We start from the raw sequence: 69,072 nt of genomic DNA, 5'->3' as shown, positions 1-69,072 counted from the left end.
GGCTGCCTTGTAGGCAAACAAAGCTTGACTTTATTGCCTTTAAAGTGCAACCAGCACAAACAGTGGCAAAAGTGCAAACACTGATAATGCTCAGAACATTCTGAGCTGTGCAAACAAGCTGCAAGTGGAGGAGTGTGTTGAAATGAAGGGGTGAGGAGGCCGGGAGGAGGAGAGGACCCTGCCCCTGCAGCCCCCCAGGCCCCTCATTCCCTTTCCCGAGGTGCCCCAGGCAGTGATGCTGACTCTGGCTCGGGGTGGGAGAGGCCGAATGGGAGCCTCCCAGAGCACAAACGCCCACCGAGATGGGATGCAAATGTTGGTACAGCATTTTTAGCCCCGGCCCCAGGCTGTGCCCTGGCCTGGCAGAAGGAAGAGCTCCAGAGCTGCTCCCTAGAGCTGCTGGGACAAAGCAGAGCCACGCGTCCCTTGCCTGGTGGCTGCCCACACGAAGCATTCCACCCTGTTTCAGATGCCTTGTGGTGGTCAGAATGCTGCCCCTGCCTTGCTTTATTCCCTTTGTCCCCTTATCTCACCTCCTGCATTACACACACCTGGACCCTCTTGAGCCTTGCTCAGCATTTTCTGTCCTATCCAGCTCTCCAGTGATGAGCCAGAGGTGGCTGCTGTATATCCCAGCTTGCCTGGTGGCACAAATCTCCGTTTCCCACCACTCCAGCACCCTCAGGGCACATTTTGCCCTGGCTAGAGGAGGATGATGCCCAGAAGGCTCAGTCCTGGCAGAGGTGAGATGATGTACAGGGAGCCAGAGCAGCAGTGCCATAGGGAAGAACTAAAATCCAGCACCTCAGGAGACATTTTAGACTGTTGCCTCCTATTCTTTAAAATTATCAACCAGGCTGGGAAAAGCAGGCCACTGCAAGAGGGATGGAAAGAAGAAAAAGATCACTGGAGAATCAGGCACGGTGCAGGGCCCTCAACCCTCCTCTGGATCCCAATACACCCGAGAATCCCCCCGGGCTGTTTTTGCTGGCAGGCTGGGAGGGGAGGAGGTGCCTGGAACCAGGGCAGCCCCATCTCAATGCTCCAGCTGACAAATTCCCACCAGATGGGGATTTTTAGGAAACCAGGGACCCAGCAAGCCTTTCCCTCACTACTTGGGACCAAGCCAACCTCCAGCACCGGCACTTGTTTTCATACAGCCAGCAAGACCAGAATATTGGGAGGAATTAATGTCCTTGCCAGACGTCCCCAAAACCAGCCAGTTCAGCATGTTACTAAGGGTTGGGACAGGCAAACAAAATGAGGATCCACTCGCTTTTGTAAGGCTTGGGAAAACAGGCTGGAGTACAGTACATAATGTAACAAAAAATAGACGTACTGGGCTGAGTTCAGTTGCTTTGGGACAGAGTGATCTGGTTTTCAAATTTTTTTATAAAGCCAAAGCTTCCTTTACTTTGCTTCTAGATCTGCCAAGTCTTGTCTGAGTGAAGTTTTGGGGATTTTCCCAGCTGGACTCCTGGGAGGAGAGGCCAGGAGTGCCTGCAGCGCCCTGTCTGGGAGCAGAGAGGTGACAAACATCAGATGTGACACCTGGGCTAGTGTTGGCCCAGTGTGGTTAGTGGATATAACCAAGGCTGGTGGCCAAAAGCAACAAGTGATTAGAGGAAAACAGGAGGCATGTGCTGGGTGCTGTTGAATGGCTTCAGCTCGACAGAGAGCAGGGTTAGATGGGATAATGGGAAGAAATCCCATTCTGAGGGTGGGGAGGCCCTGATGTTGCCCAAAGAAGCTGTGGCTGCCACTGGATCCCTGGCAGTGTCCAAGGCCAGGCTGGATGAGGCTTGGAGCAATCTGGGATGGTGGAAGGTGTCCCTGCTCATGGCAGGAGGTGGAACTGGATGATCTTTACTGTCCCTTCTAACCCAAACCTTTCCATATGGGTGACAATCCCACGAGAGGGACACTCAAGGAAGAAGGCGGACAAAGCACTCCCTGGCTGCTTGATGCTCCCAGGTTTTTGGAGCAAGCTGTTATTCCCTTTACAATCTCTTTCTCTCCTGTTGCTCACCCCAAACACTTTCCTTCCAAAAAAATCACAATGAGCATCACACGAGCCCCAGGAGCCCCATTTCCCCCCAGCCCTGGCCTGCAGGAGCAGCTGTACCTCACCTGCAGGGTGCTGGAAGCTGCCAGGCCTAAAACGCTCCCAGCTCCCCAGGGAGCAGCAAAACTATTTCAGAGCCTTCAAAATTGCAGCAGCCAAAATTATTTCCTGCATTAAGTTATTTAAGCATCTCGCTGTGCAGGTACAAAAGCAGCTCACTTATAAAAAAAATCCTTTTCCCTGCTGACTTTCCTTCAGTTTTCCCACAGACATGTTTTTCTCTGTGCTGCTGGGATTTGGGGAAACAACCTGCTTTTGGTGAGCGTGTTTGGGATGGCACAGGATGGCAGCCAGGCCACCACGTCCCTGGAGCACCCGGGGTTCATCCCGGGGAGGAGCAGCCGGCTCGGTGCCCTCCCCAGCGGGCAGCCCGTGTCCCTGCCCGTGTCCCTGCCCGTGTCCCAGGCTGTGTCCCAGGCTGGGTCCCTGCCCATGTCCCAGCCTTACGGCAGGGTCAGGCGCCCCACATCACGCGCCGGAGCATCGCCACCGACTGGCACTTCACAGCTGCTTTGAGGTGCTGCCAGGGACTGGAGGTGGCGCCTGCCAACAAATCACAGGCATTGTGCTCCATCGCTCCCCTCTTTCTCCCCGTTAATGGCCCCTTTCTGTGCCCAGGGAACGTGATTCTGCATCATCCCATCCCTCTGCGAAACCCAGCTCTGCTCCGGGCTGGCTACCTGCACCCATCACTGGCCACGTCCCACTGGGGCTCTCCGTGCTGGCTCTGCAAGAAGTGATTGAGCCCCACCCCATCCCCCCAAAAAATCACTTGAGCCCCACCCCATCCTCCTAAAAAATCACTTGGTGCATTCAAGAAAATCTCCCCCACCACAGCAGCCATAAACCAAGACACCAAAAATGGAGTTTACCCCCCAGTTCTTGCAAAAGCATCTCCCTTGCTGTGCCTCACAGTGGTACCCAGAGCAGTGGCACACAGCAGTTGGCACCCCAAACCCGAGGCTGGAGCAGGTGGGGGTTTGGAAGCTCTCTGGGAGCACACAAGCCACCGAGCCAAGCTGTTGTTCTCATTTGTTATTCAGCGTTAAGGAAATCTGCCTCCCCATCCCGGAGGATAATTGATGCTAACGTCATTTCATTTCAGTCCAGCTGCCGGGCTCGGGAACAGATGTTTTATTGTTCCAACTGAACACACGGAACCCAAAAAAATAATATATTAAAAAAAAGCAACAAAACCCAGCTGATTTGTGTTTGTGGTGAGGTTAGCTGCGGTTTCCTCTCCCCACAAACGCGAGGAGGCAGAGCAGCAATCCCAGGCAAGACCCAGGCCTCTGGGAAAGCCAAGGTTTGTACATCCAATATGTGATTCTACATCCCCACCTCCAAAATTCTGCCCTGTCCAACAGAGAATCATCTCCTCAAGGCTGAGCTGCCACCTTCAGCACAGCCCTTGCATCCTCCCAGGAGCAGGGATCCACCTGGGTTTGCCACAGAGGAGCACAGCACATGCTCAAGAGCAGAGACACGCCTCTCCTCCGAGGAGAAGCCAAAAACAGGAGCAAAAATGTTCAGAGCTCAGCCTCTTGTGAAAGAGCTCCTGGACAGCACCCTTGGGTGATCCAGGGTGGGAGTGCTGCACTCACAGCCGTGCTGGGAATCTCCCAGGGACACACACATTGCTCCAGGAGCAGGGGATGCAGGGAGGAGGCCCATGACCTGCTGTGCAGCAGGTGCAGGACCATACCTGGAATCACAGGCAGAGCTCTCCACTGCATCCTGAAGCATTCCTGTGAAGCTACCACCAGGAGCAGGTGGGAAATCCTTCCCTGTCTGCCAAAAAGAGTGATGTTTAAAATGAAAAAATCTTACTGAGCAGCCAGAAGAGGAGCCTTAAACCTACCCAGGTTAACAGATGTTTCATGTTGATTTTCTCTCTAGCACTAACAACCCTCTAGAGAAGAACAAAACTTCTCCTGTGCAGAAGAACCGGGAAACACTCTTTTACGAACTGTGCAGGAGCTACCAGAAGGGCAGGTGTAGGTGTTCTCCTTGTGTCACCTGAGGAAGGACCTTTGCTGTTGGTGAGAAATGAAGCCCCAGAAAGAAATAAAGGGCTCTGAAATGCCCACAGCAAATTATTTGGGTGATTTTCCCCTCAAGACTGCCCACGAGGGTGACGGGAGCATCTTTTGCCACCTCCTGGTGTGTGCCACACGCTTGGCAATATTTCTGTGTTTTCTCCCTTTCCCACAAGAGGTGGGTGGGAGGGATCTAATCCTCAGGAATCCAGCTCATGGAATACCCTGTTCCCCCTCAGGACACTGCACTGGAGCTGGGGCCTGGCACATGGTTTGAAAAGCCCCGGCAGCAGAGTGACTGTGGGAAATAGTGAAGGTAAGAAGAGTTTTAGAAAGTTGGAAAAGTAAGTTTTAGAAAAGAAGGAGTAGAGAAACTTAGAATTAGTTGTAATTGTAAAGTTTGAAGGTAGAAAAAGTTATAATAGTACAGTAAGTAAAGATATTAAACAACAGTTTGAGGTTTAGGTTTGGTTAAGATAGATTTAAGGACTGCAGAAAAATATGCTTAGCAAGACAGTGAAAGGTTTTAAACTTAATAATGGTGTAATGTGTATTGTTAATAGAGAGCAGAGAAGCAAGCCTTGTGTGAAGCAGGTGTACGTGTGCTTTTAGAAACTGGCTAAAACAACTGTCTGTAAGCTTTAGCAATATGCTATTGGCTAGAACGTTTTTAAAATGCTCTGTAGCAAAGAAACCTTTAGCTGCTGCTAGCTGTACGTGAGCTTTTACCATCTTTCCATTGTCTCAACCCTGTAATGAGGCTGATGCTGCAAATAAAACTCAAAGAACACCCCCCAGCAGAACCTTTCCATTCCTGAAAAAAAACAAACCTCTCCAACACAGTGACCACAGCACCTTGTCACAGAAAGCTGATGGTGGAGGACTCCTCATGGATGCAAATAAAACACCTGGACCATGAAGAGCTCTGGGCTCTGCAGCACTGTGCAGGAAATCCAGACGCCAGATGTGACTGTCCCCTTGAGAAGGACAGTCTGGGGAAGGTCCGTGTCCAGCCAAAACACAGGAAGGGGCTGGAGGTGGAAAATACCTCTTGGGTCATCCACCCCTTCCCATCCAGCTGGGTGAGCAGCAGGGATGGAGTCAGTGGGTGTCCCCTGTCAGGGTCTGCCTGCTTGGAATGACCCCAACAGTGTGAAAGTCCCTGTTCCCCTAGCCCGGCAGCCGAAGAAGAGGTCTGGAATGTGTGAGGTCGAGTTTTCAAGGTTGTTTATTTTTTCTCATTGAAAACTTTTTCTCTCTGACCTGCTGAGGTCCGCCTGGTACAGAGGCCATAGCAGTATCTGCCGAGTCCTGGGTGTCTCCCATATTATATACCCAAAATTACGTGTACCATGTTCACAGTTCCCGTACCAATACCTAAAATCTATGTTGGACAGTGTGTCCCTATCCTAGACCAACAGAAAAGTGTCACTGTCACACCGAGACATGGAGGACAAAAAGAAGGGAAAGAAGGCTAGGGCATGCCCAGATTCCTCCATTTTGTACCCCTGAATTACACTCTAAAAAACCCCAAATTCTACTTTTCCACCCTGTGTCAATTCACCTATTACACTACTCAAGCCCTTTTGGCTTTTAATTCCTCATATAAGGTTGGCAGTCTCTCCCACGGGCTGAAATCGAAGCCTCAGGTGGTTTTGACTTGTTGCCGAGGTCCCCGAGCCCCCTGCCAGGGTCTCGAGACAGCCAGGGCAGCCAGAGGGATGTCCTGGACTCTGACAGTCCCCCACTCCCATCCAGGCCTGCTGACAAGTTGTTCCCACTTCCAGACAACCTCCCTGCATCCCACCTCAGGATGCTTCGTGCCTGCTGGCTCCAGTTTCCCAGCTGCCTTGGCTTCAGCCCACGGCCACGGGCGTTAGAGCTCTCAGCAGGCATGGGGACATGTTGGAGATGCCATCACAGCAAGCCAGAAAGATTTGGTGTCCCTGGCAAGCAGCACTGGCCCAGAGGCCACCTCCTTGGCCAGCAGAGTCCCTGCTGGGGTGTCCAGAGAGGTCACTGAGACCTTCAGGGGGTGACATTGCGTGGGGACACGTAGGGAAGCAAGGACGTGGCTGTAAACCCAGAGCTGGGTCAGCTATAGGTACAGAGCCCGAGAGGAGATGTCAGGAGGAGATGTCATGGAAAATATTTACCCCATGAGGTCAGTGCACCCTCGGCTGCTCTCTGGAGGGGACTTTGAACACAGGAGGGCAGACGTTTCCCTTCTGCAGGACAGAGGCTGGGGAAAGCAAGCACTTCCCTCTGCCCAGCAGATGAAAAGCACAAGTGGAAAGTTTTGTGCATAAGGCAAAGCAACTGAACCATCAGCTGCCGGCCACTGGGTGCTTGCTGTTAGGGGAAACTGCTTGTTTTGGAAAAAAAAAAAAAAGGGGTGGATCTCTGAGAAAAACGCCTGGGGGAAAAAAAACCAGAGGGGATGTGACAGAGCAGAGCCATGAGCTGGCAGTAGGACACACGGAAGTGCAGGCACACTCTGGGTTGTGCATAGAAGGGAAAAATCATCCCAAAATTGTGTGATGGCTCAGGAAAAAACAAACAAACAAACAAACAAACAAACAAACAACCCAGTCCTCATGTCTGGCTGTTTCCAGCAATAAAAACAGTGTTTGGCATCCTCTGCTCCTGGGGTTCATCACAACCTTTCGTGTTCAAGGCGAGGTTGGGGTGTTGGTCCTGCTCAATCCCATCAGTATGTGCAGCCCTGGATGAAAGCAGTGTGGGATTGATCACTGCTGGCTGCTCGGGCCACCTGAACCAGGTGAGGCCAAGAATTTGGGTGGCTCAAGCAGAGAAAGTCATCTCCAGAAGATCATCAGAAAAGGCAGATATTTCACACCTTGTGAGCCAGACCTCTCAGAAGATGACTCCCAGCACATTTTGCTTGGCCTAATTTCCAGGCAAACCTCATGCCTTGAAGCAGGGATCTGATACTCGCTGCCCTTCCAGGAAGCATCTCTTGCCACCATTGCGGGCTGGGTCAGCATCCCAGGGGAGAATTTCTCTCTTTATTTCAGGCTTTGATGATAAATTGATAATTTTCCCCCAAGGGGACGGTGACTCCATCACCACTCACAAGTGAAAGGGGCAGAGGGGCTTCCAGTGCTGCCAGCAGTGACTCAAGAGGTGGGACTCCAGCCCTCCTGACTCACTCCCTGTGAGCCCAAGCCCTGGTGAGCTGCTTCCCTTGCATCAGTCACTCTGGAGATAACAAAGGCAGCCAAGCTATGCTCTCAAGATGTGCTGTGCTGTTTTAAGCCCCCACACATTCTCCTTTTCAAGGTTTTTTCCCCCCTTTTCAGCTTTGGACTCACTATGTTGCCAACTCATCCCTGCACTGAGCAAGCAGGGCAGGGTGGCCTTCTCCCCACCCTTCTCCAGTTTGTCCCAGTCTCATCTCCGCATCCCAGGACCCTCAGCTCCCTTAGCACAAGGGGGCCTGTTGTCCCACCAAACAAATTCCCCCCAAGACCACTCACACCAAAAGCCCCCCTGTGCCACCAGTGGGGTCTCCATCTCGGCACCACCAGAGCCTCACTGCCCTGGGAATCTTCCAGGAGTGACAACAGCGGGAGGGCTGTCCCCTGTCCCCAGGATCTTCCACCCAGATCCTGGCCCCAGCCCAGCCCTCCGTGGGCACTCTGGTGGCTGAGACACTTGAGCCCCGGCTCAGCTGTTGACTCCAGTCCATCCCCGAGGAGAGGGATGGGGATGAGGACTTGCTCCAGGCTCCAGGGTGGAATTTCACTCACTTCAGTGACCTAGGGCCTGTGGCGTGCTCTAAAAATACAAATAAAGCAGTGGGCAGCCCAACCCCACCCCGTGTCCCACAGAGGGCTGCTCGGCCAGGCCCTGCCTCCCTGGCTGAGAGAAGTTCAGCTGAAGGCTGAAAGGGCAAATTTTCGGATACCTGGATGCAGGGTGAGGAGCAGGAAGGTTCTGTGTGCCCCTCACACTCCCTGCTTTGCTAAGCCAGACCAGCCAAGCTCGTCCTCTCTCCCCATCACTCTGGCCACCCCGTTGCCCTTCTCATCCTGCTGCAGCCAAGGGACACAGAAGGGACACAGCACCCACCAAGATCATCCCCTCCTCATGGTGTCCTTGTCCTCAGCCACTTCAGACAAGCCCCAGTGTGGCAGCCGGAGCTTTTCTTTCCCATCCTCACCTGCTTGACTTCATGCTCCATAGCAATGAATTCCTCCCCCATTCCTTCCTCCCCAGGTCTCCCTTTCCTCCCTCTGGGCATCATCCATACTCAGTCCCCACATGGATGTCATTAACAGAAACCAAAACAAAAATTAAGAGGAAATTCTGAGGAGCAAGAGGTGCTTGAGGGGGAGAAGATGAGGACTGAGGGTTCCTTGAGGATGCAGACACATCTGGGAGGGAGGGCATCCTCCCTGAGCCTGACACTCATTTTGTGACATTTTGTGACTGCAAAACCCCCTTCCCACCCTGCTCCTGGCACACCTGGGGGCCCCTCTGTGCTCTGGGGACAGGGAGCCAAAGGGGACAGCAGGCGGTGAGCTCACGGGTCCCCTGCACCCAGAACCAACAGGGAGGCCGGGGAGCAGGGCAGCGAGTCTGGGGGAGGTGGATTGTGGTGGGCAGGCAGACTGGGAGGCGCGCTGGCAGCCGGCACGGGCTGCGGTGTTATCTGTCACCGGGGGCACGGTGTCACCCGCAGCTCCTGTCACCGCCGGGACGCCGAGCTGGGCAGGGGAGCGTGGGGAGAGCTCTGTCCCTCAGCCAAGGGGCTGCTCCTGACTTTGGGAGAAGGTTTGGAGCCGGGCTGTTTGTCCTTTGGCCAAGGGGCTGCTCCTGATTTTGGGAGAGGGTTTGGAGCCGGGCTGTTTGTCCCTTGGCCAAGGGGCTGCTCCTGATTTTGGGAGGTTTGGAGCTGGGCTGTTTGTCCTTTGGCCAAGGGGTTGATCCTGATTTTGGGAGAAGGTGTGGAGCTGGGCTGTTTGTCCTTTGGCCAAGGGGCTGCTCCTGACTTTGGGAGAAGGTTTGGAGCCAGGCTGTTTGTCCCTTGGCCAAGGGGCTGCTCCTGATTTTGGGAGAAGGTGTGGAGCTGGGCTGTTTGTCCTTTGGCCAAGGGGCTGCTCCTGACTTTGGGAGAGGGTTTGGAGTCAGGCTGTTTGTCCTTTGGCCAAGGGGTTGATCCTGATTTTGGGAGAAGGTTTGGAGTCAGGCTGTTTGTCCTTTGGCCAAGGGGCTGCTCCTGACTTTGGGAGAGGGTTCAGAGTCGGGCTCCCGAGGAATTGAAGCTTCCCCATCCCCAAACTCGCAGTGCAAGCTCCTCCTGCCACTCCCATGGCTCCTGTCCCCTCGCTGGTGACACCCCCTGCCCTGGGACACCCTGTCCCCTGTGCTGCCGCCCCGGGACAGCCGCCAGGCCAGCGAGGTGCCCGGGCAGGCAGCAGCTGCTGCAGGGACCCGGCTGGGGTACAGGTGTCCTGTTCACCACCCCCGGCCCCTGGCCCGTGCCGGGAGGGTTCCTGGAAGCCGGAGGTGATTCCACAGCCCTCCACATGCCGCGGAACACGCAGCTGGTGCCAAAAGCACAACTCCTCACGTGGCTGCTGCCGATATCTCCTGAGCGGCTGGCAGGGAGCAGCCACCCCCTTCCTTGCTCCCCTCCTCCTCCTCCTCCCTTACTGATCTCGTTTTCAAATTCTCCTTCCCCTCCTCTTGGCTCTGATTTTTCCCATCTCTTAAATCAAGGGGATGGGTAAATGCTGGGTTTCCTCCAACCCTGTGCTGTGAGGCTGCTCAGGTGGCACCTGAGCCCCAGGCAGCCACTCTGAGCTGCAGGAAAGAATAAAGTTTTGCAGCCCAGGCTCTCTGCATGGTTTTTGGAAGCCTTACCTGTGCAGGGAAACGGGGTGTGAGTCTGACCATCACTTGCAAAGCCAGGCATTAGGATAACAAGTCCCCTGTTTGCTCATGCTCCCTTTTCCCAAGCCCCTGCATGCCTCTGATCCCAGCAGGGCAGGTCAGAGGGAAGGGAATCCCTGCAGATGCTGCTCCAAAGCTCTCCTCGATCCGTGTGCTCTGTTGGCAGATGTCCTGAACTGGGACCCCATAACTGGCATCAAGCAATGAACCACTCCACGGCCAGACCCAGCCCAGGCCTGTCTTTACAGCCTGGTGGAAATCATTTGTTGTCCCTCTCTTTTGGGTACAGCATCACCCACAGCTGGGCTTTACCTGGTGCCCCACCTCAATTACCCCCATGACCTCCAGCATCATGTCCAGCACCTCCTTGAGACTCCTGAGCTATTTTCTCTCTGATTTTCTTTAAATACATCCTAAGACAGATTGTTTACACCTTTCAGAGGGTCTTGTGTGTCCAAATCTTTCTATTTTTATTCCAGATTTCTTTTTGAGATAGACTGGAAGCTATCCTGAGCTGCCATTAGGGCAAAGGTCTCCCTGGGATAATTTTACACATTCAGGAAGACAAACTATAAGATCTAATCTTGCAAAAAAAACCCTGAAGTGTTTTGTTCAGACACCTGCGTGATTCCTTCATGGCAAACGAAACAGCTTCAAGCTGCAAGTTCACTCAAACCTCCTGGGCTTTTTTCCTGGTGTGCATTTTCCCCTGTAAACAAAGAGCCAAACAAAGCACCTCACCTTTGCTACCCAGTGGAAAATTCAATCTGGGCAAAAAAAAAAAAAAAAGCTTTTAAAATAAATGGTTTGTTTTGCAAAGGGTCAGGACAGCGTCCACGCCATGGGGAATATGGCTCTGGAATATGGGTGGCCAGCAGTGCTGCATGAAAATGAGAGGAGAAAGGGAAGAGAAGGACATGAGAAGGGCTGCAGGGAAATGCCAGGAGCACCCCCAGATCTCAGGTGACCACTCCCGGTGCTCGGCACTGCTGCACATGGGGATGGCTCAGCCGTGACGCCGTGAGGGCTCTGGATCCCCGTCCCACGCATGGGAAAGCCCTTCCCAGCCTTCCCGGCACAGGGACAGCTTGGGAGGGCCCCAGGCTGATGTCATGGCTGTGAGCAATCCCAGCCCTGGCTTTGGGATGAGGATCCCTCCCTGTGACCTCCTCAGACGTCTCCAGCTCCTCCACGGGCTCTGTTTCTCTGTCGCATCTGTGTGCTCTCCTCCTCCTCCTCCACCACCTCCCTCCCACCTTCCTTTAATTGCAAATACTGTGGAAGCCCTGGCAAAATCCCAATTAGCAGCCAGGCCCCTGTCAGCACCTGCTATCTCTGCGTGTGCCGTGTCCTCAGGAGCTGCTTCAAAATAAAGGCAGAAGGACATTGGCCGTGGCAGGAGGAATTTTCCACTGGGTGGGTGCAGCCAGCCTGGATCACGGGATGCAGGGCCCTGGCTTGCATCACCCACCAGCATCCTGGGAGGCAGCTGTGCCCACGGGCAGCCCCTTCTGTGCTGCCCAGATCCCGGGGGATTGCCCAAAAGAGGCTGAACCTGAAACATTCCCACCTCATTCCGAGGGGGACAGTCTTCAATCTCCAGATTCCCCCCACAGCAGCTCATTTGAGGCTCACTCAGCATGGCCTTGGCAGGAGGCTGTGTGCATGGGGTGGCTCCATGCTGCCCCTGCCCCTGTCCCTGGGCAGGGGACAGGACTGAGCAGGGGATGTGTCTCTGTCCCATCAAGCTGCCTGCAGGGATTGTAACAGAGTCCAGCCCTGCTGGTGATGCTCAGGAGGAAACGATGAGGAGCAAGAGGTGCTTGACGGGGAGAAGATGGGGGCTGAGGGTTCCTTGAGGATGCAGACATCTGACAGGGAGGGTATCCTCACCTTTCCTGGTGGGTCATTTCCTCCCTGCAGCACACAGCACTCTCAAGCTGTTTCAAACCAGCTGAACAGCTGACAGGGCACCCAAACCTCTTCCCTCAGCCACAGGCAGTGAGATCCAGAGGGTCTCCAGGGCAAAAATCCACTGTCCACTCCTCTCTTGGCTGGCAACCAGCTGTCTCCAGCTCCCTGCCACCCCACAGCTGGAAGGGAAGCACCAGGAAGGGCCACACTGGGCACTTCCCCTCCGCACATCTGGGAATTGACAGCGCCGCTGCATTGTGCTGGGACAGGGAGGGTTTTGCTGCTGTTATTATTCCAAGCTGGCCCGGAGTCCAAGGGAAACAAAAGCTTCTTGCTTGCCAAAGGGAGCTCTGGCTGGAGGCAGCCACAGGAGACGAGGGCTGGGCTATTCCCTGGGCTCCTAACGCTGCATTTTGGTGTTTAAATTTAGCCCTAGACTGAGGCTGTGCAGACACGAGCCCTTCTGGAGAGCCAGCAGCCTGGCCAGCATCAACAGAAACTTCGTGTGTGCCCTTCCTTCGCTGCGAGCTCAGCCCCCAAGCCTGCAGCCCCCAGATGTGCTCCACGGGGCAGATTCCTGACAGAGAAACACCCCAGAGAGCTCTGGAGAGCAGCTCGGCTGGGCAAGGCATCCTGGATGCAACAACAGCTCTTTTGGCCATCCAAACTGCAGCAAGACAAAGGAAGATGCCTGCAAGTTTTTCTCTCCTCGTTAAGCAGATGACAAAGAGAACTTCCCAGCAGTGAGAGGTCAGATGTGGAGAGCTCTGGCCATGCCCTGTGTCACCTGCCTCTTTCCTGGGGAACAGAAAGTCCCTGTGACTTGTGGCTTCTGGTCCTTTGGGATGCCTGGGAAGGGAGCCAAGCCCTCACTTCTGTTTCATCACCAGGATCCATCACCCCCACCCCACTGCAGAGCACAGCAAACAGCCCCAGGTCCCCCCTCTACATTTAGACCCCCAGATGGGAGAGGCACTGGGGTTTTACCTCCCAAATCCGTAATTGGAAGGTTCCAGATGGAAGTTCTTGCCATGATGTTCCATCACACCACCTGGGAAGCTGAGAATGCCCCAGAACATGCCAAAAGCTGTCACCCCCCAGCAGCCGAGCTCTGCGGCCTCTGCCTGAGCTGGCCACTGGATCAGAATGGGCAAACGAGGAATCAGGAGGAATGCTGCTTATTTGCTGGAGCTCTGCAAACAATTCATGTGGCCTTGTCCTCCGGATGAACCTGGTTTGATAAGGATCCTATTCATATTCCAGCGATTCCTGGAGAACAGAAAGTTGAGTGCAAGTGAGCCATCCTGCTCTTGTCTGCCAGGGAAGTGCATCTGCTGGCTCAGAGCCCTGGGAATAGAGAGCTGCTTCAAGCTTCTGAGGGTTTTCTGCACAAATCCTGTGCTGTAAAAAAAAATTAAATATACTATGTATAAATAAATAAATATATATCTATAGTTCCACCCCGTAAATCAGGTGGGAGAAGGGTGGTGGGGAATCACTGGCTGAAGAGGCAGCCTGACATTCAAAGGGCACCAAAGGATGGGAATATCACAAAAAGATCTTCAGGATGAATGGCAAAAAAATGGTGATTCTTTTACACACAGAGTAGCAGAATAATGAAAACAGCCGAACACCCAATTTCACGGCTTATTAAAATCCTGGGGAAGGTGATCCTCTCTCTGCACACAGCCCCCTGAGGATGAACTGTGTTTCGCTGCTCCTGGGAGGGCTCAAACGCTACAGGGATGCACAGAAAGCTTTAGGCACAGTGGGAAACACAAAGGTACCTTTGGCTGGGGTACTTCACCCTTCTTTTTTTCGAAATACTAATTCAGATTGGAAGAGAAATACATAACACTCATGGAAATACATGCTCACACAGCCATGCACAAGCTGGGAAGAGCAGAAATGCTGACAGCTTTGTGCTGGAAAGCTTCTCCCCATGACAAAGACAACCCGTGTGTAAGGAGTGTAAGGAGAATTAATTAAGTGTAAGAAGAATTAAGTGGATTCAGTGAGTGGCTTTTGTGAAGCCTGTGGCTCACTGAGGAAGAGGAGTGGGAGGAAGACACTGCCTGCTGCACAAGAGAACCATGACACAGACATAATCCTGCTTAGCTGCCCTGCTGAAGCTTGGAGTGATCCTTAGGACGTGGGGAATTCAGATCAGCTCAGTGGCTCCTACAATCCCCACCTTTTCCTTTGCAAACGCTTTTCCTTTCAGCCACTTTCATTCCCTCTTCTCCCTGACCACTCAGTGCTGCCAGAAACGCTCACACCTGCAGACTGAAAAGGAATTCTGCTCCAAAAGAGCAGCTCTGGAAGAGTTGGGGGGCTTTGAGCTTCATGACCTGCAGAAACTGAGCCCCTGGCTGTGTCAGCTCTGCAGTGCCACTGAGGGATAAGTGGGAATGCTGCCACAGAACGTGGATGCTCTGGTGGGAGCCCCATCCGAGTTTCATGGGGATTTTTCCCTGCAGAGGCTGCACCAAGCCTGCCAGAGGTCAAGAAGCATTTGGACAACACTCAGGCACAGGGTGGGATTTTTGGGCTGTCCTGTGCAGGGACAGGAGTTGGACTCCATGGTCCTCCTCAGGATGTTCTGTGATTCTGGATTTCCCCAGGATGGGCTGTGCTTGGAGAGGAACTTGACGGTTGAACCCCTCTGATAAACCCAAAAGGAGAATCAGCAAGCTGTAAGCAGACACAAGAACAATTTGCAGTTTTTCTTGCCCCAAATCACCTCTTTGCTTTTGTTTTGTAGGAACCCCTGGTATTTTTTGCAAAGACTTATTTGATAGAAAAAGGAAAGCGTTGCTGGACTCAAGCAAAGTGCCAGCCCCTCTCACTTACCTGTGTTTATACAAATACACACAACACCTCGCTGGGTTTGTACCACCCTGCTGATTTCCAGGCAGGTCTTCATGAGAACAGCCCTCCTCTGGTTCCACAAGTGCCCGAGAACTTTCTAAACAACTCACAGAAACCAGGGAAAATGTAATTGAAATGAGCAAAGCCAATCAGCTGGTGGGTGGGGGGAAAAAATAAAATCCCACAGAGCCACATGCCTCGAGCTCTTCCCGTGGGGAAGGGGAGGCAGAAAGCCAACGCTGGCCTCGACACTGACTGTGTTCCATCCGTGGGGATGCTGCTTGGGAAGCTGGGAGGGCAGTCCAGCACGGCCTGCTGCCTCCAATCACACCGCTGGCAGCTCTCGTTGCTATGGCCCTCAGGTCTGAAACTTTGGAAATTAGGTAAAAGGTCTAAACTCGAAACTTTTTTTTTTTTTTTTTTTTTTTTTTGCCTCCTCCCCCTCTGCAGTGGTGCCCCTTGCCTAGCACAATCCCTCTTCCTGCTGAGCCCAGGAGGAAAGCAGCTGGGATGAAGAATTAACTCTCGCGGTCCCAGGGGTTTTCCAGTCGGGAGCAGTGATGTGACACAGGAACGGTGGCCCAGGGGAGGGGGAATGTGCCAGCAGATCGTGATTCCCACCTGTCCTGGGCTGGTGAAACACCGAAGGGATTCATGAAGGGATTCATCCCATTCCTGGAGGGAATCATCCTCTCCTCCCCCAACAAGGGCGTGGTTTTAAAGTGGGTTTCATGCTGGCGTAACAAGCATGGCAGATCACAAAGGATGGGATTTTTTCCATTCCCTGGGTAGAATTTGACATCTTTAAGGGTGCTAGACGTGGAGAGATCCATTTCCTCCAATTCCAGAGGATTTTTTTCCATTCCCTGGGTAGAATTTGACACTTTTAAGGGTGCTAGACCTGGAGAGATCCATTTCTTCCCATTCCAGAGGATTTTTTTCCATTCCCTGGGTAGAATTTGACACTTTTAAGGGTGCTAGACCTGGAGAGATCCATTTCTTCCCATTCCAGAGGATTTTTTTCCATTCCCTGGGTAGAATTTGACACTTTTAAGGGTGCTAGACCTGGAGAGATCCATTTCCTCCCATTCCAGAGGACTTTTTTCTATTCCCTGGGTAGAATTTGACATTTTTAGGGGTGCTAGACCTGGAGAAATCCATCTCCTGCCATTCCAGAGGATTTTTTTTCCATTCCCTGGGTAGAATTTGACGTTTTTAAGGGTGCTAGACATGGAAAGATCCATTTCCTCCCAATCCAGAGGAGAGGTTACCATGCTGATACATGGATCCCCGAGTTTTCCCTCCATCCTGGCAAGGGGCTGGCTCTGCATGGCACAGCTTGGTTTGGCACAGAGAGAGGTGATGCTGATCTAGCACTGTCCCCACCCACCAGGGACCCCTGCAGTGCTATTCCCCACAGGAATTCCTGCCTGTGCCCACTTCCTCTGTGCCACAAAAGATCTGTGCCAGTTTTGGGTGAGCAAAACTCTTAGCAATGTTGATATCTCTGTGAAACCTACAGGACTGGGAAAACTCACTCTTTGTCCCTCATGGTTCTACTAAACCTTGGTTAAATTCCTTCCTTCTGTTATGTCACACATCTCCAGCATTTCAAGTCATGAAAGGGGAAAACCCTCCTGATGGAAAAGGTTTATACCACCATTACAAAAGACAGAAGGGGCTGAGTGCCTTATTTCAGTGTTTGTATAAAGCTGCAAACAACCGTGTACAGCTGCACACAGTTTTATCTGAGCTGTTTTGATGTTTCCAGAGTCTTAGATCCTTCCAGCCCCGCTTGGTCCTTGCTTTTGAGTGGCAGCACTCACAAATTCAATTTTGAATTTATGGCCATTCCTTCACCCTCCTGCCCACCAGGGCCACCCCAGGCGTGCCTTGAGGGGTACAGGAGCACCTCCAGCTCAGCAAGGTGGGCTGGGAGTGGTTTCAGGAGTTACCCCATCCGAGCCCCTTTTATGCTGCTGCCAGGAGAGAGGTTGCTTTTCCAGGTGAGAGAGCAAGTGCCCCAAATTCCAGCTCCGGGAAGCTCTTGGCTGCCATCCCTGGGCCTCGGGAGCAAGCCAGGCACCTCACTGGCTTGGGGCCAGCTCTGCAGGGATGGCAGGGGAAGGGCCACAAAGGTGGCTTTGTTCCTCCTGCCTGCTCGCTGCTTCACCCCAGCCCTGCTGTGACACCCCCGAGGTGGAGTCGTCTTTCCACAAAAAATCTCCAGCAGCGTTTCCCAGATGCTGTGTCACCACGGCGGGATGGGGATCGTCCCCCTCCCACCTTTCCCCAGGAAAATTCCAGGCCAGGAGTGATGCAGGTGGGGTTCTCGACCAGGAATGTTTGCATTAATCCCTCTCAGATCCCCATCCCCATTTCTACCTGTCTCCCTGGGACTCACCTCCCACCCAGGTTCTGTCAGGGTGAGGAGCTGTGGAAAGCACCTCACACATCTTCTCTTTCAGAATCACAGAATCTTTCAGGCCTGCTTACCCAAGAAAGTCAAGGTGGATAAACGACAGGTGTCAAGTCCTTAAATCTGTAGGGAAAGGAATTGTTCTCTAGCAGAACAGCTGGGGAAACCCCAAAGAGATGCTGGCCCGAACCCACCTCAGGTTTGAGATGGGGCAAGAGGTTCCAAAGCAGGGCCTGGCCAGGAGCAGAGCCAGCTCTCATTGCTGGTTTGAAGCTGGCCACGTGTCTGCTCACACATTTCTTGTTTTCTTTCCCTTGTGCCAGCAGGTGAACTGTTTGTTTCCCAGTGATCCCAGTGTCCAACAATGTTTTATCTCTCCTGCCAAACACTGCCTTGCCCATCACCCAAAACCAGCCCAGCAGGCACTGGGCAGCACTGCTACAACCCCTCTTCATGAACAAATGAATCTCCATGTGGCACAGGAGCTACATTTAGGGACAGCAAAATATGTCCACTTTTAGAATATCATCCTGTTCTTTGTTCATGCTCTCAACTCCCTGCTTAGAAAGAGCCCATCTGGAAAAAAAAAGTGCCCTTGGATATTAAGCACCTGCAGCTCCTATCAAACATCAGCTGGGACCACAGAAAAGGAGAATGGAGTCTTTCTGATGAGGAATTTGCTGCCTGAGTCTCGCCTTGCTGCTCCCAGCACTGCTGGGTGGTTTGGGCACAGCAAGCTGGGCTGGGATGGAATGGAAGCTCAAGCCTGTCCCACCAGAACGGGCTCCCAGGGCAGCCCAGCTCCTGCCCATCCCCATCCCTGTCCCAGGAGAGCAGCAGGAGCCAAGCCAGGATGCACCAGGCTCATCCACTATGTGGCTGTTGGATCCCAGGCTCCTCTGGCACTCTGGAATTGCAATAATTGCATTTTCCCTGCAAACTCTTTTGGATCCCGATGCATTCGGGATGTTAAAAACATGCAGCCTGTGCCTCACTTCTGCTTCCAAATATAGAGCTGCTGTGCAGCACAATGTTCTGCCTCACCGCCTGCAGCACAGCACCAGACCAAACAAAAATGCCAAAAAAAAAACCCAAAAAAAATCCAGACCTGAGGGGCCCGACCTTGCTGTGGCAACGGTGAGACTGATTTTTGGGATGGCAGTGGGTGTCCAAAATAATGTTCCTCCCAGTCTGTGCCAGGGGAAAGAATTGGGAAGGATGCAGGGAGGAGTAAAAAATAAATGAGGTGTCTTCCCCTCCTCCCATTCTCTCTCGGGTTTAATGGCTGGAAAGGGCTCAGCAGATGCCAACAGCTGGAAATGCAGATTTGTGCCAGGGAGCCGTGAGCCCAGCACACCCAAATGAGCCCGGGGATGGGGCAGAAACGTGCAAGACAATAAACCCTGGGCGAGAGCAACCAAGTCAGGCAGCAAAAACCATCCAGGGGTGTAATTTATTCCATGCTCCCACTGCTCCTGTTTGCTGCTGTGTTGAGGGGCACATCCACGTGTCTCTGGAGGAGCCACCTGGATCCCTGCAGATTTGGCAAGCTGGAAACAGCCAGCACAGGTACAGGGAACAGCATGGCCAGGATTTTGTTTATTCAGTGAAGGGTGGAGGGAGGTGCAAAGCAAGGGGAAATCACTGATAGAGGGAGGATGGAGCTCTGTCAGGAAAGGTACCCTCAGGACTAAGATGTCTGGAAGGGGAGAGAAAACAAAACAAAACAAACCCTTCCCCTCCAAAACAAAACAAAACAAAATAAACCCCCAAAAAATCAACCAACCAAACAAAACCCAACAAAAAACCAAACCAAACCAAACAAAAAAAAACCTAAAAAACAACCAACCAACAAAAACAAACAAACAAACAACACAAAAAAACCCACCAAAAAAACAAAACAGAAAAACCCCGAAAAAAACCCACAGGTTTTTCTTACAGAGAGAAATCACATGTTTCCTCATGACTAGAATATAATGAATGGCCCAAAGAAATATTCCAAACAAACAAATCAAAACCCTCTCATCTGAGCATATTCCTTGCCTTCCAGCCTTCTCCTGTCCCCAACATCCTTCTCATCTGTGTCCCACACTGAGCTACCCATTAGTGGGCAAACAGAGCAGAGGCACAGGAGGCTTGAGCTGAGGATCCAGAGGAGATGCAATTCTAATTAACACAACTTTTCTTCCCAAATTCTTCTGTGCAAAGTGCAGGGCTCTGGCAGGGGGGTCCCTCAGCACAGGGACAGCGGAACGAGTCCTGCCCGTGCCAGGGAGATGGGCCAGCAGTGCCCACGGGCACATCTGCTCCTGCTTGCTTTGCTTCCCATGGCACTGACATTCAAAACAAGCTGTTCCCGAGCCCAGAGGAAGGGCTGGCACCTGCCCAGGGGTACCTGGCAGAGGGAGGCACAGCGTATCCCACGGGACGGGCGCACGGTGCCGAGGACGCTTCCCAGAATTGCGGGATGTTTTGGCAGGGCTGGAGCTCTGCTCTTGGAGCATGCTCAGGCAGAGTGCAGAAATACACACAGAGCTCCAGGTGCCCCTGTTTTTTTGGGTTCAGAAGAGGACTGTCCAACAACAAGTGACCCACACGACTAAAATTTCATCCAGCAGCAGCCGAGCTCCTCATCCTGCTGCTCCCACAGACCCCTGAACACGCAGGATTATTTCACTGGCCCACAGTCCTCCCAAACCCCAGTCTGGGAGCCCAGTTCAGGATTGCACCACTTTCCCCCAGCCCTAGATCTGGCCCAGCTCTGCTGAGAACACTTGATCTCCTCCCCGAGCGCTGCCAGCTGGGTGAAATACAGCTGCTGCCTCAATAGCGCTGGTGAAAAAAAGCCTGACATTATTCACAACAAAAAGACAAGCATTGCTGTGCTTGCTTTAGATTTCATGGGAGCAGTTCCCACTGCTCCATGGGCAGGGGGAGACGAGCAAGGGGGAGATGGGCAGGGGAGCTGCTGCATCTCAAAGAGCTCTTTGGGCAAAGCTGCCACAAGCTCCCACCCAAAACATCCCTGCAGAAGCCGTGTGGTATCGCTGCCATTCCCCTTCCCCGAGCTTTGCATAGAGATTCTTGGTTTGCCAAGACCATCTCTTCCAGCAGAAGCTCCCATCTTATAAGTTCCATGACTTTATCCAGCCCAAGATCATCAGCAAGCTGAGGGAGAACTTGCCAGGAGAGCCAGCCACAAGGGGAGGTGGAAAAGAGGGAGACAGTTAATGACCCAGCATGTGTTATCTGCCTGGCTGGAAAATGGTCTGAAAATACCCTGTATTTCAGAGCAAGTGCATAGTTTTTGGTCATTCAGCCACCTGAAGCCTTGTCCTCCAACTTTCAGATTAAGCCCAGCTGTTCCCAGGTAGCTTCTGAAATAGAAATGGCAATAGCATCTGGATAGGATAGCCCTGAGCACAGCTATTCCCACCTCAAACCTGGGGGCTTGCTCAGAATCCCCTAAAAACAAAACCACCTGAAGCTTATTATTTCACTTTTAAGCTTCTTACTCTGAAGTTCATCGGAAAATTACAATTTAGCATTTAAATCAGCCAGTATGTAGTGACTTTAGAACAATGACAAAGGATCATTTGAGGGCTGAAGTGGCACCTTAACTGAAACGATCTTTTCCTGTTTGCATCAAATCCGGAGTCCAGACACTCTGACAGTACCTTTTAACACATAAAGCAACTTTTCACACCACTTTCAATATAATTGTACTTATGAACCAACCACAGATTAGTCTATAATGTTACAAACAGTATTTAAGCAGAGTAGAAAAGGCACCTGTAAATAAACAAGATATTTACAGGTGATAAAAGATTAGAGTGAAAAGGAAAGAAACCATCCTGAAGAGTGCAATGAATGACATGGAGAGGCACTGGGCAGATTGGGGTTTGTGGTTGAAATAAATGGTCCCAGAATTTTTCCAAATACCTGCTGGCCACCACACTTACCAAAATCCAGCTCAGTAGGGCAAGAGGCTCCTATTCCCTTCCTTTCCCAGCGTTTTAGGCATGTTGGCCAGGCTGTGGCTCAGGACAGAGGCAGCTGGGCAATTCAGCAGCTGCTCAGCATCTCCACAAGATGGATGGGTTGGAGCCACACAGCTCTGTGATGAGAAATAACAGCCCAACCCTGGCTCTGATTAATATTTCTCATTTTAACAACATGTTTGGCACTGGCAGAAGCTGCCAGCAAAAACTGTGGAGTCTGGTGCCTCAACCTCCCACAGGACATGAAAACAAGACTGCTGTCAACTTCAAACCTGCCTGGAGGGTGAGGACCTTTCCTTCTGAACCCTCATGTCTAGCCAAATGGGGTCCTGAAGGTCACCAGTCCCAGCTGCAGGGGGTTAGGGCAGCGGGCTGAGGCTGCTGGGGAGCCACCAAGCACCCTGCCAAGCACCCACTGCTGTCCTGCACCCTCCTGCACCCTGCCAGGATGGTGCCAACAGGACCCCTGGGTGCAGGATCTCCAGACCTTTTGTTATCATATTGCGCTGCAGGGCTTGTATTTGTGAATATGGAGAATGGATTATTTAGAATATTAGCTATTATTTGCCAAGGAGGAGGTAGACTTCCTGCTTTGTTGTTTCCTCTGGTAGCATCAATAAAAAGATCTTTGGTGGGACAGGAACCACGTCCCACAGACGGGACACTGGGAGGGCAGCCAGTGCTGGGACAGGTGAGAAGTTTCTTGCCACCAACGTGGTCTCCCCCAGGCTGCGTTTTCCACGCCAGTCTGCCATTGTTTTCTGAGGCTGGGACTGTGGAAGCTTCCATTTCCATTTTCTTGCCTTACCAGCATTTCCGAGCAAGTGAAAGTGAAGCCAAGGAGGGCAGAGAGTTCAGCAAAGAAGAACAAGGAGAGGAGGGTCCCGAGGTGAGCTGTGCACGCCTGGGCCACCCGTCCTCCTGCTGGGAGGAGACCTGGGCACAGCCTGTTGACAGAGGAGCTCCCGAACAAACAAGCTGGCTCCACCTGGGGCAAGGGATTACAAAGCTCGGCACAGCCCTCGGATTCCTCTCAGCAAACCGACTGTGGCTGGAGGCAGGGATTAAACCCCGTGCTGAGGAATGTGGCTCCTTCCCGCTGCGGAGTCCAAGTTGGCACCGCATCCCCACTCAAGACTCGGCTTACATAATGCAGCTTATGAAAGCAAAATAGCACGGCCATGCCAGCCTGTGGGCAGGCCAGGATGGGAGCAAAGAAAGGGAAAGAAAGGCGTTTTTTTGCTGAGGTGAAGCCTCGCTGCCCCCGCTGCAGCGCTACCCCAACCTTGTGCTGTGTCACCGTGAAGGAGAGGAAGGCAGAAGTGAGGGAGAAGGGCCAGTCCTCCTCCAAGGCTGTGAAGAGGTGCACTCCTGGTGCTCAGCCTGGAGTCACAGAATGTGGATTTTCCTCCCCAGTTTGCCTCTGTGACCGTGGGTTCCTCCTCAGTCAGGCAAGTTCACGTTGAGGTCCACTGCAGGTTTTGGGGGGGTCTAACATGCAAGAAGCACCCCAGCCCCAAATTCCATTCCTTCTGAACACAGACACCTCCAGAGGCAGCTCAGAGATGCTCTGACCCACATCATCTCCCCCTGGGAATGGAGCCTCTGGAGATGATGCTTCAGTGGGGAGAGCAGTAGGATTGTGGCTGCCTAGAACCCTTCTCCACATGTTCTCACCAGAGATCAGTGCCCAAAAAGGAGGAACAGTCCCCAGACACCCAGCACTGGCTCAGGGTGGAGTCACGAGGATCAGACTGAGATCACCACAAGTGTCATCTTTAGTCATCCCTCAGTGACTGATATCCCCCAGTTCAACCTGCATGGCCTCAGGAAAAGCTGATCCTACTGATGGCCTGGCCCCTTTGTCAGCAAGCAAAGAGTCAGGGTTCAATCTACATCCACACCAGACGTGTTGAAACTGCAAATGGGTCATCAGTCCCAGCTGGAGAGCCTGGAGACCCACTCGTGGGTGGAGGGCCCACTCAGGAGCCGGCCCAGGTCTGCCTCTGCATGCAGCTGGCTGGGGAAGCCAGGCAGGCCTAAGGAGATCTTCCTTTCAAGAGCTCCCACTTGTTCCCTAAGGAGCTGTCCTCAGTTTAATCAGTAACTGAACAAGTGGGATGAGATCCTGGCTCAGCTGGAGCTGGATTATGGATGAGTGTGATGGCAGGAGTCCCCTCCCAGCTCTGCCAGCTTCCTCAAAGGGCTCCCACACCACACCTGACCTTTCTCCAGCACCCTTCTAGAGCATGCCCTGGCCTCCTTCGAGGGCACAGAGAACCTCCAGCCACTTCCCCTAAGGTGGAAACCTCATCACTTTTATCAGCTGATGAACTGCAAGTGTAGATCTCAGCCGGGCCCCACAGCAGAGGAGCTGCTGGAGCTCTAAAAGGCATTTCAAGAGAACAAAGCTGCTCTGATAACAGCAGCTTCAAGCCCAAACAGAGGCTCTTGCAGGGCAGTCTGTGCCTGGGGTCATCCTTTCCCATCCTCTGTGGGCAGAAGGAGATGCAGGACACTCACAGCACCAGCACCCCAGGAAGAGGGGAAAACACAGACTGGAGAAATAAAACCACTTCCACCCAGCAACTTCTCCCTCCCTACCTCTCTTCTCCCCCAGGTAAGGGCATCCAAAAGGCAGCTCAGCAAATCCTCACGCAGCTAAAACTGGCTGATTCCTCTTCCTTCTCCTCCAGATGTGTTCAGCCAGAGGCTGTGCCAGCCTGTGAAGGCTGACCTACCTACAAAAGGTAATCAAGGAAGATCAAACAGCACTGGAAAACTCCCACAAAATAGTAAGGGAAGTGGGATGGGAATACTGGAGCAGCATCAGGGCTCTCTGGGAGTGGGAAAGGGCAGGAGAAATCCAAACAGCCACACCTGATGCACCAGGCTCTGCAGAAAGGGAAAATCCCTCGTGTCCAGGCAATAACTGAGCTGGCACAGCCTGGCACAAAAAGATGCTTCAAGTGTGATCTTGATTAGCTCGTGTGCTCCAGGCTGTGTTTGAAGGGAGCTGTGGCTAATCTTCTTTTGATTGCCTTAAAATCCAGCTGTGGGGAAAAGCGTGGCATGTGAGCAGATATATTAATGGGTTAGGGGCAGCCTTGTCTCCTAAGCTGGTGTTTCATTAAAAGGGAGCACAACCAACAGGCACTTCAAAAAGCTGCTGCTATTTTTGGCTGCTTCATTTGGAGCAGTTCCTGATGCTTGGATGTGCCCAGCAAACCCTTTGGGACTGATCCTTGCTATATCATTATTCACATTTTAAGGATGTGTGAGTACAGAGAAAAGAGATTCACTTCCTCCTGAGAGGCTCAGATCAAAAGTCAAAATGTTTTCTATGAATGCATAAGACATAAGTTCAGCTTCTGAGGGTTTCAGTCTCAATTTGTAAGAGCCCCATGGCCTTAAGAGGAGGCCTCCCTACCCTACAGAGCTGGGAACTGATGTTTAGGTAACTACAAAGCAGATTCAGCAAGCAGGCTTTAAGCAAAAAAGTCAGAAAACAATGTCTGCAGGGAATAAATTATTTTTTCTCCCCTTCTAATTCATTATAATCTTTTTTCCCCCCCCTATACTTTTAATAATGATCTGAAAAGCCATTTCCCAGTACAATGTTGTTCTGACCTTGTTTTCAGCCGGGTGATTGTGCAGTGAGTGGATAAATGCTTTCTCAGCTGAGAACAAGAGGAACCATTAAGCATCAAGCTCCTGACCTAAATTTAAGTTCAGGGCAGCTGGAGGAGCAAAGGACTGATGCCTGCTCCCCTTATCAGCCTGAGGGACACCCTGGAGATGGCATCTTCCTCAGGGACACCCCAATGGCACAGAGAGATGCTGTTTGTCCCAAAGCAACCCAAGGAAGGTGTCCCTGCCCATGGCAGGTGGTTGGAATGAGATATTTAAGGTCCCTTCCAAACCAAACCATTCCATGATTCTATGGCAAAACACAAACCCTGCTGCCCATCAGCTCCTCCTGCCTTGCTGATGCTTAGTGGCCAGAACTGAGCTATGTCTCCTTTTCCCAATTTTTTTATTTCCCAGGAGGAAAAGGTTTCTGGAGGGAGAGTCAGCTTCAATGATTCACAGTGTTAGGAAGCACAGGATCTTTAAGAAAAACAAACAGAAAACCAAACCATGTCTTTTTCCTTCCTTCTGTGCCAATGCTTTTAGAAAAGTTCCCTTACTTCAGGTGAAATCTGATTCTTTCCTCTGTAACATTTTCTTGGAATGCATAAGAAACAGCAGCTGCCTTGCCCCTGAGCCCAAATCAGAACAGAACTTCAAGATTTCCAGGCTCCTGAGTTACCCCTGTGTTTGTTTTGGCTGCAGCACCCCAGCTCCCAAGTCCTTGTGGCCATCTCAGGATGGGAGGAAAGGAAAGGTGTTCACTTTGCCTCTGTTCCTGTCACACCAGGCACAGGGACAGGGTAATTTTGGGACTGCGCTGAGGAAGGTGCTGCCTTCAATGTTTCACAGGAGGGAGATGCAGGAAAACAGCTGGTCCACAAAAAACCTGATGGCAGGAATGGCCTCATCAGCCCAGCAGGATGCTCAGGTGCAGTTAATCCAGATTTAAAGGTAGGAATGGTTAAAGCATCCTGTCCTGATGGAAGCACCTCCTGGGGAGCTGGGGAGTGGCACCACGGCCTAAATAAAGGACCAAGGGAGCAAAGTGACACATTTCTACTGCCTGGGTTATTTCCCCAAATGACTGGATTTATGCCAAAGGAGGACGAGCAGCATTTTTACATTTCTCTCAGGGAGAATGGGAAAGGTTCTTCTTCCACAAAGCTCCCTTTTAAATTAAGTCTGCTGGAGTTTTGTTTTCTGTAAGATTTCTATATCCTGTAGAACTTGTGAGGAGGAGGCTGGGAAATGCACAAGCATCTGTAGCGACCCCATAAGTATGGATACTCACAAGCCCAGGCCCTTTCCCATCCCAAAAGAATCCCATTCAAGCCAGAGCTGAACCATCTCTCACCACAGAACCAACCACTCCTGACAAATTCCCATTTTCTGGAGAGCATACATGGATTGAAAGACCCCTGACCCCTCCAAAAAAAACCCCCACAAATGAAAAGCCACATCTACCCACTATCAGAGTCAAAATCCTTTCAAATGGTGAAGGCAGAAGGCAACACACGTACAAAAAGAGGCTGCAGAGGTCAGATTGAAGGTTTTGCTCTTTTTTTTTTATTACAAAAAAAAAACAAAACAAAACAAAAAAACCCCAAAAAAAACCTATTCAGAAGAAGTCCAAATGCAACGGAATATAACTGGCACCATCGAAGATACCCAAGTGTAAAATCCTGGAACGTCTGAATCCCCCAGCAGCAGCTGGGAGTGCCAGGCCTGGCTGGGAGGGACAGGTGGCCTCTCCCTTTCCTTCTCCTAGCCCCCATCATCCTGGCTGGATGGCAGGCAGCCCGAGAGAGCCAGGACACAACAGTGGCATCAACGGTCTCTGTAAAACCATTCAGTCAGAGAAACTAAAAATGTTATGGAAAAAAAAAATCTAAAACTTCTCTTTTTTTTTTTTCTTTTTTGTTTTTTTTTTTTTAACCTTTATCCAAAGCCCTGCTTTAGTGACATGCTAGCCCTGCTGGACAGGTGACACAGCTCTGTCCAGAACACTGTTGACCAGTCAACTCTTGGTTCAGGACACCTTCCTCCCACTGCGAGCGTGTCACGGCCACCTGAGTTACAGTAACAAATGCTTCTGCAGGCTTCCTGCTCTGGGAACCCTCTCCTGCAAGATCCACTCCATGCTGGAACAAATCTCATCCCAGTGTCCCTTCGAGCTCCCTCTCAGTCCCACCCGCATCCTCAAGAGCTCTGCCCGCTCCGGCTGGATGAGGCGTTGGAACGGCATCTCTTCAAGAAAGAAACGCTTTCGTATATAATTTTTTTTTTTTTTGCTGTTTTAATATTTAAATATAAAAATACTACTTCACTCTGTGTTATGAGCCAGAGATGGGTTGACTTCCAGTGACAGAACCAAGGTTCTCCTCAATGCCAGAAGATTCCCAGAAACCTCAGAGTGGCCGGAGGGCGACGATGTCCCCGTCATGTCCCCATATAGGCAGGAGCACACGCACAGCTCCCATCACCACAGCTCCCATCTTCCCTTCTCCACAGAGAGGCACCAACCTCAGACAACCATCAGTCTGCAGAGAGCCAGCAGCGGAGTGCCCCCCAAATCTGGCTCTGTTTTAAGCTTTCTCCTCTCTTATAGGCTTTCTGCATATGCAGTCTGTCCCTGGAAGCCACTGGATCCCATCAGATGTACACATGAATTAGACAAAAAAAATAAAACAGTGGTTAAAAGTTCTCTAACACCCCATCCTCCTCTCGTCTTCTGAAGAGTCAATGACAAACGGACACGGATAAAACTAAACCTGCCCTCCTCCCCAGCTCAAGACAACAAGAGTTACTGAGACACAAAACGTTATCTTGTACCCTCGGGATTACAGCTAGAAGGGAACTTTGGGGGCGCGGGGGGAGGCGGCGGCGTCCGTGGGGCGCAGTCTGCTTAGTTCTTGTACTCAAAAGGCTCATCCCCGGTTTCGTTGAGGAGACACGTGCGGACCAGGGCCTCTGTCACGGCGTAGGGGTCGCAGTTGGCGGAGGGCCGGCGGTCCTCGAAGTAGCCCTTCTTCTCGTGGCCCACGTTGCGCGGGATGCGGATGCTGGCGCCGCGGTTGGCCACGCCGGCCGAGAACTCGTTGATGTTGGACGTCTCGTGGAAGCCCGTCAGGCGCCTGGCATTGTCCAGCCCCCCCTTGGGGTCGTAGGCACGGATGTGGTACTGGTGGCGCTTGCTCAGCCTCTCGATGGCCTCCTCGATGTGCCTGCAGAGGGAGGGAGGGAGGGACAGCGGTGGCACAGTGAGGGACGGGACGAGCTGAACGCCTCTGGACTGTCGTGTCAAAGTGACAAGAAGATTAATGGCTGTCCCCAAGGCACTTCGTGACAATGCCTTGTGCCCCATGGCCCACTTGGCTGTTCATCCCAACACAGGGTTTCTCTCTGCTCCTGCTGCTGACCCAGAAAAGGGTCCTCGTGTCCCCAGATCCCACAGGCTCCCTAGGGAGTGCCATCTGTGAGACACCACCAGTTAAACTTCCCACTTCTACCTGCTCTCGGAAGGGAGAGCTCTCAACACTGGCGTTTCTATTCATGAAGCTCACAGAGTCATGGGCTGTCCTGTTATCTCAGGGCAGCACTAAGATTAAGGCAAAAAACCAGAACTGTCAGGATGGATCCCTCCACACAAGCTCCACTGACACAGGGTCCCTGAGTGCACTCAACACGGCAGTCCTGTGCAGGAACTTACAGTTTGCATTTTTAGGATGTTCATCTTTTAAGAAAACAAGACAGCCTTGCCCAGATGAAGCAAATGGTCTTTCTCTTTCATCATGGCTATAAAAATATCATTTAAAAAGCCCTGTGCTGAGTTGGTTTGTTTGTTGTTCCCAGCACTGGGAGGTCAGGAGCTGGACAGGCTGTTAGGGATAGCTGCATCCTGTACTTCCAGCAGCATTGTACTGTTGGCCGAATTGCCCAGCAAGGATCAGGACAAGAATGTGTTATTATTTTAAAAAATACATACTAAGAAAAAAAGAAACCACAAAAACAAAACGACCAAAAAAACCCTATCCAGAAGACTCAGATGTCACGCCAAGCACCAAACTCCCGTGTCATCCAAAATCCTGCTGCCCAGTAAACAACCCAAACACTTACTTGAGACCTCCTTCTTCCCTCATGCTCTTGGTGCTGAAGTTGGTGTGGCAGCCAGCACCGTTCCAGTTCCCAGGGATGGGTTTGGGATCGAAGGACACCACGACCCCGAAGTCCTCGCACACCCGGTGCAGGATGAAGCGTGCGATCCAGAGGTGATCCCCCATCTCAATCCCTTCGCATGGTCCCACCTGGAACTCCCACTGCAAGGAGGAGGCGTCAGGGGCTCAGTGGGGTGGAGACAGGCACCTCCCACCCCCTGATGCTGGGCACAGCCACACAGCTCAGAGCAGGCAGACACAGCTCCTGCTGCCTGGGGTTTTTCCACGCTACTCTCTCGCTCCATGAGGCGTCTTAGAATGATTTACCTGGGCTGGCATCACTTCTGCGTTGGTTCCTCCGATTTTCACGCCGGCATAAAGGCACGCTCGGTAGTGGGCCTCCACAATGTCCCTGCCATAGGCTTTGTCTGCCCCTACGCCGCAGTAATAAGGACCTGCAACAGCACAGGGAAACATCAGCCTCCACAGGGAAAAATGCTGGCATCCAGTGAAGACCCAGCACGCACAGAGAACTCTTTGAAAGCCCCAGGAAGTGTTTTTCATGGAAGAACTAGCAGGGTAGAACACTGACGGAGAGCGAGTTCCTCCCGAGTTTAAGTCTGCCCCTGAGTGTAAATCCCCTGCAGACCAACAAACCAAGCAGCAAATTTGGATGTGGCCAATTCCCACCTCAGCCTTACTGGGACAAGTTTAATCTTGTGGTTAGTTTCTGCCAATATTCCACTTTCTACCATCCACCTTCAGTTCTAGGAACACCTTGGATCCCTCAACTCGCCTGAAGCTGTGCCATACAGAGTTCAAACACTCCTGACTTGGTCCAGGCTCCCAAAAAGATTACCTTGGGGTCCAGGGAAGCCATTGGAAGGCCAGCCAAAGGGATGTCCGTCTGTCCCCAGGAGAGTGTACTCCTGCTCCATCCCAAACCAGGGGTGCTGGTTGGACACCATGTCCATAATCCTCCTGCAGGTGTGCCGGAGATTTGACTCTGGAACGGAAAAGCGACACGAGGCTCATGAGTGATGCCACCTCCACTCCCCATTTCCACTTATTTTACAGTTTGAGTCCCAGCAGCGTTGAAGAATCCCAAGCCCAGCCCTTTGTCCATCACCAGCACTTCGTTTGCCCTCTACTTTCAAGTTATTTCTGTGTCATGTTAAGGGCACAGGTAGCACTGGGCAGGTCTCCCATTCCCCTTCCCGGGAACGCCACCTCCACCAGGAGAAGGGAGAAGGTCCGTTCATTCACCTGCAGACTGGCGGTTGTATTTGAAGACCTCACAGAGAACGAGTTTGTTGGGGTCCTTGCGGAAAGGGTCCCGAAACATGGCAGCAGGTCGCAGGTACATGTCACTGTTGGAGCCTTCAGACTGGTAGGTGCTGGAGCCATCGAAATTCCACTCGGGGAGATCTGGAGCAAAGAGAGGAACCATCCACAGTGAGCCCAGGGTCCCAGGATGGGCTCCCTGCCACCCTCCAGTAAAACAGAGGTGAAGATGCTCATAGAGAATAGGTTTAGTCCCAGCTCAGCTGTTTTCGTTCCAAGTGGGGGAAGCAAAAAAAGAAAAAAAAACCCAAACCCAAAACAAGCAAAAAAATCACAAGAGTGCAAGTCCCCGGCCACCCTGGAAAATAACAAGTTGCTGGGCTGCTGGCCAAGCCCGAGTGAACAGAGTAGCACTGAGGACATTTCCCATGTCACAACAACTACAGGGATGAGCAAAGCACCCAGTCCCCTCGGCTGGGAGAGGGCAGACCATGAGCCATCTTCCAGCTGTGGGAGTGAGGGGAGACATGGAATACCCTCAACCACACTACAAGGCCTTAAGAAGGTGAGGAGACAAATCATAGAGAGGTGGAATCTCATATGGAAGGGGAGTGTGGCCCCTTGCCCACCCCTCCATCCTGAGCACTGCCCTCCAGGTCAAAGCCCAGAACTCCACCCGGGCAATGTTATCTCCTCCATATCCCAGGGGGAAAGAGGGAGGAGGGGAAGCACAAAGATTTCAAAGGAGCTGTGCCAACCACTCCCTCAGAGGGAAAAAGGGAAAGGAGAGAGGGGGAAAAGAAAAAAAAAAAAAAAAAGATAATTCTGCTCAGTCACACACAGTATTTTCATTTCATAACTGCCTCCAGCCAGCTCCATGGCAACCTGGGGAAAATCCTAATGCTATTATTGTGTAAGCTGGGACTGTTTGTTCTGAGGGACACAAGCTCTTAATTACACCGGATAGCTCCATTCTTTCCCCTGCACTTTCTTCTGCCAAACTACTTCCGGCCAAAACGAGTACTCAAGAGTCAATGGGCAGCCGAGCCCCTGCCAACAGCCCCCAGCCCCTGCCAACAGCCCCTCCACGGCAGGGACAGCACCAAGGACAGGCTCCCAGCCCCAGGCATCTCCCTGAAACTCCACATCTGGAGAGCTGGGAACGTTCTCCTGCAGTATCTAGGGAAAGAGGTAACTGGAAGGGCACGAGGAGGAATGTCTTCCTTAAAAACGATCCTTCTGCCACAGGAAGAGAGAAATGGCATCCTTCCTCCACCCAGTGAGGGGCTACGAGTGCTGCACCTGCCCTCTCACCTTCCAGGCTCTTGGGCTCGTGGTCCAGCGTGCGGGTTTTGCAGCGGAGGTGCTCCCCCGTGCCGTCGATCCAGATGTACATGGCCTGGACCTTCTCCCCCTGCGGCAGCTTCATGTACATGTGCTTGATGGCTTTGCTCAGGTGGGAGCTCGCCGAGGTGGCCATGGCTGCAGTCCTGACGAGGGGGTTCCTGCAGGGGGGAATCACAAGCAACCCCAGCTGTGAGCCCTTTCCTGCGTGCCCACATTTTTCAGCCCCCCTTCCCCACCCAAGGCCAGGGAGGAGCACGGGACAGCTCGGCCGCAGGGCTGGCTGCCATCTCCAATGGTTCACTGTCATTCCTCAGGGAGAACACAGCAGCTCAGGCTAGTCCTGCTCCAGAAATCCTTCATTAATACCCAAACTCCTTCTAAAAAACCAGAGCAACAGATTCCCAAGGGGCTCCTTAGCCCCACATGAACTTTTCACCTCCACACTCCACTCAAGAGCAAGGCTAATGCAAGGAAAGCTTAGCTGGGGCTTTCTTAATAAATCTGCATCATCGAGGAGGGCTTTTCTGCCCCAGCTGCCTTCTCAGCCCGGCTGAGGTTATCCAAGCCCGGTCCCAGGGCAGCAGGAAAAGCAACAGGCGGCACACGCAGCCCTGAGCACCCCAGGCAGCAATGGGGAGGCGGGATGGGCCGGAGTGGCTCTAGGACCAGTGGGTGGGAGCTGCAGCATCCCCAGAGCCCTGCGAGCCGGGCTCCTAACGCCAGCCAGCCCACTCGTGTCCGACCCACAGCACCGGGTGTTTTCCAGGAGGCTTGGAAATGCCAACAGTTTGGAAGTGCGGACTGACTTGGGAAGTCGCTCCAACATCCCGTTGTCCTGCGGGGGGGCTCGGGATGAGCCGTCCCCAGCCCACCCCTCCGCGGCTCCCACCGCCCCGCTGCCCTGCCGGAAGCATCTCCCACGCGTGCATCTCCAGGGAACAGCTGAGGAGCCTCGTGGGGGTAAAAAAAAAAAAAGAAAAAACCCACAAAAACTGCAAAGGGAATGTTTGCAACAGAAAACTCAAGCTGCCACTTTGCCACTTCCTCCTCCTCCCCCTCCCCCCTTCCTCCCCTTCCCCCAGAGGAGGAATTTTCCCTTGGAAGATCTGCCCGCCGGGCACCCCGGGGCTGCTTCCCCAGCCCTGCCGTCCCCGGCGGGCTGCGGCGGGTGGCGGGCAGCGGCACCCCCGTGTCCCCCGGGCCGGTACCTGGGCTCGGCGGCGGCTGCGGGCGGGCGCGGGGCTCCCACGCTCTGCTCCCGGGGCTGCGCCCGCCGCCCCTTTATGGCGGAGCAGCGCCGGCCCCGCCGCACGGATTGGGCAGTGGGGCGGGACGGGAGGGACACGGGAGGGGGGACAGGGCCACCACCCCGCCTCCTTCCTCCTCCTCCTCCTCCTCCGCCCGCTGCGGAGGCATCGCGGCCCGGCCGCCCCCGGCAAAGGGGCGCTCGGGTAGAAGGGGAGGGTGCGTGCGGAAATCTCAGGGACGAGATGGCAGAAAGCGGAGAGATTGAGTGGGTTTGGGGTCTTTTTAACAACGCTCCCGGAAAAACAACCTCTCGTCCCTTGGGCAGGCGGGAGAGGATCCAGGGCTCTCGGCAGCGTTTACATTAGCCAGCCCTGGCATAGTTCGCAGGGATGGAAACCGGCCGCCCCGAGAAAACGGGGGGAGAGAGGGAGGCACCGGAGCTACAACGAGCCCCGGGCACAGGTTTTGGCTTGGTGCCCACTCTTGGGAGGGGGACAAAAGCCTCGGTGCCCCCCTTCGCCCCCTTGGAGCAGGTCACAGCCTCCAGCACCTGGATTTGCAGAGCCTCGCTGCAAGGATCGCTCACTGTCACTCGAGGTGGGAGAAATCCCCCAGCCCCACCATGGGAGCAGCCAGCAAACCGCAGGCAGTGCCCAGTATTTTTCCACAATGTCCGGGTCTCCACCCCACCGGGTCGCTTGTCCCATCTCCTGCAGCTCGGTGCAAGTCCCAGCCCGGATCCAAGGGGCAGGAGAGCCACGGCAGCAGGAGCAGACGGAGCTGCCACCCCTGTGTGCACACGGCGAGGGCACACGCCACCCACACGCCTGCCACAGAGCCACAGGATCCTGCTCTGCCCCGTGCCAGCCTCTGGGAGATGGCACCAAAACTGCCATTCCTCGAGAAACTAGAGCCTCCTGGCCATCACAGCCACCCTGCCGCAGACACGGCCACTGTACAGCCAGAATCCAGAGGGAAAGTGGCCAGGGAGAGCTGGATGCTCGGGCGGGAGGAGGTGGGGAAGTGCTGGCCAAAACCAGGCTTTGATTTATCGCCCATCTCAAGAGCCAGATCCCCACCCTCCCTGCGGGGACAACTTGGCTCAGTCCTCACCAGCACCTTGGAGCAGCCATCAGTGTGTGGCAATCCCCCGAGGCTGTCCAGAACAAGGTGAAATTCAGGGGCTTTTCTCCTGGAATTGCTTGGGCAAGGCAGAGCCACCGAGCATTGCAACAGCCTCCCCTCAGCACCCCAGAAAGTGCCTCCAGCCAGCAGCCCAGCTCCTGCCCCCTGTGCACAGAGAAATGGCTCCAACACACAAACAAACGTGGTGTTTCACCCACGGAAATGAGCTCAGGAACTCACGTTCAGCCCAAGTTCAGCTGTGGTCACCCAAATCTAACAGCTCAGCTGGAGCAAAAGGAAGCAGAGCAGGAGCTGGTGCCCAAAATAGCTCCCATAAAGGGGAGCTGTCAAACCACAGGCAATGTAAAGCAGTGTCCAGCCCTCTTCCCTAGCTTTGTTGAGGGTTTCTTTAATCTGAGAGCTCTGATAGCTCCAAATTCTTGGAATTACGGTTGCTACCTGCTAATTTCCCAGTAACTTTGTCCACCTTTGGCTTCGAACACACCCGGATGTTTACAAAAGGAGGCCCCTGAGCAGTGGGGTGACCCCCGTGCCCTGCAAGCCTCGGGGCTGGGCAGCTCCAACCAACCCTGAAGGCAAGCAGGGAGCAAAGGCAGCTTGATAATGTACATACACATCATCTCTCCTTCCCAAAAATCCACGCCGGGCAGCAAAGCCCAGCCTGGGAGAGAGCCGCAGGGTGGGCAGGGCTGTGGTGGCGGGCTGGGAGGATGGAGCTGCCAGCCCCGGCAGGGTTTGCTGGCTGGCTCATGCCCAAGTCCCTGTGCTCGCCCTGCACGAGTTTACGAGCCCGCGGAGAAGCGGCAGCCGCGGGCCCAGCGCCCTCTCCCGGGAAGCGTTCTGGGGCCTCCCCGCTGGGCTCACCCAGCTTGTTTACCGCCTGCCTTCCTTCCCCTCCTCCCCTTCCAGCCTGGCTTTATTTTTTTATTTTTTTTAATTATTTTTTGGGAAAGCTTGCTCGGACTGTGCTTTGGCCCAGCTGCGTGCTCCAGTGACCCGCGGTGTCGCCGACAAAACCCTCCTCGGGGCGAGCTGGGGAGGGCTCGGTGCCAACGGGTGACACCCAGGGGTGGATTGAAATCCGCCTTCAAAGGGGCACACGCACAGCCAGAGGGCGAGACAATGACCCCTTCCAGGGGCGAGTCCCTACTGGCACACATTTTTCCTTCTTCCTCCTGTTAATTCGTGGGAACACCTTTATTGGCCTTTATTGGCCTGGCCCGGCGCTTCCCGCCAGCACAGTTTGATATCCTGACAGAAGTGCCAAAGTTGGGAAGTGGCTTCTGAGTTATGAGGGTTGGGCAGGCTGGACTTTGCAGCCTCCAACTTCCAAGGCAGCCGGGCAAACCCTCAGGGACAGGGCAGAGCTGTGTCCCTGCGCTCTCCAGGGAAGGTGTGGGGACCAGGATGAGTTTCAGGTAGCATAAGACATGCCTCCCCTTTAGCTCCAGCTAGCAAAGGATCAAGGCTTCCCTCTGCACTGTGCCTTGCTGAGGCTGCTGTGACCCATCTCTTGTCCATGTGTCCCCCTCCATCCCTGTCTTCCATTTGGGAACACCTTAAAGTGCAGAAGTGTCACACCATTGGGGGGGGGGGGGTAGGGGGGTGGGTGGGAAGCAGAGGGTGGCAACTTGAGGGTTAAATAGACAGGATATGAAATTTCCCTGTGGCTCAGGCCTTGGGGCAGGTGGCTGATGGCTTTTGGGATCATTCCCAGCACCATGATCCTCACCACAGATCCTGGGATCTCAAGCACAGCAGATGGCAGACCCTGAATGCTGCTAAGGGCAGGTACCCATTGTTTTTTCACCAGCACTAAAGAAAAATTCTGAAGTAGAAAGGAATGCTGTTATTTTGGGGTTTTTTTTTCCTAACAGAGATGTCACACAGGGAGGAGGAATTGCCCATTCTGTTGTGATGGTTAGGTCCCAGGAGGAGGCTGGACACACCCAAAATGCCCCAGCCTCCAGCAGTGGCACAGCTGGGAGGGAAGAGGGATGGGCATAACAACATGGAATCACAGAATGCTTTGGTTTGGAAGGGACCTGAACGTCATCAAGTCCAACCCCCTGCAATGAGCAGGAACATCTTCAGCATCTCTCCTCTACCCATACTCAACAGTGAAGACACTCCTAAACTGAGCTAAATAAGGTGGTTGTAGTCAGGTGGGGTTGGGCTCTTTCTTCAGGCAGCACTGACAGCACCAGAGGACACAGCCTCGAGCTGCACCGAGGGAAATACAGGTTGGATATTAGGAAGAAGTTTTTCACAGAAAGAGTGATAAAGTTCTGGAGTGGCTGCCCGGGGAGGTGGTGCAGTCACCATCCCTGGATGTGTTTAACAAAGCCTGGATGTGGCACTGGGTGCCAGGGTTCAGTTCAGGTGTTGGGGCTGGGTTGGACTCGATCTTGAAGGTCCCTTCCAACCCAGTGATCCTGTGACTTTCAGATGCATCCAGGGAAGTGCTTTGGGCTGGGAGGTCCTGCACGAGGAACTGAACTGCACCCAAGTGACCTCAGCCACAGGCTGGCTGTCCTGGCATCACCTACATCCCTGCCCACCCCTGGGCACAGCTGCCTCTGCTTGGACCCGTGACAGCGGCTCCTGGCGGCCTCCCGAGGCGCTCCCAGGCTGGGACACCTGGGGATGAGGCGCGATTCACCCAGACTAGCAACAGCAGGGCTGGAAAATCAACCTAACACCCGAGCAAGCGCTTAGCTCAGAAGTGACCGAGCACGGGGAGCTGGCCGTGGGGTGTGGGGGATGAGGCCCCTGGGGGGACTGACCTTGTGCAAGCAGCAGTGGCCGAGCGGTCTCCCCCAGAGTGCTGCAGGAGGCTGACGAAACCCCCCAAGGCAGGCAGGCAGCAGCTGCTGGCCCTGGCTGTGAGCAAACATTGCACGCTCCGCAGCAGGCCCATGCTCCCTTTGAAGATGCTGCCAGGGTCAAGGATGGCTGCGGGCTGGTGGCCAGAGAGCTTTCAGCCTTTCCAGAGCAGATCACCTGGGCTGCGCTAAAGGGCAGTTTAGGAAAGCAAATGAATCAGTGCAAACTTGCGGAGGCACACGCAGAGTGAAAAAACCAAAAACCCTCCCTCGCTCCCCATTCAGCTCCCTGGACCACGCACAGGGGGAAGAGGGACCTTGGGGCAGGGCCCCCAGGACAGCCCAGGTGCTGCCACCTCCCTCCCCACCCCTTTCTGAGCCGCCTGTCCCCGTGCCCACCGCTCGGCTTGGCACCCCTCCCAGGAGCCCATGGCGCTGCTCCATGCCCCAGCAGCCCTTTGCCCAGATCCAGGGGCATTCCCGGCAGGCAGCCCCTACCTGCTGTGCTCCGCAGAGCTTGTCCGGGGGCCCAGTGCCTTCCCCCAGCACTCGCTCGCCTTCAACTGCGGCCCGGGGGGAAGCTGGAAGATGAGAACATCAGGGACAGGCGGGATTTGAGACCCAGGAATTGCTTGGCTCAGTTCGTTCTGTACAAGGGTGGAGAAGATCCCAGGGAGCGCTCAGCACATGCCTTTCCCCGCAGTGGGAAATCGGTCACACTGTGCATTGGCAGGGTTGGTTTTGTTGGGATTCTTCCCCCCCCCCCCCCCCGTTTTCTTTTTTTATTGTTCACGCTGTTAAAAGCACTCCCAGCCAGGTTGGGGCTGTGTTAGCTGTGGCTGGCACAGTTAATTTCAGCCTAACACGCCTCACATCTCCATAAGTGAGAGTGCAGAAATCCTCAAACTGCTGCTTAAGTGGATGAAGTGTTGAATCTGGGCCTGACATTGTAAATTATAAAAGAAAAAAATATATAAATTAAAAAAAATATTAATTAATTATAAAATCAATTATAAAAATAATTATTAAGATTATAAATTATAACAGCAAAGTGGCGCTGCCCATGTCCCTCCCTTGTGGCTGAATTTGGTCCCTGTCCTGGCACAACACATACTTAACCCGGGCTGCTGAAGTCAACAGCCCCCGAGGATGGGGTAAGGTTACACCAGTGCTTCTGCTTCAGCTGCAGGGGAGACAAGTGAAGGCAGAGCCTGTCCCTTGGGGCTGTCAGGTGTAAGGGACAGTCCCAAGCAAGGAAACCACAGACAGATGGCAACAGGCCGAAAAATACTCCCCAAGGAAACGCCAGTGGTGTGCTTGCCCAGCAAACAGATCTTATGCACTCAGGAGACTGAGCATGGAAATCACCTGTGAAAAATCACTGGAGTATGTTCAAGAAAGGAATTAATGTTTAAGGCTGAGCTGGAATTCCTCAGCCTTGGGCAACTCCAGTTTTAAGGCACTGTGGGCCTCATGTTCAACAAACTAATTATATGAAAATAGCATGAGGGTGTACAGGGGGAAGAAATCCCAAGTCTTCCCCTAAAAGCTCATGGTGGGGATATAATACTTATGCCAGAGGGGAGAGCAGGTTTGTGCACTCAGGCTGGAGTTCCCCAGATTTCTGGCTCTCCAGACCATCACCCTGAGCCAGAAGCAATGCTGAGATGTTCGGGGTGTGGGGGAAACAACCCCCACCCCCCTGATGGCACCAAAAGGGACAGGCTGGGCTGCTGGGGGGGCTGTGAGTGGCCAGTGACCCCAGGCTGGCATTGTGTTTGGGCAGCCTCGGACTTTGCCACGGTGAGGAGCAGTTGCCAGCTGATGTTGGGCAAGGAGAAAAACCCCAGCCCATCTGGGAACATGAGGCTCTGCCCCTTGTCACCTCAGGGCTGCCAGGGGAGGGCTGCTCCCCACGTCAGGGACAGGGGACGTGGGTGATTCAGGCTGGGGCAGGGGGCAGCAAAGCCCTCCTGACGTGTTTGATGTTGCAACCCTGCTCTTATCTTTTTATGGAGTGCAGCCACTCCGAGCTTCCTTCTAAATCTGGGCTGTGCTCGTGTGTCCACTTCTTTTTTTTTTTTTCAAACCTTTTTGGTTTTTTTCCTAAACAGCCACCCAGCTCACGTGAGCTCCTCTTGTGAGGAGATCATGTGCCCTGGGAAAACCTGGGAAGCTGCAGCCAGGAGAGGAGAGCTCCATCCTGCCAGACCTCTTGGGGTCTTCTCTCGGGGAGAAACTCAGTGAAAATGGGCCTGTGCCCTCCCACAGTGACCATGCTGACCAATTCCTGCTCACAACCATTTTTTTTTTCCCTGGCAGAAGCCATCACAGTCCCACTGAGGCCAGTTCAGAGCTAGATGAGCACCCAAGGAGCCACCCCAGCCTCTGAGGATCCTACCGGGCATCTGCTCAATTGCCAACTGGAAAATGTGGGGGTTTTTTGGTTTTGTTTTTTTTTGGTTTTTTTTTTTTTTTTTTTTTAAGTTTTGACCTTTCTCAAAGGATTTCTGAGTCTTTTAGGTGTGAGACAGCCACCACTGCAGTTCACTCTAACCCCCCTCCCCCCAGTCTCTTGGGCTCAGCAGCAGAAATCTATATGGATCCGTGGTGGGAGCTGGTCCTCCCCAGGGTGTTCCATAACTCCTTCCCACAGCTCTGCCTGGCACCACTGGGACGAGCAGGTGTTTTGTGGCTCACAGCTGCCCCTTCCCCACATCAGTCTGGGTTTTGGCACAGTGACCAGCCCAGCACCAGCCCCACAATCCCTTCGGAGCTGTCCCTGTTCTCACTGGCGCTTGCTGAGATGCAGAGCCCTGCTGCTGATGCTGGGATCAGCTTCGCATTCCTGATGTGACAGCGCCACCTCGTGAGGTGGCCTCGCTCCTGGGGACACTGTGGGACCCTGTCCTGCCCCCAGGTCTGGCACCAGGGCGTTACAAAGAGCAGGATCAAATACCCACCTGGGAGCAGATTCCTCCTCCTGCCAGGGGAACAAGTCACTCCTGCTGCAGGACAGGTTCCTTCTTTTTCTCCTCCTTCTCCTCTTCCAGCTGGAGGATCTCCAAGGTCAGGTGTCAGCCCCAGATCTGATGAAGAAAGACAGCTGATAAGAAGTGTGGTCTTGGTCTGTTTGGGGCAGACACAGTGGGGTCTCCTGTGAAATTCCCATCCCGAGCTGAGCAGATGGACTGACAGCTGCCACACCCAGAGCTGAGGTGCCACCAGGAACCTGCTTTCAAGGCAAGAAGTTTGCCCCAGCAGGGAGAGGGGAAGGGTTTCATTTCAGGACTGCCCAAGTGCAGGGCCAGTGATTTAAAAGGTGGCATTTCACAGCATCACAGGATGGGTGAGGTCAGAAGGGAGCACCTGGTCCAACATCTCAGCTCAAGCAGGGTCCCCTGAGCTCAGTACTGAGGATTGTGCCCAGACAGTTCTCAAATATCTCCAGTAAGGGAGACCCCACAACCTCTCAGGGCAACCTGTTCCAGTGCTCAGTCACCGTCACAGTAAAGAAGTTTTGCCTCATGTGCAGGTGGGAATTCTTCCGTTCCAATTTCTGCTCATCCCATTGCTCGGCACCACCGAGAACAGCCTGGCTTCCACCCTCTGGACATCCCCTGTTCAGGCACATACAGACACTGCTCAGATCCTCTCTCAGTGTTCTCCTCTGCAGGATAAGCAGGCCTGGGGGAGCTGCCCCGAGAGCCCTGCAGCCCCCCAGGAGTCACCCCAACAAGCGTGTCACAATCAGGGTGGCACTTCAGAACACAGCACCGGAACACTGCACCATCATGATGACTGCTGGTGAGTTACCCTTTGCTGGGGGCTTCAGCCCCTCTAAACACACCCCAAAAGGTGGAAAAAGGGGGAAAAAAGCAGTGTTAAGCTTTGAAATGTAGGTCCTCCCTGTAACACAACTGTGCCTTGCTGGAAGAGGGCATTTCCAGGGGCATCCACTCACCAGCAGGCTGATGCCAGCCCACCTTCTTGCATCCAGATCTTTCAGACATGAATAAAACTTCACAGGGTGGTGGGAAGTGTTGGGCACTGACACTTGCACTGAGTCCTGGGTGGATAAGCTGTGTTATGCCCAGTGTCTGGGTAAGGCAGAGGAGCTCAGCTTGTGCCCTGCAGCCACAGCACCTCCCTTCTCCTGCCCTATGGATGCCACCACATTTGTGCCCAGCCTCTGTGAACCACATACCTTTGCTGTCTGGGAGGCTGCTGTTCAAACTTCCCAGCTCCTGCACGCTCCTGAACCTGGTGCTTTCCAAACAGCCTGTGGCACCCATCCCAAAACACATTTCACAGACTGTCCTAGCTCCAAATCCTCCTGCATGAGCACACGACAAGCTTGTACCACACATCCCCTAAAGCTGATTTCCCCCCAAAACTCCTTTGGCTCACAGCTGGCAACACAAAGCCCAGGTAACTTTCTCTTCTCCCTCTGTAGCATCCATAGCCTCCACGGACATGGGGCTGCTGCTGCAAGATGATGTTTTTGTTGACTTTTTCAACATCTTTCTGAACCTTCCCGTAAGTCCACTCTGCACCATAAAACCTGATGCCTTTCAGAGCTCTCCTCAGGTGAACTTTCTGTGGCATTAGAGGCTGCAGGGAGACTGGGAGAACACCACATTCAGGCTGGAAAATGAGGGGAAACCTGAGGATCTCAACTTGGAGATAAAAGGGGTCTAAAAGGGAATTCGATGCCCTTCTGTGTAATGGGAACTAAGCAGAACAGCTGGGCTCTGGGCTCCTCTGCCACCCTCCATCTCTTTCAGCTCTCCCTTTCTGTTTGGATCCAGGTTTTTGGGCAGACACCCCTTTACATCAGTGGCACGGGCCAGTGGTGCCTGTGGCCAGAGCTGCCGAGCCACCTGGTGAGAACATGCCCCTTGTTAGAAGGGAGGAGTGGGAGGAAGGGCACAGGGCAGGGGGGGAAGGAGCCGGTTTGTCACTGCCAAGGCCCCTCTCTGGCTCTCCTGTTCGTGCAGCTGGGCGAGCATTTCAACACCGGGCGTCATTTCGCTTTTAAGCCCTGGGCGGAGCGCAATCCATTTAAAGTCCTGCTGCAGTTTATGGGGTCTATCTATAAACACCGAGAGCTGGAGCGAAGGAGAGCATGTGTGGCGTTACAGGACACAAACATCAGCCCCTTGTCCTGGATTCCTCCTGAATGCAAAGCCCAGTTGGTCACCGGGCTGGCTCAGCCCTCCCTCCCCATGCGTCCCCGTTCCCCACAGCCGCTTGCAGCGCTCAGATCCCAAAGCAAAAAGGAACCCCCGCTCCTCTGGAAACCCCCGGGGAGCTGCCATGCCTGGGCTCTGGGAAGGCGGGCGAGGAGAGGCAGGGGAAGGAAGCCCTGCAGGCAGCCGCGCAGCGCCGGGGCTGTCACGTTCGTTTTGGGGACGCAAGCAGCGGCTGTAACTTGAGTATCCCCCTTGTGCCTCAGCACCATCATCGCCATAAAGCAACAGGGCGCCTTCCCCACCTCCTTCCCCTAGAGCAGGGACCTGTTACTCACCCTAATGGGCAGGCAGGAGCCGGCTCCTTGCTCACAGCTAATCCTCTCCTTAGGCAACGCAGGATGCCAGCCCCGCGGCTATTCTGGCTTGGCTGGAAAAGCACCGGCTGCCTCACTTCTGCAAATCCAGCCTGTGCCTCCACCTCGTCCTCTGCCAGAAGCTGCTGGGCTTCATTCGCTCGGGGGAAGCAGGTGAGTCATCGCGGCACGGAGGAAATCGGAGCGGCTTCTCCTCTGCGCCTGGGCTGTCGCTAACTGGTGCCTGCCCAGTGGGTCGTGCCTCGGCTAAGGGTTAAGAAGGCGTTGCACATCCCTTTTTAGGGATGCAGCAGGTCCCGATGGGATGTGCAGGGATTTACTCCACCACGCTGTTAATGCAGGCTCGCTAAGTACCTGCCTAGCAGGGTTTACCGAGAGGTCCAGGGGTGGAGCGGGGCTGGAGAGCATCCTGGGGCACGGGAATCCGAGGTGCAGATGTTTTGGGTGTGCTGCTGGGCAGGGATGCCCTGGGAAAACAGGCTGTGGTCTCTTACTGGCAGCAACTCTGGATTGTGCTCACTTTTCCCCTCAAATTAGCCTTCTCAGTCCAGCCAAGTACTTCCTCAGCCTATGTGTGAACTGCCACTGGAAAGAAAGCTGTGGCAGCAGGAATACAGATTCTCATTTCATTAAAATAAGCAATTCACCACGGCTTTTCCTGAGTATATTGTTGCTGCTTCTTCAGTCGGGTTGAAACTCAAAGCTGGAGGAAGTTGAGGGCGAGCCCCAAACTCAGGCAAGGAAAGATGGGCATTTGCAAGGAAGAGAGGCACAAGAGCTGATCCAACTATCCCTGACAGGAGTGAGTTATCCTTGCAAACACCCCGTGTGCATCCACAGCCTGTCCGAAACTCCCAGTTCAGGGTGGTTTGCTGGTCTCCCTACAGCAGCCTCTTTCAGGGTGGGAGCTGGAGAGTTTCCTTGGGACCAACCCCTGATGCCATCTGTGCTCTGTGTCCCACAGCAGGGCGCCTGAACTGGCAGAGTGCTGACCAGTGGCTGCTGGAGAGGTGCATCAGTGGGAGCCAGGGCATGTGGCACCTCCGCGCCTTCGTCCGAGGAACGCCAGGTGGGCACGGGGTGCTCCACACCCCCCTCCCAGCCAGCCACGGGCCACCTGCCTGGCAGGACGCTGGCACAGAGCTGGGGGCATGGGTAAGATCCCAGAGAAAGCTTTGGAAGGTGAGCCAGCAGCAGAGCTGGGAGGGAGATGCACAACCGTGGCTTTTCTCTGCTCTGTTCCCTTGGTTCATCCAGGTGATTTTTCCTTCTGCTTCACCCACCCTCGGGGCTTTCAGGTGCCCTTCCCAACTCCCATGGTGATACTTATCTCTTCGAGCCAGGTCTCATAAGCTCTCAGAGAAAAGTGCCACACCTGAGATAGCTCAGCTACCTCAGACGGCATAAAATAGCAGGATGGCTTCTGTGACAGTGTTGGAAACAAAAAAGTTTTAAATAAAGGCAAAATGACAAAGCTCTTTGCAGGAAAAAAAAAATAACCCACGAGGTTCTTCCTCCTGCTAAAACACTTCACAAAAGCGATTACTTATTTTGTTCTCTTCTTTTTCTACTGAATTGCTTAGATGGGACTTTTTGGCTTCTGTCCAATTGGCTATCCTTAAGTTTGAGGTGAAGTCCTCAAAGTCTTATAAGGTGTCTTTTAACCAAATTGAGGAGAGAAACTTCTGGGCTTTTTTCCTTTTTAAGGAGACAAAGGGTAATTTGTTCACTCCTGTTCTGGTTTGAAAGCAAAACCAGTGAGAGACTCCAAGTCAGAAATACAATTTATTGGGGAAAGGGAAAAGAAACAAAATACATGCAATAATACGAAAGGAAGACCACTGACAAAGTCAGAATACGACCTGACACCCCTTTGGCCAGTGTGTTGGTAGCAGCCCAAATTGGAGCGGCTGCAGTCCTCTTGGAGTGGCAGATGTGGTTTCTGCTGGAGCAGTGGTCCTGTAGAAAAGGTGTAGTCATCCAGTGGAAATCCCAGCTGTGTCCTCTTGGAAACCTGTGGGAAGGCTGCCTGCCTGTCTAAAAATCCCAGACTATATCTAGGTGGGAATGCTTATCTCCTCCCCCCTGGGCGGAGCATCTCACAACGGGCTGATGTCATTCCGAGGCACGGGTGGGTCCTTGATCACCTGTACAACAGAAACGGCTCCTGGAGGGAGTTATCTCTGAGTCATGGGGCAAGACATTGATGGGCCCATTAACAGGAGATGAGGAAAACTGCCCAGAAGACAACTGCTGCACAGATGGCGATAGAAAACATCCTGCTTCTCAATCTCGGACAGCTCCGTCAACACCGGGCACATTCCTACACCGTCCCTTGTCTGATCTGTAGGGGAAGAACTGATCGACTTCTGGCTGATCACTGAAAGGCTCCTGGGTCTGGACGAGTCAGATGGGAGTCAGAGGGAGCTGTTCTTGTCCCTGGTGCACAGGCTGAGAGCCACTCACCTGCGTGAAGGCTCCAGCGTCGTCACCTTCTGCACCACCATCCTTGGTAAGAGACACAGAGCTGGGGATGAGCACTTCCCTACCAGAGAGGGGGTCTTTCCTGGCTGCTCCCAGGGGGATGGGATGCCATCCCCTGCCTGGGGAACAGCCTGCACGGAGCCATCTCCCCGTTGTAATTCCCTGCATCCATCTCAGGATCTTTTCCGAAAGCCAGGCACATCCAGTCTATCAGCAGCAGGAGGGAGATCCTAAGCAACATGCAGGAACAGGTCCTTTTTATGATTCAGAGTTACTGGCTCCCTAAATTCTTCGTGCACTGCAAGATGGCAATGGAAGAAGAGGAATCGTGCTGGCCTTTGCTCCAGGAATATCGGGAACGTTTGTCACAGGCCGGCTGGCAGGAGCCCCCAGGCCTGTCAGAGACCCTCCCCACCATGCACATCAAAAGGAGCCGGGGCGCGCCAGGGCCCTACTGCAGCCAGAAGGCCAAAGCAGAGCTCTGGGCTCTGCTCAGGGAGGGGAGGGACACCCAAGAATTGAAAATGGCCACTTTTCGGGTGAAAGCAGAGAAGCAGCCAGGGCCAGCTGGGAGCAGGGAGGAATTGTGTCTGGATAAGGATGCTTTGGGATCAATTCCCCAGCAGTCACAGCATCCTGCCTTTGGAGGCAGAGGAGGAGCAACATTTCCTGGAAGACCTCAGTCCAGTGCAGAACAGGATCTAGAAAACCTCTGTAAGGAGAAAATCCTCTCTGACTTCCCTCCCTCTGCATCCCTTGCCCGGCTGCCATCCCTGAAAAAAACAGTCAAGACCTTGGATTTCCTTCCCTGGGCCCTGAGTGCCGAGGCCTGTGCGGGAAGACCCTTCAGAGATTTCCTACAGCACCAGAACCGGCCCATGGAGACTCATCTCCTGGACCTGTGGCATGACCTGGAGGAGTTTCTGCCCGTGGTGCTGGACTCCAACAGAGAAAACAGCTTCTTCCTGCGCCATTTGATTGGGGAAAAGATCTGCAAGACCTACCTGGAGGACAACAACATTGAGAAGCTTCCCTTGGAGAACAGGACTCTTGTGAGTTTGTGGAACCGTCTGAGATGCGGAGAATTCTCCCCCTGGATATTCAGAGCCCAGAAGGAGATTTGCAAGGTACACAGGGGTGCTGGCAGAGGTCAGGCTGGGAGGTACAGCTGGCATTGGCAGCCCTGTGGTGGTGTGAGGGCTGTGGGGATGTTTAAGAAGTGAAGCATCTGGAAAATGAAGAGGAGAAGGGATTAGGAAGGGAACACCTTGCAGTCACCTTGCTGGACCAGGCCAGTGGAGAGGAGCATCCTCACTGGTTTGCTGGGCAGCAGAGCAGGGCTGAGCAGTCCCAGAACATCTCTGGTGACCCTGGCTAGGTGCACATTCCAGGGGCTGGGGATGACAGGGCAGTGGCCATCCTTTTGCACCCATCACTGGTTCCAGCACAACCCCAGTAAAACCCATTTAGAGTCCCAGCCCTTCTGGGCAGCCCAATGGACCAAGCTGGATGTGCAGGCTTGTCCTGGGCCTGTCAGCAAGTTGTGAGCCACCCGTGGCACCAGAACTGTGACCCTGCCTGAGGACAATCCCCCTTTGCTCCTCCCCAGGTGCTCTGTGGCCTCTATGAGGAATTTCTGGCCTCTGATGACAGGACGTTCCTCCAGTTTATGGTAAGGGGCATGCACAGGGGCATCCTCATGGGAGTGTGCAGGCTCCAGTGGGCATGTGAAAAGTTGGAGAGGGAGTGAGGGAGGGAGGAGAAGCCCAGCACTAGCTGCAGTGGTCTGCCATCCCACGATATCCCCAGCCAGCGCTGCCACAGGGTGACCCAGCAGATCCTACCCTGCTCCAGCTGCCTGGAGCAATGACCCTTAACTCTTGCAGCACAGCATCCCATTCAGCTGGCAGCACTGCAGGCACAACCTGCAAGAGCTCCCCTGAGACAAGCTGTGACTCTGCCCAAAAGCTGGGAGAAACATAATTGCAGGCTTTTAGGGTAGGCACGGGTGAGCCCAGCACTTCTGGGAATTTATCTCCCCTTTTTTCCCTTGCCCACGCTATTAATGTGTAATTATTACTGCTATTAATGTGACTCATGTGAATGACACACATGGGATGCCCCAGCTCCAGCACCAGTGCCTGGCCAGCACAGGGGGGAAGAGGCCATGTAGCCTTTTAGCCTGTGACTCAACCACCCTCAAGTTTTCCACATATTTTTTTCCACCAAAAGGATGAGATAAGAAATCAGAGTCACACAAGCTCTCTTCTCAGACCATTATTCCTCCTGGCATCAGAAATGCCATAAAACCTCCCCACATTCCAGCATTACACCCAGAAACCTCCTTGCAGGCAGAACCCCCTGAGCATCCCACCTGCACTGGTACCTGCACAACCGATGCAGGCAATTCTTCTCACTGCAGATGATGTTCTTCAAACCAACTGCTTTCCCTAAACGAAATGTAAAACCAGCAGCTGATCCTGGAAATGTTAAGGAGAGGCTGTCGGGGCTTGGTATCCTGAAAGACCTGGCTTCCAGAGCCTCAGCCAGGGAGAGCTGAGCATTTTGGAAAAGTCAGCTGGCAGCTCCTGACCCTGACTCATTAACTGCTCTTAGTGGGAAGTTAATTAGCTGCCCAGGTTTTTAAGCACCTCTTGTCAGGGAAATCTCCTCTCGGAGGCCAGAGCTGGTCTGGGAGTGCAATTAGCACTTCAGCAGGCACCAGGGCCCTGCTCTCTGTGGGCACCATCCCCTGAGCCAAACTCCTCCCGGCGCTCCTGCTCCGGGGTCAGGGGAGCTGCTGGCGGCTTAGCAGGGTTATTTTTGGTGCCTGCTCTCCGCTCCCAGCCAGAAGGCAGCCACTCTACCCCTGCTGCTTGGCGAGCTGTGCAAACTGTGTGTCTGTGGCGAGAGGCAAAACCTGCAGCAGGGTTTTGGGGGGAATGAGGGAGGCGCTCCCAGGGCTCCAGCTGGAGCCAGCCCCGGTGACAGCAGCTAACAAAACAGCACACGAGGCTGCCAGGCTGCCGGGGACACCTTCAGGGTTGTTTCCAGCCCTCCTGAGCCCTTCAGGAAAGCTGCAAGGCCGTGTCTGGTCTACCTCTGGCTGCCTGTACATCCCGGGCAGCCTGAGCTGAGCTTTGTGCCCTCACAGATTCCTTCCAGACTGCTTAAAGCTCAAGCAGAGGCCGAAACCAGGCAGGTTTGTAGTCTGAGGCACAGTAAAACACGTGGGTGATGCCTTGTGAAGGCTGACCTAGAACAGAGACTAGACTGAGTTAAAGAATAAAGCAGGGATTTTTTAAGAGGCCTCAAATAGATCCACCTTGGGCAGCACAACCCAAAATGGCCACAAAATGGACACTGGTCACGGGGTATGACACTTTTATAAGTTCTGCTCCATTTGCATATTGGAGCTAACTGTCCAATTCCACCTTTAGGTTGTGAAGTTCCATTTTTCTTGTTTTCTCTCTTCAGCCCACATTGTTTATGTTCTTGGGCCTGAGATCTGGATCATTTGTCCTTGGTCCCCAGCTAGGGAAGGAATTGTTTTGTCTCCCTGCTCTGTGCAGAGAGCTCACCATCCCCTAATGTGAAGCCCAGACCCACACACTAAAGCAGCACAGAATGTGAAAAATAAAGAAGCTAAACCCTGAGGCATGATGGGCGCAGTGCTGGAGATGGGGAAGGTGCTCTGTGCCATCACCCTGTCCTGTTCTCACCACAGGCTCCAGGCATGGACGTCCCCATGGCCGAGGTGCCAGGCCGTGCTGCTGGCAGAGGGGGACATTTCCACCTGTCCCAGAGGATGAACCAGTCCCTGCAGCTGAGCCAGGCCTTGCATGGCACGAGGAGCTTGGAGGGGGTCTCCTCCAAGCACTGGCAATTGCTTGCTGCTCGGGACCTGCAGAAGGGGGGCTCCATCCAGGCAGAGCTGGAGCTGCTCCTGGGCAGTGCTGGTAAGAGGGGCTCTCCATTCCTGGTGGGGCTCACGTTGGCTGAAGCCAGTAAAGTATGTTTTATGCTCTGGTGGTAGCCCTTAACAGGTGATGAACATCATGGGGTGGGTTGGTACAGTGGGGGTAGGAGCTTTCATTTGTAATGAAAGCTTTGGCAGCTTTTCTTTCCTGTCAAAATCAGTCAAAACTGTCCAGAAGGATTTTAGACAAGGGCCAAATTTCCTCCTGCCAGTACCAGCGGCACCAAATGCCACAGCCCTGCACTGGCCTGGATCACCAGATCAAATGAAGGCTGCAGCAAAGTGGCTGAAGCCCAAAGCCAGCAGTGGCTCCTGCCCCCCCAGTTCCACATTTTGGCCTTCTGAGGATGCTGGGACTGGCCATGCTGGTGCTGTGGCCCTCAGCTTTGTTCTGTCATGCAATCTTTTGGGAATGACACCAATTTTCTGCACTGAGGGTGACAGCAGTCACTTGCAGCACCCCTGTAGCTTGTGGGCCCTCAGTTTTACCCAAGAAATGCAGTGTCAGGGGTAGATCATGGAGCAGGACACACAAGGGGACAGGGAAGGTGACAAAACCCAACCCTCAGAGCCAGTGCTGAAAGGCTGTTGTAAGCAGAGGTAATGGACATGGGGTCTGTCCCCTCTCCTCTCTCTGATGCAGAATTCCAGAGGATGATAGCAGATGAGCTGGCTGCGGGCAGCCCAAGCAAGGAAGAGGAGCTTCTGCAGCTCATGAGTGCAGCACTCGGTGAGTCCAGGCTGGGCAGGCAAGAGGCCAGGTGGGCTCCCAGACATCCATCACCCTTGGTGAGCTTGTCCAGAAGAAAGGCCTATCCACCCACCACAGGCTGTGCTCTGGGGCACTAATGCAGCCAGGCAGGGTGGCAGTGGGGGATTTCTCTGAAGCAGATGCTGAGGAAGTCAAAGCATGAGAGGTAAAGTATCGGTGATGATGAGAGAGATGGGGAGACTGTGAGGTGGTCAAAGAATCCAATTTTATTGTGGACTACAGAAGCTTATATACCATTTTAGGAAGGCTACTAATGTTTTACTACAGTGTTTGGGTTAATCATCACATAAACAAACTTACACATTTTAAACATCTCTTGCTTGCAGAAGTCTGATGTAATTTTCTTTTTCCAGTAGACCCATCTGATTGAATCTTCTTTGCAATCTTGATTTAATCCTCAAAGTTCTGTTTGCTCTTGCCAAGGCATCCTGTTACCAAATGTCTTATGCTAGCCAGGTCCAAAGTCCATCGTCTGTCCTGTGCGTCCCAATATCCCAGTAGTGAAGAGCTCCCACAGTGTCTCCTGGGCCAGAGTCACCACAGAGACACCACGTGGAGGCTCCAGGGTCCAGGTGTCTGCAGGCTCTGCCTGTCACCTGAGGAAGAGGCCAGCCCTGTTTCTGTCCCCACAGCTGTTGCATCTGAGAGGATTGCTCGAGAGAACGCTGCTGCCGCTGCAAGGAAGAAGGCAGCTAGAAAACGCAGGTCTGGCACCTGGCAGCACACAGCTTTGCTCCTTCCACTCTTTCAGGTTTTTCCAGAGCTCCCCTGTAGTGCCACTGCTCTCCGTTAGCTCATTTGGCCCTCTCAGATGTAGGGTGGCCTGTGGGTCTAAACTGCAGAATTATCAGGGAAAGGAGAAAAATTAACACTCCCCACCCCCAGTTCAAATTTACTCTTCACACCTTGTGCAAATCTTGTGCACTTCATCCTCAATCAACCCCCGGAATACCACCTGAGCAGTGCTTAGATTCCCGGAAAAATCACTTAAAATCACACTGTAGCCATACTTAAATCTCTGGACTCACGCCTCACCTCCTGGGAATACTCCAGCCATGAGTCCTTGCAGCTTCACACTGGGATATAAAGCAAATGGAAAAATGATGCCGAGCACCTGGGCTGAGCTGATTCCTTCAGCCCAGTTATGCAAATGCACCCTGCCCAACATCCATCCCACCCTAAGGGGCCAGACAGCAACTGCTAAAAATGCATTTTTCTGTGACCCATCAGCATTGATATTCCATCCAGACCCTCACCCCAAACCTACCAAATCACTTCTGAGCCCACAGGCTGCTGGACTGGAGGAGGAAACACTGCAGATAAGCAGGACAGACACTCCCAAGGCTACCACATGCAAGAAGAGAATCCAGGGGAGGGTACCTAGTGCCCTCTACCATTGTCCAACCTCTTCCAGGAACAGAAATCCAGTGGGACCCCAACCCTGGGGCTATCCCTTATCAGCTACTCCCCACCTTAGCCCCCCTTCCATCAAACCAGTGCCCTCCTCATGCCTCTGGCTGCCCTTGATGCTCTCTCTGCTCTCCCATCTGGCAGGTTTGAGGAGGAGGAGGAAGAGGAAGAGGAAGAGGAGGAAGGGCACTACTGTCAGAAGAAGCAGAAACAGATACAGAAGCAGAAACAGACACAGAAGCAGAAACAAAAGAAGAAGCAGAAACAGAAGCAGAAGGAACAGCCGCAGCAGGAGGATTTGTTGCCCTGGAGCAAAAAGTCCAAGTCTAGGCATTGTCAGCTTGTGCAGGAAGGGACAGAGGACCTCAGGACACAGAGGATGGTAAGGAAGGACCCTCTGTGCTGGCAGGCTGAGGGTGATTGCCAGGCAAGGAAGAGAGGAGGTGCTGTGAGACAAGGGATGTCACATAAATGGGGTGAGGGCGTCAGACTTGGAGAGCTGCAGAAAGGCAGAAGGGAAAGGCTCCCTCCTGCAGGCTCGGGACTGGCCGAGCGATTCACACCATCCCCCGTGGCCACCAGGGAAACTGAGAAATGCTGGAAAGCAGAGATGATGGCTGGGTCACAAATCCCACTGCCAAGGCTGCTCCAGCTCACAGTGGTGGCTCCAAAGAGGAGGGCTCAGCCCCAGTGCTGCAGCTGATGCCACCTGTGCCGTGTCTCCACAGGGATGGGCCTGGGATGCCATCCGGGAGCTTGTCAGGAGCTTCTGCAAGTTCCAGAGGGAGATGGAGAATCACACACGCCGTGCAGAATTTGAGGCGTTTCTCCGTCAGGAGCGAAGAAACGAGAGGGAAAGTATGTCCAGTGTCCTGCCACCCCTGCTCCTCCCTCCTCAGGACACCCCTGGCTTTAGGTAGAGAAGAAAATGGAGAAAACCTGTCCCTTACCTCCCACCATCATGACTTAGTGCCCCGTTATACTGTTGCATCTTTCTCAAACAATGTTGTATATGCAAGTTTGCATCCCTGCCTCAAAAGCAAAAAAAAAAAAAAAAAACCAAAAAAAAAAAAAAAAACCAAAAAAAACAACCACCCAAAACAGGAAACACTAAATGGAGCTAAGGTGAGACAGGCCAGAAAAACAAGCAAAAGGAAATTGTTTTCTGGGCAACAGGGAGCTGACCTGAACAGAAAGTTTACACACAGGTCTGAGAGGAAGCAGGAAAAGCAGTTAGAAAAGTAATCTACTAAACACACAGAAACCCTATTTAGATCAAGAGAATTTTGTATATGGGGAAAACAGATTTTTTTCCCTTTCATCCTCACTCATTATCTGCTTGTGGGCTGTGTCAGAGCCAGGGCCAACAGCTAGACAGACTAGCAGGAAACAGTGAACATAAACACTCTGTGGGTGCAAAGAGGAGGAGGGAAGGAGGACATCACCAAGCTAGAGGGAAGGTGTAGTTCACAGAGGTAGAAAGGCCCCCAGCAAATTGCATGCAGCTAAGGGAAGCCCAGGTGAGGTGAAGGAGCAAACCCAGTGCTGGGCAGGAGCACACAGCATCTCTTCCCCTGCCTCAGACTTGCCTGTCAAGGAGAAGAAGAGCAAAAGTCCTGCCAAGAGCCCCCGTTCCCTCAAGGGCAAGGGCAAAGGCCAGCCGCAGAAGGTGACGCTGATCAAACGCCACATTTTGGACAAACAGCTCATCGTCGTCAACTTCCTCGTCGACGACCTCCGCTTTTACCTGGAGATGGACAAGTAAGTTCTTCTTCCACCAGGTGCTCGGGTATCACTACAGAATCCCAGAATGGTTTGGGTTGGAAGGGACCTTAAAAGTTATCTCATTCCAACTCCCTGCTTTGGGCAGGGACATGTCCCTCTGGACAAGGTTGCTCAGAGCTTCACCCAACTTGGTCTTGGCACCAGCCTACCTTGGCTCTGGCCTGAACCCATCTCTGATGGAGACCTCCAATCCAAAGTCCCTATTTCAGCCTGCAGTCATCCCCTGACTCAGGGTTCCTGTTTGAAATCCTTTTTTTTTTGGTAGTCCCAAGCGATTCAGCATTTGGATACACTGTTCTGGATGTCCCAGTTGTGGTGGCATTTCTCCCTTGACCTTGTCCACATTCCCATGAAACCTGTAAGACCAGTCCATGGTCAATGGGCACCAGCCCTGCAGCCAACACCCTCACAACAGGCAAATCCCCATCTTTCAGTCCTCCTCTTTTCCCAAAAAGGGGGAACATCACCTGCCCCAGGTGACCCTGTGACCATGAGAGTGGCAGAAGAGGGAGGTGGCTTTTCATACCTCCTGTGTCACTCTTCCACACTTTGAGGACTGCTTTTCCTGCCCAAGCAAATATCAAATTATCGGATTAAGCCCTTTTCTGACCCAGAGATGGGGCAACTGAGAGGTGTTTTAAAAACTTTTATTCCATTTTCAGTCTCATGTGAAGGATGAGACAATACAGATGTTATAGTTCACACCATCACAATCAGAAGCCAATTATTTCTTAATTACGATACATTATAAGTGTTTCTTGGTCTATCAGCGTTTGCCACACCATACTGCAAATGCCTTAAAGCCAATATCTAAAATTACCCCTCGTGGGTCCTACTACAATGCATCTTTCATGGTTCTATTTCTCTAAAGTACTTTGTCTTTTTTGCAAGGCCAAAAGTATTTAAGAATTTTCTACAAATCCATTTCCCACACCAAATTAAGCAAGAACAGGACTGTCTAGCCTAGCAATTAAGCAGCATTTGTCTCAGAGCAAGACCCCACGTGCCTTTGCAGGTTTTCTAAGTTAGCTGACTGCGAGGAAGCTGCGGCACCCCACAGCATGCGGTCAGAAAAGCACACTGCCTTTCTCAAAAGGAAACTTGACATCATCAGCAAGCTTTTCCTGAACTCTGACATCCCCCCCAAACTGCGGGTGAGACCCCAGGAGTGCCCAAGGAGGCTGGAGGCTGCTCATTGCTCAAGGCCATTGCAGCACAGCTGGGAACAGTGGTGGGGAAAGAGGAACAGGCTCGGGTCTGGATCTGCTGGGGGGACTTTGGGGTCCCACATGGGCTAGGAGGGGTGGGAAGCAACCCCCCAGCAGCCCTGATAAACTGAGAACAAGCATGTGGATAAGGATGGGAGAGATGGGGACGATTCTCCAGCATTACCTGCTGGAGGAACACCAGGCCTGGAGTGCCAGGATCGTCCTGCACACCACCAGTCCAATTTTTTCACTCCTCAGAAGCCAGTGTCACCATCATCCCCTCCCACTGCACCCACCCCATTTCCTCCCAGTAGCTCTGCCATCTCCCCTTTGGAGGGCATGATGCTTCCCCCAGAGATCCAGGTGGGATCCTGCCCTTGTGCCTGGGGCAAGCAGCCAGGATGGAATTTGGGTCTCTGCTTAGAGACTGCTGAGGTGGGGTCAGGGAGAGAAACCTGGCCCCATCAGGAGTGCTGCAAAGTGCTTTGGTCTCTTCTGTGCCCAGGTCAACATCTCTGAGAAAGACAGGGATTTAATCTGCCGTTCATCTTCCAAGGGGCCACTGACCCGGGCCATCTACCACAATGCCAAGGTCACCCTCTTCCCCATCCTGATGTACTTTTGGAGAAGGTACCTATCCATCCCCTCTCTCCCAAGGTGGAGAAGGCCCTGGGGATGCCACCCTTTATCTCCAGCCACTGGTTCCTCTGCCATGCTGAAAATGCAGACCAGACGCTCCCCAGGAGCTCAGCTGGAATTGTCTCCTTGGAGCTTTGCTGTCCCTGGTGTTTCTCATGCAGGTTCTGCACCTGGAAGGTGATGAGGAGCTTTCAGGGCTACCAGGAGGTCAGGAGCTCTGGGATCCATCAGGAGGGCTGGAGCTTTCAGCTCACCAAGGGGGACAGGAGCTCCCGGGTCCAACAGGAGAAGAAGAGCTCTCAGGAGCCCAAGGGGGGCCAGAGCTGCCAGGGCCACAAGGAGGGCAGAGTTCCAGCCTCTTCACCTCCTGCAAAAACCCCCTCCAAAGTACCCAAGATCCCCTGTCCCAAGAAGCTGGTGGCCATTCCCTCTACTACACATTATGCTCCAGGTTTGTTCTTCCAGTGCAGAAACACCCAGACCTGACATCTTTTAAGTTCCCCTGGAAAGATCCCCTCCTTCACACTGCTTTGAGGGTGTATGTGATGCAGGCCTGCTGGGAAAATGGAATGGAATTTTTTTTTTTTCCTGTCAAGATCAGTCAAAACTGTCCAGCAGGATTTTAGAAATTTTCTTTGGTGAATAGGGAAGTTAGCACAGAGACTTCCAAAGCAAAGAACTGTTGCATAATTCCTATTTATTTCAATAGCCAAGTTAAAAATACTCAGGCACACCCCCTGAAACAGAAATAAAAACCCCAGTCTTTTGGGCTGCAAGTCAAATGGGAGCAGGAAAAAGAGAACAAGCGTGCAGCCAAACACCAGGCACACTGGCATTCCATGGAGGGTGCTTTGAATATCTGGAATGGAGAATAAGCTCCATCAGGGTTTGAGATGACATCTCCAGGGAAAGAGATGTTTTTTCTTCCTCATCCCCTTGTTTAGTTTAGATATACTGAAAAACTCTAAACTGGAAAACACAAAGTGATGCTGAGCACTGTCAGTCTGCCTGACAGCCCGCTCCTTGGCTGAATATTCATTTGGAAATTGTCTAATTGATTTTTGATTAAAGGGGAAACCAAAATAGGCACATACTAATCTCGCTTTGACGGATGAGTGGGCGTCAGCAAGCTGCTGTTCTGCTCCCTGTCATTTATCACTGTCAAGTTCTCGCTAAAAAGCAGCAGAGTTCGAGGATTTGGATAACTCCAGGGAGATGCTTGAGCTCTTGCTCCACAGTAGGGCTGAGGTGATAGAGCTGAGGTGACAGAGCCCTGTGCCCCAGGAATGCCAAGCCATGTTCGTAGCTCAAACCACCTCACCCCTTGGCTATTCCCATGGACAGCATCTAGTCTTCAGCTCAGGTCTTCACCTTGTTACAGAGCCTCACTGCTCTTCCAGGACCTTCTGAAACATAGCTGTTTTAATGCAAGTCACACACAAAAAAAAACCCCAAAAAAACAAACAAACAAACAAACAAAAAACCAGAAAAAACCTCATGTATCACACATGTATTCCAAGCTGGTGATAAGCCAGAAACCTTGTGTTACAGTAGACAAGGACAGTGTTTGCCAGGGTCTTCATGGAGCAGAGAGATACATTTAAACCGATTCAGATTAGAGATAGCAAGTCGTTTTTTACACTAGAGGGTGGTAAAACACTGGTATAGGTTATCCAGAGAAGCTGTGGCAGCTCCATCCCTGGAAATATTCAGGATCAGGTTGGATGGGGCTCTGAGCAGCCTGGTCTAGTGGAAGGTATTGGGGGCTGCACTCGATGGCCTTGAAAGGTCCCTTCCAACACAAATTATTCTGTGTTTAAATCAGTGCAAACTGCTGCAAGGCTTGGGAGAGTCCCAGGCAGCACAGCCCGTGTTTAACTGCAGTCAGAGAGTGACTGCACTGGGAGCTGCTCTGGACACGTAGAAAAGACTCTGATCTCTCCAGAATGGACGTTAACCCCACAGGGAGTGTCCCTGGGATGACGCTCCCCAAGCCACCGCTGCTTGCTGCGTCTCACAGGGACGAGTGAGACATGGGGTCAGAAAAAACAGGAACATTTTTAACAGGAGCCAGGCAGAAAAAAAATCCCTCAGCTTGCCTGGCAAGTGGGGGACAAGATGTGTGACCCAAAATAGCTGTTTCTGACTGTGCTGATGTCCACACCAGCTCCCAAGACACTTTTCTGCACCGTATGCTTTCACCAATGACCTTTCTCTAAGGGTCTTGCTTTTCTAACCTTTAGGTAAAAACTTGCTTTTGAGCTGTCAGGAAAAAAAATGGTTTTGTTTCCTTTTAAAAAGCACTGAAATTGCTGAGGAAAACACCTGTAAATGCAGAAAAAACCTCCTCTCCTAGTAATTTATTTTGAGGGATGTGCAGACACAGTTTGAGCAGGGCTGGGTGGTGGCAGGCAGGGACCCATCTGCCATCACCAGGCGTCACTGTGGCACTGTCCACAGGGCACTCCCGGGACAAGCTGCCCAGGCAGGCACAAAGCCTGGCACACCTTTCTTTTTCTAGAAAAAAAAAAAAAAAATCCAGCTTGTTTTCTCAATCATCCATGGATGTGGTTCAGAATGCTTCAGCTTGGCAGGTGAGAAATGCATCAGCTGAACTAGTAAAGAATGTCCAAAGAAATTTGAGGACAAACCTCCTAATGAGCCTGTATTTCAAAAACAAAATCTCCCATTTCTGTCACCCAGCCTTGCCACAGAGCCATGGTGGGACATGTCACCCCCACTCTGCAGCCCCCCAACTGTTTCACCGTCAAGGAGATCTCAAGTCCTCACTCAACCATCCTTCCCTGTGCTCTGGGCAAGCCCCAAATGATTTGGGGGGCACACCACTGCTGTCCCCCCTCATTTGCCATCAGAGCACTCCGTGTGTCTTCCCTCACCAGGTAAAAGGGCTGTCCTTATCTTCACGCTGAAAGAAGGCCTCGAGCTCCTGCTACCACGGCCCCAGAAGAAAACTGAGCTTCCAGAGGAGCAAAAAGGTGAGAAAGCTCAGAATGGAGCCCTCCTGCTCCTGAGGGGATGGGAGCTGGGCTGGAGGGCTCCCTGCAGCGGCCGTGGTGGGAACTTTGTGCTGTTGTTTCCCTCAGCTGCAGATCCCAGTGGGGAGAAGAGGCCCTCGCTCAGCGAGCCTGCCCCGCAGGGCGGGTAGGTGGTCCCAGAGGTGCTCACCTCCTCCAGACCCCACCAGCACAGCCTGTGGCTCCCTTAAATCACAGGGGTTTGTGCAGGATGCTGGGCAGCCCCACCATCTGCAGTAACGGCCACAGAAACTCCCAGCTGCTGCATTCTCCATGCCCAGAACGCCTCCCTGATCCTTCTCCATGCCCAAAACTCCTCCCTGGGAGCATCCCTGATCCTTTTCCATGCCCAAAACGCCTCCCTGATCCCTCTCCATGCCCAGAACTTCTCCCCGGGAGAATCCCTTATACCTCTCCATGCCCAAAACTCCTCCCTGGGAGCATCCCTGATCCTTCTCCATGCCCAGAACTCCTCCTTGGAAGCATCCCTGAATCCTCTCCATGCCCAGAACTCCTCCCTGGGAGCATCGTTGATCCTTCTCCATGCCCAGAATTCCTCCCTGAGAGCCTCCTTGATCCTTCTCCATGCCCAGAATTCCTCCCTGGGAGCTTCCTTGATCCTTCTCCATGCCCAAAACACCTCCCTGAGAGCCTTCCTGATCCTTCTCCATGCTCAGAACTCCTCCTTGGGAGCACACAGCCATGTGCTCTCCCCCTGCTCACCTTTTCCATGCCCAAAACTCCTCCCTGGGAGCATCCCTGATCCCTCTCCATGCCCAGAACTCCTCCCTGGGCACACACAGCCCTGTGCTGTGCGCTGATCACCCTCACCCTGCCTTCAGCAGCAGTAGCCACTGATGCAGCATCTCTCCCTTCCCTGCAGGAACTAAAGGAAGCTCAGCCCTCCCAAAACAACACCCACACAGGTGTGATCCAAGGAAGCTGAGCAGCCTGGACACAGGGAACCGTTTGCACTCAGCAATAAGACCTAAAAATAAAGCAACTCACATCATCCTCCAGCTTACCTGGGGACAGCGCAGCAGCTCACAGCTCACAGCCGTGGCAGGGACATGCTGGGACACAGGTTTCCAGCTGAAACACCACACAAATCTCCTTCCTCACATGGATCTGTAAAATGCACCTCAGCTCCTCACTTCCCACACAAATGAAATACTTCCTGTGGGTAGCGAGGATGAGAGAACCCGTTTGGTTCACTTAGCTGGGTGCTGAGATCGCTAAAGCCTTTGCCAAAGCCTTTCTGATTTTCCAGCAAAAATCAGCTCATGCCTGACTGGGGCTTCAGCATGCCTTTTTTTTTATTTATTTTTTTTTTTTTTTTTGTGAGGTTTGGGTTTTTTGGGTTTTTTTAAAGCCTATGTGTGTTTACAAAGCACTAACCAAATCATAGGAAGGGCCTTAATTTTCCCCAGGTGAAACTGGGTCAGAGTGACTTTGCCAAGTCACCAGGAAGCTGCAGTAATCACAAATATTCTTTGGACCTCGTGAAGAAAAGACCACAACCTTTATCAGTTTGTCAGAGGCAAGCTCTCAGCTTTGTCATTTTGAGCTATTTTTATCCACTTTTTAATCCCGGATCCTAGAAGAATGCATCCTGGGAATAACACCAGGTACATTTTAAGGCAGAGGGCAACATGTTTCATATTTATCAGTTATGATTATCAACACTTTGCCTCTGGATGATCAAAAATACACAAACCCAAGAACATTTATTTAACTGAAGGCACTGGGAAGCTGATACCATTCCTACAACATGAAATGTGACCAACCCTCAGAACTGCTGTGCTGGAAGTTGATTTTGCCCTGAAAGCTTTCACCCCAAAGTCTTGCTGTGTTTGTGCGAGCTTTTCACCAACACTCCTGGGCCCAGCTGAGCCCAGGCTCTCTAAGGCCTCACAGATGTGCCTGAAGCTCAGCACAGCAAAACTAAAGCCTAAGAACAGCCTTCAGTCCACTGCTTCTGTGGGCTGCTTTGTGGGTTTGTTTTTCAGAGCAGCAGATGAGCCACGGTGAGCTGGGAGCATCCCTGTGCACACAAGCACGTACATCCTCAGCATGCAAGAGCCAGGACAGGGAGCACCTGATCCCATCACTCTGGGCTGAGCCAGCTGTCCTGGGGAGCCCCAGCAGAGGGAAAAGGCAGAGGCACAGCAAATGCAGGCAGGACAGCAGGGCAATGAAGCGCGTGGGGCCAAATCACACCCTTGGGCACTGTTCATGGGCTGCAAACCTGCCAGAGGCAAAGGCAGGCAGCACCTCCCAGGTGGGCACTGATGCTGGGGCATCCCACAGCATTAATTTTGGCAGCTGCTTCTGCCCCCAGCTCCCCAGGACACCTCCATGGGCTGTGCCCCAGACATTGCCACACCACCCAGCTGCAGCACTACCCAGCAGTTTCCCATCCTGCCTGGCATCTCACTGGCCCATCCTCCTGGGAGAGGCAGCCTGGTGTTTTCCACAGAATTCACAGCATGACCAGGTTGGAAGAGACCTTCAAGATCATCGAGTTCAACCAGCCCAAACACCTCAACTGAACCCTGGCACCCAGTGCCACATTCAGGCTTTGGTAAACACATCCAGGGATGGTGACTGCACCACCTCCCCAGGCAGCCACTCCAGAACTTTATCACTCTTTCTGTGAAAAACTTCCTCCTAATATCCAACCTGTATTTCCCTCGGTGCAGCTTGAGACTGTGTGCTCTGGTTCTGTCAGTGCTGCCTGGGGAAAGAGCCCAACAGCCTTGCTTCCAGCCCTGCATTCCTTCCTCCCATGGGCTGACGTGTGAAGGAAGCACAGCCCTTCCCTGGAGGGAAAAACCCTCAAGCCATAACCGCCTTGTTAGGGTGAGGAAAAAGGCTTCTCCCAGCATGCCTTGCTGTGACATGCAGAGTCAATGTATCCCATTGGCCCTTCCATGCCTGTGCCCTCATCCCATTGGCCCTGGTGGTCTGCCCCGCCCCTCAAAATCCATATATAAACCCCTGCTGAGTGGCTCTTTTTCCCTGGATCCTTTTGAGGAAGAGGCTCAATAAAGCTCTCATTGGAACCCCACACAAAGAGCTGAGATCACCTGGGGTGAGCACAGATGTGCCTGTTCCACCCAGGTGTGTTTTTCAAGATGCTTTTTTGGGAAGGCCACGGCACCGATGCTCCAGGAGCTGTTTGCTCTGCAGATGCTGTGCATGGATTAGGTTTCTTCTCTGACACCAGAACAGAGCACAGGAGCCATCCCTGGAAATTCTTCCCAGCGGCCAGAGAGATAAGTCACAGCCTTGCTGGGTTTAATCACTGCTCTGTTTTGGGCACACCTTTTGAGGCTGCCTGTTGGGTAACAGCAGGAACAACAAAATCTTGTGCCAACTTTTAGTGCATCCCCAGCCATGGTGCCCTTTTGCACCTGCCTGCTGCCACAGAAGGATTCTCCCCACAATGGGGTGGGGACAGGGCTCAGGAATGGAATCACTTTAAAAACAGCTCAGGTGCTCTTCTTGAAGGATTTTATTTGGGATGGATTCTATGTAAGACCAAAATAAAGCGTAGATGTCCCACAAGGGAAAATTCTGATCAAAGCAGAGCTGTGACATTATTTCTTCATACTGGAACAATATGCAGTGATGTTTAAAGCATGTTAATGAAATATTTGTATGGCTCACGTTTAAACACAGCATATTTTGTAGATGACGATGACAACAAGAAATCATAATAGAAAACTCATTTCTCACCATTAAGGAAAGCGCCTCAGCCACAGTGCAGGCTCATATGCTTATCCTGACCCAACCCTTCAGTGGAACAGCAGAGTGATGGAAGAAGTTGCAAAGGTCACAGAAAGACAGAAATGTGGCATTTTACAGGAGGCTGGAGGAGCCCAGCCCGTGGCCTCACTTCTCTTCATGCAAGAGCAGAAATGCAGCCATGGCACAGGGCACCCCATAGCCCCCGTTCCCCCCACTGCTGAGACCTGAGCATGCATCTCTGGGTGTCCTCCTGCCTTCTGGACATGAGAAGGCTACAGTGAGCAGGAAAAAAAAAAAAAAAAAAACAGCAGGGAGGAAAGGTAAAAAACCCAAAAATATTGGCAAAAGAGGAGCCAGCGTTGTCCAGGTTGCATTTTCTCATCAACAGGTGTGTAGTCAAACTTCCATAATGTATTTGAAAGGTTCCCAGGACACTCAGAAGGACGATTGCTCCAAGGCAGGGGCACTGATGCAGGTGGTGCTTTGACACTGCTGCAGAACCTCTCTTCATGTGCAATGCACCATTTGGATTTTTTGTGGGCAACTCCCCGCTCAGGGCCACAGGCCACTGAACACGAACACCGGCCCTTTTCCCTGTGAAACAAAGCTCACCACCCCAGGTTCCTGATGTTGGTTTGTAGGATACGTTTGGGAATGTCAAGGCAGGCCAAGTTCGAGGTGGTTGCAGATTGGGTCTGGGACACATCCTTAATCGTTTGGATTTTTTGGAGGCGTCCGGCCACTCAGGGACACAGGCCCCTAGAGAAAAACACCAGCCATTTTTCCTTGAAAGAAAAGTGGCCAGCCCAGGTTCCTGATGTCAGTTTGCAGGGTGCACTCGGGACTGTCAGGGCACCACAGGTTTGAGGTGGGGGCAGGTTGGGTCTGGGACACATCCTTGATCGTTCGGATTTTTTGGAGGTGGCCACCCACTCAGGGCCACAGGTCCCTGAGCACAAACACTGGCCCTTTTCCCTGTGAAATAAAACTCACCACCCCAGGTTCCTGATGTCAGTTTGTAGAATGTGCTTGGGACTGTCAAGGCAACCCAAGTTAGAGGTGGTGGCAGGTTGGGTCTGGGACATATCTTGGGAACCTCGTTCCTAAAGGAGCGTAGAGTCAGTTTTCTTCTCAAATTTATTTCAAGTTTGTTTCTCCATGGGGTCATTGAAAGAATAACAATCCCAGTTAAAAAAAATAAAAAATAAAAAAATTTTCAACAGCTGAGAAACATTTCCATAAGCAACGTATAATCACAGTGCAAATCAGAGCATCGAAAGGTCATGGCTGTTACACCAAACTCTTTGGAATCTTTCCTAATTTCAGTCCTCCATACTGTCCCTGCGTGTGCTTTATCCCTTCTCCTTACCCATATCTTCAGCTCTTTTGCAGGTGAATAAATAAGAAATAAAAAGAGTGATGGTGGGATCAAACGCAGGACAGGAGGCAGTGACATCCTACAGAGAAGGGTCCTGGAAGTCTGTGAGGTGACTGCACGTGGGGTTCTGGCGTAAGCTGTTGTACACATAGATGGTAAGTTCTGGGAAAACCTTCAGGAAATACTCAGCATAGTCTCCTATTTTGTTGCTGATCCTGAAAGAGAACAAAAGCAAACAGGATTTTTAAAGCTTGTCCGAAGGGTCAATATTCTAGGATGCCCTTGCAGAGAAAAAGCCATTCCAGAGAGGCTTTCTGATAACATGGAGAGGTTTCCTAGAAACCACAGAGCTGCAACTGTTCTACTCCTCAATCTTTTTTTTTTTTTTTTTTTTTTAATTTCTTTTTTTTTTTTTTTGGCTATTCATCCAGCACCTTCATTTGCCTTTCACTTTCATCTTGGGCAGATGACTCAGGCATATGGTGGGGATTCTTGGGCTTGTCCTGGGCAAAAACAGGACTTGGTGATCCTTGTGGGTCCTCTCCAGCTCAGGATATTCTCTGATTCTATGCACCCATGGCAGGGGCAAGGATGGGAACACGTACCCTTCATCTTTGTGTTCATCCATGTTTCTCATGAGCCTCAGGCGTTGGGTGACATCATTTCTGCGTCTGGTAGGTTTTGCATTCTTGGATTTTCCATGACACGTAAAACATCTTTGTCAATCTGAAAGAAAGCACACAGATTATTCCCTGCCTTTCACACTCCACAAAAAACAATAGATTTTGAAGGTTTGCCAGCCAATTTGAGAATGATCAACCCCTTTTATCACCCCAGTTAGCAGAGCTCCCTTTAGCAACAACCTCTTCTGACTACGTGCCTTCGATTGAGTTGTTTTTTCCAGTTGTCTGTATTTTATGTGGGGCTACTTTTTCCAGTTCCATTTTTAAACACTCAGAAAATCTTCTGCCTGAATATCTAGCTCAAACCTGATACCAATCCAAATTGAAGAGGATTACCATTTTAGTCCACTGTGGATAAGGAAAAGCTTTCTTAGTGACATTAGGATCTTGAAAAATACTTTTTCGGTTTGGGTCATCTTTGATTTTATTCCATATAGTCTTCAGGAAGTTGAACCTGCTGTGGGATGAGAAGCTTCATTAGCTGCAATGGGACCTCACTGTTCCCAGCACTACAGGCAATTCCCACACCAAAATTCCACCTCCTTGGTACTCCCAGGCCTTACCTCTGATTGCTCCAGAAATAGGGATGATTGCTCAATCCTTCCAAGCCTCGTTCATCAGGAGAGGACAGGCTTTGTACAAGGTCCAGAGCCTCTGTGTAATCTGTGGAATTGGGAGCCAAATCCTTGATTCCAGCTTGCTGGAGAGGTGTCCTACCCCCTGTTAAAACATAGAGGATGAGCCTGCCCAGGGCCTGCAAAGAGACATCACTGCTCCCGTGCCACAGGCACCCAGCCTCCAACCCTGTGGAAGAGGACTCCTATCCCCAAACCCTGCAGGGGCCCAGAAGTGTAAAATACACACCCGTTGGAACCCTGGTTACTGAGAATTTCAGACTTTCTGTGCTGACAGGCAGTGACCCCCAAAAGAACACTGCATTTGACCTGAGGCCATGGAGAAGGCTTCCAAAATGGAATGACAGAACTGGAATTATGGGTGTGGAGTTTGAATAGAAGTGTGTACTATCACAGGGTGGAAAATTTAAGGTTTTAGAATATAGTATAATATATAAAGTAAGATGGAGGTTTTAGGGCCATGGCTGGTCCTTCCTCTTCTCCTTCTTCTCCATGGGTTTGGGTTAAAAGTAAAAATAATTAAAAGTGTGTTGGGTCATTGGGTTAAAAGTAAAAATAATTTAGGTGTCATTTCTTAATTGGACAGTTTATCCTTAAAAGGCCTTGTAGAGAGACACGGTTCCATTTTTAGTGTGTTAGAGCGAAGTGCTGTAGAACTCACAGTTTGTGAGACTGTGACATAGATAAGAACTAACAAACATCTGAGTTCCAACAAGAAATACCGTCTACATGCATTTAATCCCAACCCTGGCAAAAAGAAGTTAAAACTCGACACACACCCAACACAAACCTTGAAGCTGTGTGCACCAGGACAGAGGAGATGGGCATCCAAATCAACATCGCACTTGTGCAACATCTGTCACTGCACTGATTTTCCCACAAATCAAAGCATTTTCTAGTTGGGGATGCAAAAAGCCTTTCCCTAGGACCCACAGCTACAGAGAACCCAACATTTTAAACCATAGGTTGGTTCCCACAGAACTTACCTCTAAATCTGACTTCACAAGTTCTTCTTGGCCTTCGATTAACCTTTTATTACCAAAGTCTGCCAAGTAAATTTTGCCACCTAAATCTGGGGAAATAAGAGAAATTGTTAGCAAATAAAGGTGGCAAACCTTCATACAGTCCATCGCTGACTTCGGGATGGCCCCTTCTTTAAAAAAGTTCTCTGGAGGCACCTGTGATGGGTTGATCTGCCTGCAGAGCCCTGGAGAGGCGGGCAGAGCTAATAACATGTGTAAGCTTGTTCTCTCTGTGAACCTATCTGTACTTATTTAAAGAGGAGATCTAAAGCCACCCCATTCAGCACAAAGACATCTCTACTTTTACAGGCAGCTGTGAGACACCTCCCTCTCTAAACTTCAGGGAGAGCAAAATGAAAACATAAAGAAAGCAAAACATAACCTATGACGAAGTTCCCGGGCTGTAGATCCTGGTGAGCAAATCCGAGGGAGTGCAACTCTCTCAGTGCCTGGAAGATGATCTTCAGAGCAGCTTTGTAATCCTTCTGGCCTTCAGGGTCCTGCAGGTGCTCCTGGAGGTTTTTCTCCCAGAGCGGGAAGCACAAGTACATGCAGCCTTTTTCCTTCTCAGACTGGAAGAGCTTCAGTAGATGTTCGCTGTGAGAACATTTTTCAAGGAACTCTTTCTCCTTGTCACCCTCTGCACTGCGGGTTATTTGCACTGCTACCTCTGTCCCTCCGTGGAGCCCGAAGGTAGATGCCATCCTGAAGGATGTATGGAAATGTCTTCAGTTTGCCAATCATGGGGCGGTACATTTGATCAAGTTTTTTCAGCTGGGCCCTCCAGTGTTTGCTGTTTGGCTCCCACGCTCTGGGGGGATCTGGAACAAGCCTGACCTTGTGCTCACGAAGAAGGTTTTCCATGCTGGGAGAACGATTTCTCCTTGCAACTGCAATCAGGTTCCCACGATCAGTCCTCGCTCCCTTTTCACACAACAACTTTGCTATTCTGCAATCACCTTTCTCCACAGCCACCATCAGGGCTGTGTTGCCCTCCTCATCTGCGTCATCAGTATCTATCTCATCCTTCTCCAACAAAGCTGTCACCAGCTCCAGGCTCTCCATTTCAACAGCCAGGATGAGGGCAGTTTTCCCACATTCATCTTTGCTCTTCACATCCACACCGTGCTCCAGCAGGAAACAAACTATGGGCACAGCTGACTCATACTTTCTTTTGCCCGAACCCTTCTTTAGGGCATGGATCAAGGCATTCCTGTCTCTGTTGTCACGGATGTTCACATCAGCCCTCATCTCCTCGACCAGGATTTTCACAGCCGAGAAGTGGCGCTCCTTGCAAGCGTCCATCAGCGCTGTGGCACCTCCTTTGTGCAGCTTGGCTTTCTCCTCGCTGGTCTCCCTCCTCAAATTCACCTTTGCCCCTCTGCTGTACAGGAATCTCAAGGCTTCCTCCTTCCCATACCACGCAGCCTCCATGAAAGCTGTGAAGCCATTGATGTCCTGCTCATTAATGTCTGACCCACGCTCCAGGAGGAGCTTCAGGACCTCCACGTTCCCTGCTATCCCTGCCTCAGTAAATGCAGTGCCACCATTGTCCTTCCTGGCGTGCAGAGAAGCTCCCCTGTCCAGCAGAAGCCAGACCAGCTCCTCCTCATTGATTCTCACTGCAGTCTGCAGGGGTGTCCAGCCACTGTCTACCTTGGAATTCACATCTGCCCCTTGCTCCAGCAGCTCCAGCACAGCTTCTTTATCCTTGTTGTACACAGCAGCATTTAACTCCGAGTTAAGGACTTCTGCTGCCTTTGTTCTGGGAGGGGTAGAACCCTTCTTCTGGTTGTGAGCTGGGAGCTCCATGGTGGTCAGAGGGAGGGCTCTGGGTTCACCACCAGAACCCAGGGGTCCACCGAAGGATGGGAGAGGTGCAGTGCTTAGCGCCTTCGGAGTGGAGGATGTGCCGGGCGTGGCCCATGAAACACACTAGGGGCAATTTTAAGGGCCCTGTGGTCTGCACCTGATTAATGAACAGAAAATACTGTTTCATTAGCCTGTGAAACCATTTACACTCCATATGTCCTGTGTGAGGGGCAGCTGAGGACAGCAGTGCCAGGGCCAGCTGGGAGAACGAAGGGCTGGAGAGAAGCACAGCTTTAGCACTCATGGACTCCTTGTTTCCTTGCCTGGCCCCAGCCCCTCCCACGGCCCAGGGAGGTGTCCCTGCTGCTTTTGCTGTAAATGTCATCTCAGACTCATCACAGGTTACCTGATAAGCCATCAGTGTCAGGTGGAGATGGGCATTCCCCTTCAGTTTTGGATGGCAGCCACACACAGCCCTGCCTGCCCCGGATCCAACACCTGGAGTGAGACAAAGCCAACCTTAATCCCTCCTGCTTCTACAGGCCATGAGGAGACCCTACCTGACAGGAAGCTTCTCCTAAGCTTTTCAACACGTCAGGAGATTGATCAGGTAGCACTTAATTTGCCTTGATCTATCTGGTATCTAGAAAAAGTGGGGCTCCAATACTCATTTTCTGATCAGCACTTTCAGGAGTTACTGCCTGACAAGCTGAACTGGAAACAAATTACCTAAGTAAATCAGGAAAGGGATAGAGAATTCTTAAAGTATAAAAGCAAAGTATAAATTTACATGAATTTACCCTCAGGCGAGCCAAAGATTGGTTTTTGGATGGTTTATTTCCCTGCTCAGCAGGAAATAAACACAGTATTTCATTGATTTTGATGCATTTCTTTTCCTTGTATTAATTTCTATACCTTTTGCCACACAGAAAAAAAAAAAAAAATCCTTTCCTGGCCAGAAAAGCAGCACAGCATCCCCTGGGCACACTGGGGCTCAAGTTCCTCACCTCTGTCAGGACAGCAGAACCCTGGGGAGGAGAAAGAGAGAGGCTGAGCACCTTCCTCCTCCTCCTCCGAGCAGCAGTGTCACAAGATCTGCGCTCCAGGAAATGTTTAAATATTTCTATCCCCGCTCCACTGACTTTTGACCATGCCTGCGTGTCCCCATGTCCCACCCAGCCCTGCCTGCTGCCACCCACAACGACACGTCCACCAAGGTGTCCCCAGATATGTGCTGGCCCCTGCCAGCAGGGAAGGTTTTATCCACTGGCAGGAGGATGCTGGGGTTCTGGGGGAGTGTTGGGCAGCCTTTTTTTCAGCATGCAGCAGAGAAGTCATGAGCAAAGTGCTCTCCCCATGCACCCAGACCCTGTTCAGAACCATCTGCTCAGCAGTGCTTCAGGAGCTGAAGCATGGAGGCATTGAATGCATCAGAGCTGTGGACTGGGGGACATTTGGGGATTCATTTTAAGCTTTTCCTCACCTTTTTGGTTAATCCATCCAAGTGAGGGGACTAAATGCTGCTAAATTACACCCGGGGAATCGCTGAGCTGCAGATCTGTGGGTTCCTCCCTGGCATCACCCTGGCACCCTGCTCCTTGCAGGCAGCTCTGTGTAAACACTCAGCCTGCTCCTCCAGGCCCTCCTTATCTGCCTGGAAAGCCTGTGCAAGAAACACACAGGAGGAGCCCAGGCTGTGATGTCCCACCCAGTTTCCTTCACTGCCCTGTGACGTGAGTTGAACTCAGCAGAGCCTGTGCAACTCCCCCAACCACCTCCACTGCGCTGTGCCAGCGGCAGGATGCAGCTCACGTCTGAAACGGGGCTGGAATGGTATCAATCGAATCATTCCTGACTTTCCTTAGTGCCTGGGCACATGCACAAACTGGGAATCTGCATATGCACACCGAGATATGGCCTGATACAGGCACAGGGCACGGAAAAGCCCTTAAAGGGCGGGGTGGATGCAGCCCTGTGTGT

General features: G+C 52.4%; 3 protein-coding genes across 4 annotated transcripts; 1 reads left to right on the top strand and 2 right to left on the bottom strand.

Annotated features, from left to right (window-relative positions):
• Nucleotides 1-27,200: 27,200 nt before the first annotated feature.
• Nucleotides 27,201-37,076, bottom strand: GLUL (glutamate-ammonia ligase). 2 transcript variants are annotated; one of them, XM_068199363.1, is made up of 7 exons: nt 36,890-37,076; nt 31,677-31,867; nt 30,345-30,506; nt 29,938-30,084; nt 29,406-29,533; nt 29,041-29,240; nt 27,201-28,148 (listed from the first exon to the last, which is right to left on the bottom strand). In XM_068199363.1, the coding sequence occupies exons 1-7, from the start codon at nt 37,021-37,023 to the stop codon at nt 27,830-27,832; spliced, it is 1,281 nt and encodes a 426-aa protein (XP_068055464.1). In that variant the 5' UTR covers nt 37,024-37,076; the 3' UTR covers nt 27,201-27,829. The 2 variants fall into 2 exon arrangements, with proteins under 2 accessions (XP_068055464.1, XP_068055465.1); XM_068199364.1 differs by lacking the exon at nt 36,890-37,076 and adding an exon at nt 32,918-33,060.
• A 3,608-nt stretch (nt 37,077-40,684) lies between these two features.
• Nucleotides 40,685-58,940, top strand: RGSL1 (regulator of G protein signaling like 1). Its single transcript, XM_068199169.1, has 20 exons — nt 40,685-40,735; nt 41,385-41,467; nt 41,740-41,814; nt 42,521-42,650; nt 43,462-43,566; nt 44,848-45,009; nt 45,159-46,108; nt 46,591-46,653; nt 48,709-48,940; nt 49,604-49,690; nt 50,365-50,437; nt 51,287-51,524; nt 51,871-52,000; nt 52,726-52,903; nt 53,943-54,081; nt 54,641-54,765; nt 54,936-55,225; nt 57,675-57,770; nt 57,879-57,936; nt 58,693-58,940. Exons 1-20 carry the CDS (start codon nt 40,723-40,725, stop codon nt 58,697-58,699), a joined length of 3,234 nt encoding a protein of 1,077 aa, XP_068055270.1. The 5' UTR covers nt 40,685-40,722; the 3' UTR covers nt 58,700-58,940.
• Nucleotides 58,941-62,696: 3,756 nt separating this feature from the next.
• RNASEL (ribonuclease L) lies at nt 62,697-68,850 on the bottom strand. The gene is given in 10 exon segments (XM_068199362.1): nt 62,697-63,155; nt 63,546-63,624; nt 63,627-63,666; nt 63,960-64,080; nt 64,187-64,377; nt 65,245-65,330; nt 65,663-65,969; nt 65,971-67,249; nt 67,499-67,590; nt 68,576-68,850. Coding segments are annotated over 8 exon segments (2,082 nt in total). The 5' UTR covers nt 67,093-67,249; nt 67,499-67,590; nt 68,576-68,850; the 3' UTR covers nt 62,697-63,019.
• Nucleotides 68,851-69,072: the final 222 nt, after the last annotated feature.

Source organism: Anomalospiza imberbis, chromosome 9, assembly GCF_031753505.1.
Source record: "Anomalospiza imberbis isolate Cuckoo-Finch-1a 21T00152 chromosome 9, ASM3175350v1, whole genome shotgun sequence".
Lineage (NCBI taxonomy): Eukaryota > Metazoa > Chordata > Aves > Passeriformes > Viduidae > Anomalospiza > Anomalospiza imberbis.
Note: the sequence above shows the minus strand (reverse complement) of the source record. Positions and strands in the feature narration are given on the sequence as shown.

Coding starts and splice junctions, on each gene's coding strand:
- GLUL (XM_068199363.1), bottom strand. CDS start 37,023: ATGGGCCTGCTGCGGAGCGTGCAATGTTTGCTCACAGCCAGGGCCAGC. Junction 29,534..29,937: donor TGGCTTCCCTGGACCCCAAG/GTAATCTTTTTG, acceptor GTGCTGTTGCAG/GTCCTTATTACTGCGGCGTA. Junction 28,149..29,040: donor AGGGAAGAAGGAGGTCTCAA/GTAAGTGTTTGG, acceptor CTCCCTCTGCAG/GCACATCGAGGAGGCCATCG.
- RGSL1 (XM_068199169.1), top strand. Junction 52,001..52,725: donor GCGAAGAAACGAGAGGGAAA/GTATGTCCAGTG, acceptor CCCCTGCCTCAG/ACTTGCCTGTCAAGGAGAAG. Junction 54,766..54,935: donor CTGATGTACTTTTGGAGAAG/GTACCTATCCAT, acceptor TTTCTCATGCAG/GTTCTGCACCTGGAAGGTGA.